This window comes from Aythya ferina, assembly GCF_964211825.1.
Source record: "Aythya ferina genome assembly, chromosome: 6".
In the NCBI taxonomy this organism is placed as follows: Eukaryota; Metazoa; Chordata; class Aves; order Anseriformes; family Anatidae; genus Aythya; species Aythya ferina.
The window spans coordinates 39957202-40018394 of NC_140303.1; the positions used below are offsets into that span (position 1 = coordinate 39957202).

The 61193-nt window shown below is 43.1% G+C and overlaps 3 protein-coding genes across 8 annotated transcripts; 1 reads left to right on the forward strand and 2 right to left on the reverse strand.

Moving 5' to 3' along the window:
- Positions 1–17663: 17663 nt before the first annotated feature.
- RBM43 (RNA binding motif protein 43) lies at positions 17664–22720 on the reverse strand. Its single transcript, XM_084524854.1, has 4 exons — positions 22582–22720; positions 20817–21015; positions 20213–20307; positions 17664–20129 (listed from the first exon to the last, which is right to left on the reverse strand). Exons 1-4 carry the CDS (start codon positions 22582–22584, stop codon positions 19389–19391), a joined length of 1038 nt encoding a protein of 345 aa, XP_084380980.1. The 5' UTR covers positions 22585–22720; the 3' UTR covers positions 17664–19388.
- A 1101-nt stretch (positions 22721–23821) lies between these two features.
- On the reverse strand, positions 23822–34261 carry NMI (N-myc and STAT interactor). 3 transcript variants are annotated; one of them, XM_084523871.1, is made up of 10 exons: positions 32974–34261; positions 31946–31990; positions 30179–30256; positions 29710–29868; positions 28882–28989; positions 27634–27796; positions 26614–26720; positions 26311–26500; positions 25520–25626; positions 23822–24559 (listed from the first exon to the last, which is right to left on the reverse strand). In XM_084523871.1, exons 1-10 carry the CDS (start codon positions 33250–33252, stop codon positions 24371–24373), a joined length of 1425 nt encoding a protein of 474 aa, XP_084379997.1. In that variant the 5' UTR covers positions 33253–34261; the 3' UTR covers positions 23822–24370. The 3 variants fall into 3 exon arrangements, with proteins under 3 accessions (XP_084379997.1, XP_084379999.1, XP_084379998.1); XM_084523873.1 differs by lacking the exon at positions 32974–34261 and adding an exon at positions 32838–32862; XM_084523872.1 differs by lacking the exon at positions 32974–34261 and adding an exon at positions 32649–32774.
- Positions 34262–34407: 146 nt separating this feature from the next.
- TNFAIP6 (TNF alpha induced protein 6) lies at positions 34408–60709 on the forward strand. Of its 4 annotated transcripts, none has more exons than XM_084523874.1 (8): positions 34408–34909; positions 39913–39988; positions 47522–47627; positions 53759–53896; positions 55003–55164; positions 57838–58066; positions 59171–59211; positions 59581–60709. In XM_084523874.1, the coding sequence occupies exons 2-8, from the start codon at positions 39935–39937 to the stop codon at positions 59742–59744; spliced, it is 894 nt and encodes a 297-aa protein (XP_084380000.1). In that variant the 5' UTR covers positions 34408–34909; positions 39913–39934; the 3' UTR covers positions 59745–60709. The 4 variants fall into 4 exon arrangements, with proteins under 4 accessions (XP_084380000.1, XP_084380001.1, XP_084380002.1 ...); XM_084523875.1 differs by lacking the exon at positions 34408–34909 and adding an exon at positions 36273–37106; XM_084523876.1 differs by lacking the exons at positions 34408–34909; positions 39913–39988 and adding an exon at positions 45388–45431.
- Positions 60710–61193: the final 484 nt, after the last annotated feature.

Consider the following 61193-nt stretch of genomic DNA (forward strand, 5'->3'; position numbering starts at 1 on the left):
ATTTGTTGCATGTATATTCTTAAAAGTGAGTAGATTTGTATTGTAAACACCATACATCCATCCTATTGTTGTGCAGACACTGTGACTACTGGATGTCCACCGTGAAAGGCCCTTCCTTCTGCTACCTGGGCAAATAGGGCAGGTTCTGGTGGGGTTTGTAGGATCCCCTCCTCAAACCCGAGTCCTGCAGTGGCGTTTTCCTCCCAGCCCTACCTGTTCCATGTCTGTGGCAGGAAACGATAAGCAACTGCTGAAAATGCGATCAGTTTATCAAAACCTTCGGGGTATTGTATCAAGAATTAATTCAACATGAGTCAACATAACTCAAAGTAGTCTCATTTCATGGAATAATGAAATACGGAGATGTAAAAATCTATTAATAAACCTATGTTCCCCTGCTGTCTGTGCAGGATTGCTCTGTACAGGGTATATTTTTCTTTCTGCATGTTTAAAACTCTTTTTTTTTTTTTTTTGGTACAAATGCAGATTATCATTCTTTTTAGCTGCTATTTTTTTATGTAAATGACTGGTTTAATTTCTCTTGTGTAAGGGAGTCTCCTGTGTGGTGATGTTGGTGGCTCCCCAGCAGACAAGACCTTGATATCAGGTGGAGGTTGCTCTCCTCCCAGCACCCGTCCAAAAAAAAAAAGAAGAAGAAAAGATGACCCAAGGAAATAGAAAGCTTCTGCATCTTATCAGAAAAATCATATCAGAAAATGTTCCAGAACTCACTGGTGCATCTTCACCTGTAGACGAGCTGCCCGTCCACCTCGGTAGTTTAATTTCATACATCAGCAGTTTCTAAGTGAACAAATACGAGGATGTTCTGGTCCCCAAACATCCCAGTCTATATTCTTCCACTCACTTCACCCCGACTTGACTATTATACACTGCTGTGCAGGGAGTTAGGGCTCAGGGAGGGCTTTTTGTTTAAAAACTGAACATCTGAGTACTCTGAAATTCACGGGCTGAATTAGATTATCTGGAAATGTGCTGCATCCCATGGATGCCTGGTGGGGTGAGCAGCAGTCCACGTCACTGTCCCCTCGGCGAGGACATGGGGTGTACCTCCCCTCCCCTCTGCTCCCCGGTGCTATCGCTCCAAAGCGAGGCCTTCAAATGCAATTACCTTCTGCTTCGCCCTCCGACAGCCTCAGTTCAAAGGTCAGTGCCCAATTAATGCGATTTATGCTCAATTGTCTAATGACCGTTAATCCTGTTAGGGTGATCCTCGGGTCCATCTGTTCCTGATGTCTCTTACCCAAGCCTTTCCCATTCCTTCCCTCTTTCCTTTTCATTTCCTAGGACTTCTCCAAGCACGCCGCTTTTTTGGCATATCCAAAGTGCTCTAACCTCTCTCTCTGAACTGCACTGAAATATTGCATCACCTCAAAATTTTCCCCAAATCAGAGATCTATGGATTTTATATATATATATATATTCTCTATTTGGAATTCTCAACACTTCTGTCCTTAAACTACATTTGAAATGCCTCCAATTTTGGAACATCTCTCATTTAAGATCTACCAAAATTGTACTGAAAATACTATTTTTTTTTAAGTTGTGACTTTCTATATGTCCTAAACCTTTTCTAAATTTCCAAAAGCTATTTTATCCTGTGCTCTTTGAATAACCCATTCTTTATCTTGATTATGACAGAGCCTAGGTACAGAAACTCCTCCTCTCTCAAGACCTTTTCCTTCAGCTGCATTGCCCAAGAGTTGTTTTTATTTTGTTTTGGCCACTGTTTCAATCTCAGATATATGGGAGCCTATCTTCAAGATCTTTTTGTACCTCTCCTGACTTGTTGCTGGCATTAGGTGTTTATGAACTTCTCCTCAACCAAAATAAGAAAAAAAAAGGCTGGAGGGAGGGCGTTTACCAGAATTATGCTGCGTGCACTCCTAGGATTTCAATAGTGTTGATTCAATCAATTGTCTAGTGGGATTTTCTCAGCTGCTGGAGGATGCTTAGAAAGGGTAAAAAAAGAAACCTTTAAAAGAGCACGTAGAAGAAAACCGGAAGTTTCAGATCCTCAGATATGTCATTTTTGTGTCAAATTGTAAAAATCACAGGAATTATCCATCTGACAGAATATGTGCATGCGTTCCTATATTTAGCAGCTAGGAGATGAGCTTAATAGCTAGGTTGCATTTACTATGGGTAGGTCACGCGGCAGGCGCATGCACGGGACAATGCTCTGCTCTGCACGGCGAGCTTCTCTTACATTACTTCATTTGTTTCTAAAAAGAAAAACACAACCATAACCGAGATCTTAACTCACTCCTTCATATGCCTTTCCTGCAAGTGTTTGAATTAAAGGTATTTGGGTTTTCCTGCTGAGAGCTTTAGGGATATTCTGCAGGAGGGGGGGTGTGAGGATCAGCCCTCGCTACCCTGAAACAATATATAAAATATTAACCGCTAGCAATATCCTTCTTGCACAAAGGCACTGGTGCCCCATTCCCTTATTATTACATGCAACTCAAAGGGATTGCTGGTGAGATGAAAACTGAAACCCTCTAATGCCTTTTCCCCTCCCTTGCTTGCCGTGCGGCCGGTCCCAGGCGAGCCCCTGCCCTGCAGGTCAGCCCCTGCCCACCGCCCGCGGGGAGGCTGCAAACGTGGTCCCCCCACCACCCCTTCCCATTCCTCCCTGGCCCTCTTCCTTCTTGCTTTCCTCAAAACCTTACAGATACGTTGTTTGTATCCTCCTAGTCATAGTGATTTTCTGGGGAAAAAGGGTATTTACTGGCTTCACTATGGTGCGACACCCACGCAGGGCACTCCTGAGATGCCTTCATCTGACTTTAAGAAGTCTCTCGGTGCCATTTCTCTTCTTGCCCCGATGTTTTGGTGGGGCACACAGGTTTAGGCAGTGGCTGGCTCAGCCTCGTGCTGGGGGGCTGAGAAGTGGCTTGCTGCTGAAAGCCCTCATCTTTGCACAGGGCTGAGCAGTAGCTGTGGGACTGCAGTGCTCATGATCCATCCGTGATGAGAGAAAGCACGCTGACAGAAACCTGAAGAGTGCTTGAAGCTAAAGCCCTTCCTTTTTTCCTTTTTTTTTCTTAGAATACCAACTACAACTGTTTTAAAGCCCTGGTGAGATACTGAGGCTGCCGCCAGCATCCATGCCTGGGTTTATGTGTGTGGCGACTCCATCCTCCCTCCTTCCCCCCTCTCCCCACCTTTGTTAAGGAGAGACAGAGAAGCAGAAAAGCTGCTAACACCCCTGCTATCGAAAAAAGCCCTGCATCCTCCAGATAGACGGCTCGGCACTACACAGCCGGGCCAGCTGGCTGGCTGCTCTCATTAGGACGAGCACATCGTTAATGCCCCGGAGCTCTGCGGAGCTGCCAAGGCCAGGATCTGACCCATAACGCTCCTCACGTTGAGCTCAGGCCGTTTGGCAGTGGCCTGAGCAAGCCTGTGATATAAATTCCTTCTCGTTAACCAGGAAGTGGAAGAAAGCCTTAATTGGGATATCAAATTTCAGGAAAACGCAGTAAAGGCCGCTCAGCTGAGAGGCCTGGGTCCCGCTACGAGCAAATGCCGGCGGCTCACAGCCGGTGTGCCAGGCCTCTGCGGGTGGCAGACACAACAGGCGGTGACTGTCACGTCATTTGTGAGCCGAAACACAACTAACAGCAGTCTTTGGGTGAGCAGTGGCTGCCTTCCCCAAAAAAAAGTATAAGACACTTGAACAAATTAAGGCAGCGAGGTCATAAAAGGGGGTGAAATGCTGCCGAGTGCTGGTTGACTGTCCTCACCTACTGGAGGACAGCGGGCTTCACTGGCATCTGCTGCTTCGTTTACTTCGGCTAAATAAAAGAAAAAAAGCATTGAAAATCCCCCAAAATGTTTCCATTACCACTTCCATGAGCATTTTAAACTTGTTTTTGGTGGTGGTGGTTTTGTTTTGTTTTGTTTGTTTTTCAGTAGGGTGCTCCCAAAGAGGAGCATGGTGTGCCTGAAGTGGGGCCACCCAAAAATGACAAAGCTGAATCACAAAATCACAGAATTGTAGGGGTTGGAAGGGACCTCAAGAGATCATGGGGTCCAAACCCCTGACAGAGCAGGATCCCTAGATCAAGTTGCCCAGAGAGGCATCCAGACAGGCCTTGAATATCACCAGAGAAGAAAGCTTTTCCTGGGAGGTCCCCTTCAGGTAGGGAGCCCAGGAAAATCTGCTTGTGAGGCCAGATGCGTGCTTTTGGGGCTTCGAGCTGGCAGCACACTGGAGCCCTCAGATGGCTGAGGTGGTGACTGGGGTGGGCAGGAGCAGGGCTAGCACAATTACATGTTCCTCAGATCAACCCACTGTGTGTTAGCTGCGATCAGGTCCACTCTCCCTTTTCCTCTGTCTCCAAACTAGCTCAGAACATACCCAGCTTTTTGCTTTCTTGCTCCCAGTGGTGTATAAACATTATGATTTGCATAGTTTTCTGCTCTAACCTTTTTGTTCGGAGGCCACGTAAAGGGAACGAGGGTGGGACCTTTCTGCAACGGGGACAAAGGTTTGTGCTTTTTCACTCTATGCTCTTGCTTTTAGCATGCTCTGAGTTAATGTTTACAAGTATTTAGAGAAAAATACTCCGTTTGCCATAAGAGCTGGTTATGGGCTTGTAATGATGAAATAAAGAGCAGAGTGATTTCATCCTGGCTGTTGGTGATGGGCCCAGCCAGCCCATAAAGCAGTCCCTGCGTGCACATGGGCACTGCAAGCATGCAACGAGTGGAGACAACAGCTAAGGACAAAATTAAGCAGTTAAGGGACAGATGTGAAAGCTTTTGGGGAACAGGGAGGTGCGAGCCTCTCCTGCAGAGACTGGTGCAAGTTGAGGGATTGCAAACTGAGGATGAAGCCCAGGCAGAGGAGCATTTACCCCCATTTCCTCTGGCACAGGACGATTCCCCCTGCTGCCAGTCCTCCCACAGGGGGAAGCAGCGCGGGGGGAAATGAAATGTGATCTGATGAAAGCCGTGATGGCATGGACTGCCGAGTTCCCTGACAGATTGGGAAAACCACACAGCCTGATCACTGCTTGGGGAAAAAAAAAAAAAAAAAAGATGAATGCAAGCACTGCTGCTTTGGAAGGAATGAGATGTGTGGATGTTTTATTAGATCTTAAGCAAATACTTTGCTGACTAGTGCAATACATCTCTGTCACAACCGAGCTGGAATACAAGATTTCGGGACACATCGCTGCTGAAACCTTTAACAACAACCAAGCCGAGTTGGGAAAGCTGCAAATCACAAATGGTGAAAAATATTCAGATATGCTGAAACATCTATTAGTGCTTTTGAAATGAATTTGGGGATCAGAAGGGCCCTGGCGCAGCCTGCATGGCTCAGCCATGGACTTTAAATGTTTCACAGGTTCTGAAAAGCCAGGTCGGTTCAAAAGAAAAGCCTTTCTGCATGCCAGCAGAAGGGCTCAGAGCAGCTCATCTTCCAGATTAAAAGGCAATCCAGATAAGGGCCCAACCCAGCAAAGCCCTTGTGAGCATACTGGGGTTAAGCACCCGTTTTGTCAGGGCTGAGCGAGCAGTACAGGTTCACCTGCAGCCTGTTAACACAGAAATGGCATTTTCCTGTTATCTGCAGCTGAACACAAATAACTTTTCCAGTTCCTGACTCTGCCAGCCATGCTCAGGAGGAGCTGAAAGCACAGGCAGCTTCCTTCCCCTTTGGTCCTGAAGATGCAGAGGGGCTCAGCCCTCCCTCCCCATGGTCTGAGGGATGGGGCACAGATGGCTCTATGGGAAAAGAAGGTGGTATGGCATTAACAGAGTCCAGCAGATGAAGGCACATGGCTCTGGACAGTGTCAGCCTCAAACCTGACCCAGTCTGAAGCAGGGACCAGCAGTGCACTGCCCGAGCAATACCTCCTCGGCACAATGTCAGGCTTCACCTCTCTCCGGTAATACCTGCACACAAAGAAATTACATCAGAAATGACTTCCCTCAATCTCAGTAAAAGCACATTAGGAAAAACTTCCATTTCTAGGAAAACGACTTGACAGCTGTGTTGAAATTACCTCTGGTAATTTTAACTGAGTGGAAGCTTTTATATTCGATTGCACCAAAAATGTAAAGCGTGTCACTTATTAAGCTTTTATATCTGACATTCAGTCTGGTACCTGACGGCATCTTTCCAGCAATCTGGAGATCATGCAGCTAATGTACTTGGAAATGGTAGAATTAGGGATGGTGGAAAGTCATTAAATTCGAAATTAAATGGGCTCTCTTCATTCGTGAAGGTAATCTTTAAGAAAAAGAAAAAAAAAAAAAAAAACGCACAACAGAAGTGCCTTTGCAGAAGTCAGAAAGCATCTCCCACATTAGCTGTCTGAGCTTTCTTTTTCCTCCCGTAATGGTGCCAATTAGCTGATTTGACTATCACACCGGCTTCGCTGTGATGGAGGGGGGGAGCTGCAGGCTCGAAGCACCAACTTTGACACGAAGCACCAACCCCTCCTCACCCTTGCCACCAGCCAGGGCCCCTGTCTTAGTCTGAGCTTTTTCAGCCCAGTTTCAAAGGTGAAGCAAGATGCCACGCAAGTGGTCTGAAGCTCTGGCAAGCCACACGATTTCCTACCCAAGGCTTTTTGGAAAGAAACGTCGAGCAGCACATCGTAACATTCCCTTTGGGGGACAACTGCGGGAGGGACAAAATCTCAGTTAGTCCATTAAAGCCTGCACTAAAATAAATATACAAAAAAAAAAAAGCTGAAAGAACAATGCCTGTAAAATGTTTAGGGCGAATTAAACAGCCTACAAACGGCCGAGCAGCGTTGCCATGGTTTCGTACACCAGCAGGATGCTGTGCCACCCTTACCCTGCGATTCCTGCCTGGGATCTGGCAATCCCAGCCCCTAAAGGGCGAGCAGCAGGGTGTAGGGTGTTAAAGGTGTAGGGGCAACAAGCCACCATCCCGCAGAGGCTGCCTCTTGCTGTGTGTTTGGGGTCAGTGCTCGCCTTAGCAAGCGGTGTAGGGACTTGTGGAGCTCTCTGGAAAAAGTTGGTTCCCACCTTGGGGCTGAGCTGAGGCCCTGCTTACCCGAGCACATGCATCCTGTGATTCATTAACGTGGTAACGATCTCGGGGCGAGCATTAATGGTCTTTATGCGAGCGTAAAACGCCGCGCTGCTGCCAAACGTCTGGCTGCGGTTAACAGCTTCAACTCCAAAGGTAAGCACCGCGGAGGAAAATATAAATGCATTATTAAGAAAAACCAACCTCTCGGAATGAAGAACAATAAAAACACAGCAGTCACAATGCAAGCACACCCTTTTGTGCCTCCCTGTTGCAGCACACGCAGTGTGTAGGATCGCCCGTGTACTGATGGGGACGGGCTGCAGCAGGACCTGCTCCCCCCTACCCTGCCTGATCCCATCCCAACACTGCTGCAGGGGCAGCGTCTCCCCAGCCTGATGCACTTTGACCTTTTTGTGACTTCTTAAGGTGAAAAGTGAAAGTCCATGCAATACGTGCCAGATCTGTGCTCCGTTTCGTGCCCTGCTGTGTGCAGCACACCAGTGCTGGGGACACACCGCGTGCAGCCGGGCAAAGCGCTGCCAACAGATCGAGGCAGTCCCAGGAAACCTGCTTTGATTTGTTTAACGAGCTGCTTGCTGCCAAAGATGAAAGGAAGGACCGTGGCAGCTAACAAACCTGAGAAATGCTATTAATGTTTTCTAGCACTTCTGCTGGGGAAAAAACACACACACACGTGTTTCTTGCCTTAATATATGACTATCGCCAAGCTCTGTAAAGCTGTGCATAGCGTTCCTGTGCCCTGGGATAGGCAGGGAAGGGGTGGAGAGCTTATCAACTACCTTATCATTATCAACTAGCTTATCATTAGCTACAATCTCAGTCATCAAGAGAGCAATTTGAGACACCACCTCGTAGAGCTGAGATGGATCACCCCTGGCTTCCCCACTACTACAGCGAGGGAGTTCATCTGCATCATACCTGCACGATAGCAGGGTGTACCCGTGCACCATAAACACCCAGACAGACAGATGCTTGAAGTGTAGCTGGCATTAAGCACCAGCAGGTAGTAAAATGCTTCTAATTATTCCCATGCCCCTCAATTTTCACAGCTCCACTTTTTATAGTGAATTCTTCTGTTTACTTTTTCTGGAGTTAATTCTTTTTTTTTTTTTTTCAGGCAAACAAGAGCACAAATATGGTTTGTTACTCAAAATAAACCGCCCCGATCTGTGATTTGTGTACAAAACATGCATGTTATGGGAATGACATATACAGCATGCTGCATAAAAACACATTTTCACCAGGAACCATGTCAGACACAGCAGATTCCTTCTCTAAACAAAGAGAAGTTTTGTTTGCTAAGTCATTTTTTTTCCCCTCTGGCTGTAACAGCTAGGGAGAAGTTTTTAAAATTCTTCATTTCTATGCAATTTACACAGTTTTCATGAGGTATTTTCCAGCTCCTTGTATTGCCCAAAGCCCAGGCTGCAAGCACAGATGCTGACTGCGAGCAGGGAATGCGGAGGAACTCCGAAAGCCAGGAAAAGTCTGAACGTGAACGTGCAAATCCAGCACTTGGTGAATTTGTCCCCACGTGTCCCTATTTTTATCAGCAAAGCTGTTGGAAATCGATGCATTGCGGTTTCTTAGCAATTTCTGGCCAGGATTTCCCATGCCCTCTTGCACAGGACTTACACCTGCAGATGTGGCTGCCACCGGTGCCTGCTGCTTGGACCCTGGCTCCATCCCTGCACCAAGAAGCATCGTCCTGCTATCATGTCACAAAACATCCTCTGCTCCTTAAGGCACCAGCTTTGACTCCTGCAAATAGGTGAGATTCTCAGCAGTCGCTATTTTCACTATTTTCAATTATTTTCACTTATAGACTTTTTAAACTGCTTCGAATATTCACCTTCAAAACTCAAAAGGCAACGAGCTGTACATGGAGGGTTTTAGGAACACAAATATGGCACGGGGACCTGCATCCCCTGCTTTCTGAATGCTTAAGGCTGACAAAGAGTTAATACTTCCGTGGCCTGAGCTTAGTGTGCTATTGTCAATTTTTATTCTGCTATTGAATGCGTAGCCTCAGGCAAGCATTTGCCCTCTTTGCCTCAATTTTTCAATCCATAAAATAACAAAGAAATTACAATACCTTGACAGCTGTGGAAAAACATGACATTTATACTCATTTCATATAATGCTTACTTTTCAAAAAATGGATGCATTACCTCAAATTTCAAGTTAATATGCCGGACTATCATGGAAAATACCTCCACAGGCAACCAGAAACAGTATAAAGTTCATGGCAGGTGGGACCAAAACTTAACAGCGTGAGGCTGTAACAAAAGCCCAGCGTCTGGGGAAAACCAAACCATATTACAACGGGAGACCCAGATGAGCTGAAGAACGTTATCACTTCATCTGTTCAAAATTTCCTAAGCCTAAGGTGCCACAAATACATTCGTATGAATGATTTTAGACTAGATAGATGTCTCAATATTTAAGATGTCAGATGGAGTAATATGTAAGTAATTATGTTTTGCCTTTCATTCAGTCTTTGTCAGGGGTACAGACTGATGGCCCTGGAGATTGAAGGCTTCTGTCTAGATAGTGAAAATGCTCGTTTTTAACACGACGAGCACAAGCTTTCCCCACCAAGCTCTCACAGCAGGGCCAAAGACAGGGCTGAGCCCCCCAGCCATGGTGGGACCGTGTCCAGCAGGTGACTGTCCTCCCTTGGGTGGGCTGTGGGTGTGCTGAGATGCCTGGAGCTGGTATGGAAGGTGAGCTTGATGAGTGCTGCTGATGCTAGAAGTATTTAATATAAAAGCTGCCACCTCTGGGGGCCTCTTGCCTTGCAAATCTACTGCGAGCGGGCAGGCTGGGGTCGTATCTCCACCAAACCTGGGACCTGTGGGTTTACAAAGCTCAGCCTCTCCCCAGTCTTTAGGCAGCAGATCTGCTTGAGTTGAGGGGGTTTTGCTCCTCCAGCATGAAGGCAGTGAGGAAGCAGCACAGGGGGAAACTACCAGCAGCTGGAGCAAGAGGCAGAGGTGATGGAGATGATTTGGAGAAAAACATCCCAGGGAGGGAGGGAGGCACTGGTGGAGGTGTCAGGTCAATGCACACCAGAGAAAAATGAATGCACAAGCTGTTTTCCTACTGGTTTGAATGCAGTGTAAGTCCAGTGCAGAATAAAATTCGTCAGATAGAGAGACAATATAATATATATACATACATGGACATTATATGTGGACATGCACACCAGGCTTACACAGCCCAATAGCAGAACTACTGACACCCGCCCACCAATGTAACCAGTAACACGCACAAACATCCTAATTTTATCTGTTCACTTGAAGCTGTTGCCAGCTTTGTGTGGTTGTGAGGAATCTGCAAAGGCCATTTCGCAGCAGTATTTGACAATTCTGCTTTATTTTGCCCAGCCTTCCTGTTAAAAAATGGCAATTACTTGCAAAGTAATTTGTGAAAATGCGAATATGACACACGAAGTAAATGCAACCATTGCTTAAACATTCGTGCCTGCTCCAGACCTGCTAAGATTAATTCATCCTGCAAACATATACATTTCAGTGAAATACGTGATACAAAAATTTTCTTCTTCCAGAGACTCAGAAACACAATGGCTTTTGCTTTTCCCCTCCTGCTGTGGTTAATGTGACCTAATTTGCCCCCTTGCGACAGAGCCAATTCCATGTGTCACTGTCATCTAATTGAATTAGTAACTACCCACAGTAAATATTTCAAAAGGAAAAATCTCATAGCATGATGAGCAGACTTTTGCAAGCTGGCGTAATACCAGTAGGAGGAACAAAAACCTCAAAGAAATACCACCAAGATTTATCAAAGGGTCTCTGGCTTTCACGTGCTAGAGCTGTACCTACAACTGCAGGCAGCCGTTGCATTTTGCTGATCTTGAGGCTCATTAGTGGAAACACAGCTGTTTTCTCCAGGAAATTGCCAGCCTCTTGATGTAATACTGACTTGGTGGAGGTGGCTGCTTTAATTACCACCTGGAAATAGACAGCAAGTGTTTACAAGTTGCAATAGGCTCTCCCCTGGGGGAAAGTGCATCGCTTCCTTAACTCTTTACTGCTGCGACCCAGGGATTTATTTACTCCTGTTTACATTTGCACAAAGCCTGGGAGTGGTGACGGATGTGCCTTTGGACCAGCTGGTGCCGAAGTGGCAGCATAAATGTCAGTTGCCATGAAGCTAAGGACTTGAGATGCGATAGCTCAGACTGAGGTGTCAAGCGAGCCAGGTGCAGCTCACTGCAAGGCCTTTGGCACATTTGTTTTAAACATTTTATCTTGGTGCCACTCTCAGTGCACAGTGTTCATCCCTGCAGGAGCACACATGCCTGATTGGAAAGGTCTGTATCAGATACGAGGGCAATTGCTGGCTCCAGGCACCTGAAATACCGAGGAGACTAAATTGCGCTTCAGCTGCTGTTGTCCATCTGGGATACTTGCCTGAGAGCTAGAAGAAACCTGCAAGGGTTGTGTTTTATCTCTCTAAGAACTGGGCAGCTTCAGGGGAGGCTAAGCAAGCAGACATATTAAACAGTCCATGACCCTAGCAAACGCACCCTGTGCAAACTGGAGGCGTAAGGAATATCTTACACACTACCATTGGTGATGATCCCCAACTGCTATAAAATGAGTTTAGGTGACTGCCTTAATCCTGGGCACCTGAGTTTTTTGTAATACAAATGTCATGCTTTGGGCTCTCAGATATTGTATTAAGCATTCAGTATGTGATTCCTGTGGCAGCGCTGAGTCTGGAGGCTCTTCAAGGTTCCCACACTAAAAAGCTGAGAATATGACAAGCTAAAAATGTAACATCGGTCCAAACCAGCATGGGCTTATTGCTTAAATACAGTGATCTGCGTTTGGCTTTGGGGGGAGGCTGGAAGCTAAACATAACAACTGTAGTTGTTATAAACACTGTCACTGCTTTTTTTTTTTTTTTTTTTTTTTTTTTTTGTTTTTGTTTTTGTTTTTGTTTTTGTTTGTTTTTAAATCTATCTTCATTTTCCACTCTCTTTCTTTCCTTTATGGCTAGTTCATCCCCGCTTGCTCTCTGCGGCCCTGCTAGAGGGATAACCCACGTACCTGAACTCGAACAGCTCCATTGCACGGGTGGCTAAAACACACTGGCTGCCTCCCAAACCAGAAATTGCTGCCATGTTTCTAAGCAGGTTTCTGGAAGCAGAGATAAAGCTGTATGGATGTAAGGCTGCTCCCAGTTCCTGTGCTGTTTGCATCTAAATGAGCCCCCCCCAAAGGAAGACCTCTTCCCTATTTAAATAACAGCGCTCTTCCCTGCAGGCCTGTCTCTACCCTATGTAAATAAAATCGCAGCCCCTCCAGGCCTGTCAATGCTAGGCATTAATGAGCCTGCAAAATCGTTTCTTCTCTCATTTGGCTTGGCAGTGCAGATGCTTAAGTCTCTCAATGTGTTATTCAGAAAGTTTGGAAAATGTAAAGTATGCCTGAGAGAAATGCCAAATCCCTTAACTCATGGGGGAAGTGCTCGTGTAACTTAGAGGGGAAAAAAGAGCTCTCAGTGGTGTTTGCTGTGTGCATTACAATTTTCCAGTTGTTAAGAACTGGCTGTATCTGCACAAGAGCGATCTGCTCATAAAGAGAAGCACCCAGAGAATGGTAAATACGATGGGTTTCTGCAGGGTCCTTATGTGCAGGCCAGGCAAGGCACATCTATGTGCAACACCAGAGAGAGATGTTGCTTTTACAGCAATACTGTGAAAGACTTGTCAGAATCTGTGACAAAATGGAAATCTTTTGTTTGTTTGTTTGTTTGTTTTTTAAAGCATGTCTTGAGTGAAAGTAAAGCCCACAGACATACACCAGCACTGCCCACTGGCTTCAGTGCCAGCCATACCAGCCGCAGATGGGACTGGGCTATTCTTATGTGCAGGAAGGGTTAAATTCCTGAATACCCCGGTGGCTGAGAGCTGCTGGGGTCTCTGCCACAAAGCCTTTGTACTTGACCAGTGCTGCTGGTGGCATCTGGACTGGGACTGTGGGGTCTGGAGAAGGTCAGGAGCCTGAGGGCTGGGCAGCCGAGCTGGGATCCCGGTAGAGCTTTCTTCAGCAGGCCCTTGCCCCCAGTAGGTAGACATTTGTGGGGAGCATCCCCCCAAGAAGCACAAACTGCTGGCTTCTGCCTGCTTGTCCTTCAGATCCCTCCCTCCTGCCTCAGAGCAGTGCTGTGGGGTGGCCATCCCCACTGGCCCCGCTCTGAGGTGAGCGGCCTGCCTTGGCGACCTGCCCTGCCGCCATGCAGCGTTGTGCTGCTGTGGCTCTGCGGGCCGAAGGCATGCTTTTTAACAAGGGATTAACTGCGGCAGGCTTGTGGTCATCCCAGCCACCTGTGATTTCAGTGTGAAGTCAGTGTGAGCTTGGTTTCCTGCCCCTGCTGGGAACCTTCCCATATTCTGGTTCCCGGGACTTGCCAGGGAACACCAAGCTGCTCTCGGAGCACACCTAGGGAGCTGGGAATGTGGCTTCGTGTGCAGCCTGCTGCCTGGAGCCCCATCGGGGCTGAGATGTGCCTTCTTGCTTAGCTTCTGCCTTGGAGAAGGTCCACGGTTCTTCCAAGCCACTGGGCCCAAGTGACAGCACTGCCACATGGCTGTGCCACACAGCATGGAGGCACCGCCACTGTGGGAAGGAGCACCACGTGTCCTCACTCTGCCTGTTCCCTGCCCTTGTACCCACACAGATCTCTGGGAGATCTGGGCAAATGGCTTGCACATTTCCAAATTTTGTTTGAAACCGGTGGCATGTGGCTCATGAAGCTGGGGACAGTCAATCTGTCCCTGCTAACCCCCATCCCCTCCAGGTCTTGGGCTCGGATTCTGCACTGCAGCCTGTGGGAATGGCTTTTCACACTTCACTTCTTTTTCGACCAGCTCCTTACATTGTATTTCCAGAACAAAAATCCTGACATTATTTCTCAATACCCAACCTGTACAAAGATAACAGAACTTTGTTTTTTTAGTATGTCATACAGCAATTCTTTTGGTAAAGCAATGTAGCTGCTCATCATTTGTACTGCAACTATTAAAAAGGCAGTAGCAGTAACAATATGGTGAAATTCACCTAAAAAATGTCTTAAAACCCATGCTCCAGCAGTGGTGGCTACTGCCATTGGAGGTAGTAGTCCTTCTTAACTCAGTTCATTTTAGGAGATATTTTTTTAAGGTCATTAATGGCTGTCAGGAGACAAAAGAAAGCAAAAGAGAAAAGGGATTTGTTTTCTAGAGGACGTTCCACAACTCTCTGCAGCTAAGGAAAAAGCAAGTACAACCAGACGGGGGTCGGTCAGCTCTGGACTGTTGTGCGGTTTTGACTTATCTGTGTGTTGTTGTGTTTTTAAAAAATCCTAATTAAAATTGATTGTTAATTGTTTTTTTCTTTTGTCTGGTTATCTTCACACAGCCTGTCACAGAAATGAGGAGAAATGAGGGAGGACTCCCACCCTCTAATGGTAAATGAAATGGTGGTAAGTGTCTACACATATTTTCACTACTTATGCTCTTACAGAGAGGAATGGAAAAGGTCCTTTCATCAGTAACTGTGGCAGATTGAGGAGTGGAAGCCTAAAGGACAAAAAATGAGTTATTTTGAATTTAATTGGGCCACCCTCGTAAATGTTTTCCTGCATGCAGCTAGGCAGGCAGCAGAGATGAATTGGAGAGAAGCCACATATCCTGTAAACACCCATCAGCCTCACTAAATGCAGTGGAAGGAGTCGCCACAGAAATGTTGTGCAACGGAGAAGGAATTTTCTCAGCGTTATCTTGGCCCTGCTCTCCAGCTGCTTTTCCCCCTTGCACAAGATGTACAACAAAACAGGGACGTGTGTGTTTGCTTGTGGGAGCTTCCTGAGGGCCGAAGCGGAGCCAAGCGCGAGCCTCAGCTCCTCCGGATGCACAGACTGCTGAGTTCATCTCCTCCTCCTCTCCTGGTGGGAGTCCGTCCCCGTCCAACCCCAGTGGGCGGCAGGCACTGACTCACCAACCACCCCAGCTCGCCCTCAGCTGATGACTATTGTGTGCTTTCATCCCGGGTTTTATGATTCTGGGCCTCCAGTGTGGCCAGATGAAGATGTTCAAGTCTGATAATTGTCTTAAAGAGCCAGTGATGTGCTAGCAACACTATTTATTTTTCCTACATATCATCTTGGATTTTATTTTTTATTTTTTATTTTTTTTTAAATAAGACACATGGATCTCAAAAGTGGCAGGCACTTCTTCCTTCAGAAAGTGTCTTTTTGGCACTGCAGCCTTTCAGGAGACATGACAGGTCTTTTGTAGTATGTGCTTTTTTTAACAAATGCATCGAGGAAGTTTCAATGCAACTCAAACATTGCAGAGGCAGTTTGGATGACAACGATTATACCTGCTAGAAAGGCTTTTTTCCTCCTGTAACAACCCCCTTCCCGTACGTTTTGCATGCAGCTTTCACACTGCACAGGTACAACGGGGAGCAAAGGAGGCTTTGTCCTCCCTCTGCCACACCAGGGCAATGCTTTGTGTCAGTGATAGCAAAAGCACTCACTAAATCATTCTTCCATCCACCTCCCCCATCCCCTCCGGTCAAAAATGAGATTGCTTTCTCCTCCAAATTGTATAATATCTTCTTGCTAAGGGATGTCAAATTCTCTCTCAAACCTTAAGGTTTTCAGACGACAGAATAAGATGTGCACTGACCATAGGGGGGTGCTGCCCTGCCAGGAACTGGGCTCTGATTCTGCTGGTGTTCCTGGCTGATTTTTTATTTTATTTATTTTATTTTTGAAGGCTTTGTCAGTGGGAGTTATGCCTTAATTCAAAATCAGGCACTGTATTTTTACTGTGTGACCTGTTACGTGTCCCCATCTGGCAAAGGGCAGCAAGCGTTGGCACAGCAATAAGAACAAATATTTTGTTGAGGTCCCATGAGCGGATTTGCTATTAAAAGTGTAAATCTGATGCTGAGAATACTGAGTCAGCACCAAGCATTTAGATCTAGGAATTACATCTAATATGCTTTGCCGGATATTTTCCAACACACACAAATATTAAATGCCTTTGTCAAGAGGAGTTTAATAGCTATAACAGTGCTTTGCTTCCCGTAAGAAGTGGCTGTGAGAATGAGACCCAGCAAGTCTTTTACCAGACCTAACACCGACCTGTTTTGTTGTATCTGTTTATGTATTCATGGTAAGGACAAAATCAGACTCTCTTTTCTTGCTAAACATCTATTGTTTTCCATGGTATCTGCATCATGAAGGAAGGAAGAAATGCATATCCCACGTATAATGTTATTCTGCTGAAACACTGTTTATATCTTACAGCAAACACTGCTATATCCTGGTGGACCACAGCTGACATTTTTTTCCTGCTAAAAAAAGCAGGTTTCTCTGGGGTTAAATCTAAAATAGCAGCTCAGGCAGTCACAGCCTGTACATGCCACAGCCTCTTTGCTATCAGCGGCAAAGATCCTGCGGTAGGACACCTGCTCCGTGCCCTGCCCTTGCTGAGCTACAAAGAACCATCAAAGATGACAAAGGTGATGCGTTCCCAGCCAGTGCTTCTGCAAAACCCCCCTGAAAAAGCAGCCCCAGAAAGCCAGGAGCATAACAATAGATAGTATTTACTAATCCACAATGAACTAACATCCCAGTTTACTATTTACCATAGTTCCAAAACAGCAAATGCAAATTTCATCTTGTCTAAAGAGATGACATCCTGGTATGGGACCAGAGACAGCAGACGGAGACGCCAGGAGCACTGAGGTGGAGCTGGCTGGCAGGGTACACGATGGCCCCAGCACTCAGGTGCCAAGGTACGAGTGAATCTGAAGAGGAGCTACTACAACTGAACCAGGATTCAGCAAGATAATTTTATTCAGCTGCAATCTTCACAAGATTTTCAGGGTTTGACCTAAAACCCAGACAACAAAAATCAAGCGGTACCTTACCAGTGCTGTTGTCAAAAGTTGACTCAAAAATTGGTGTTGCTCAGCCACTACTGACCTGCCAGTATTCAAAGTGATGTCGGCATCTCTGGTTTACCAGCCCTAAGCATTGTTGGAAGTGCCTAGGAAATATTAATGCTATGAACCAGAAAAAAAATAAATAATAACAACCTTGAGGATCTTCAGAAAATAGAATGGAAGACCAAAGCAGAAAGAGCACTAATTTCATTAAAAGATTATCCTTCTTAAAGGATTTTCTCTTTTCCAAGGCTGAAAAACTCCCCATCATTGCTTAGGCAATGTAGGTAGTACCCAAAACCGCCGAGTGTTGGTGAGCTGTCAGTGGGGAGTAGAGGAGAACCTTTTCCAGGGCCTGACCCTGGGCACCCATCTCCAGCCCCACCAGGAGCCCCCTGGGGGTGCTACTGGCTCCAGAGGAACTTGGAAGAGATGAAAGTGCTTAAACTCACCATTTTCCCACTTTGACAGTGTATTTTAAAACACGGCGCCGGCACTATTTTAACAACTTTATCTTTCATTAGCATAATTGCAGTGGATAATCAGTCATGACAAGAAAATTCCTTAAGCATGTCGGGCTTCCAACTAAACGTCTGGGGGTTGGTTTAAAGAACACGGACACAATGTTTTGAATAACTCGTTTCTTTATTGAGTTCATAATTTAATTTCATAAAACTCTGCATGTAAGACAAAACAGCCAATGCTCTATGTTTTGACAAAGGATTTCTGAACACTCTGATTTCACAAAATAAACATTTGTTCTAAATTGGTTTTACAAAAAATAAAATAAAATTAGGATGGGCATTTGAACCCTTATAATGGGTCTAATATTTTAAAAGTTTAACAAAAAAAAAAGACACTAAACAGTCACATTCCTATGGACTGGCTTGATCCCTAATTTCAGTGAATGAGACAGAATTCTGTAGTAATCATTCAGCTTTTACTCTAAGCATTTAACACTAGAAATGAAAGTTACAGACAAGACAGGAATAAACAGGTATCATTCTGATAGCTTTGAAGTCTAAACAATATACATAAGGGTGGTTTTTTTTAGCTGTATGCATATCCAGACCTATCAAAATGATTTTCTCTGTGCATTTGTACACTTCCTAACAAAAATAGAAATTTAGGCTATATTGGATTGTTCCATCCTTACTCAAGGGGGCAGAAACCCCACTGCCTGAACCTCTGACACTGCTCTGGAAAACGGAACTGGGAAGTATTAATAAGGCATAAAGGTGTTTCTGATCTCAATTACAACTAGTTTCGATGTTGACTGATCAGTTTTGCACAGAAAAAAAGACTGCTCACGATCTGGATCTGGAAGACTATTCTACTCCTGCATCAGGCATAAGAATTGTATAAACACAATTTCATTCAAAAGTCTAAATGCCCCACGACTTTCACATCGAAATTATGGATATACTTTCATGTCTAAATAAGATGCTGTCAAGGGATGCTGCAGAAGCTGTTACAGCTGGGGAAAGAACTGTTATCGCTCCTATGAATACAAACACACTTATTTTCTTCTCTTAAAAACTTGTAGTGCTAAATTCTAAGGTCCTTTGTATGGCATGACAAATTTAATGAGCATTCCATCTCCTCCAGTATCAAAGCTCTGCCTTCTTCACGCATCTCAATCATGAGAACTTTCTTACGCAGATAAAAGCAACAGCAGCAGGCCACCACTTGTGTTTTCAGTGGTCATCTCTTTGCCCAGAGAAACACACCTAAACTTCAGTGCAGCCTTTCATACCAGCTTGGCCCACCCAGCTTTGTATCTCTGCCTTCCTATGCAAACGAGAAATCCTTAAAAATTCTTTTCTCATCATATACTCCCTGACAGCAAGACAGAATGAGCATTACATGTGCCCGGAACGCAGGGAACGAAAGGAAGGATAGGATTGGTTGGATATTAGGAAGAACTTCTTTACCGAAAGGGTTGTGAGGCATTGGAATGGGCTGCTCAGGGAAGTGGTGGAGTCACCATGCCTGGAGGACTTTAAAAGACGTTTAGATGTTGAACTTAGTGATATGGTTTAGTGGAGGACTTGTTAGTGTTAGGTCAGAGGTTGGACTCGACGATCTTCAGGTCTCTTCCAACCTAGAAATTCTGTGATTCTGTGAAAGATCTGGACAGAAGAGGTCTCACTGATATGAAGATCATTTGTTACCTGTTCTGAACTTAATGTAGGATTTGGGAGGAATGGGCTTCTTCATCTTCGTATGCTGACTTCCCAGGCTGTGCATGGGAGAAATAAGGCCAATCTGAAGTGACACTGAGGTGCATATGCTGCAACAGTACAGTTTATTAGAAGCTCAATGTGTAGAATAACATGAATGCTATCTTTCTACCTGTGTTGAAACAGGCTCTGAACCTCTTTGTTCACTTCCCTTGTAAATTCAAAAACCTCAGACGAATTTCCTATCACATCAATGTGAGTAGCATAAGGAATAACCAAAACAGAAGGGTAGTGGGATTTTAGAGTTTCACACATCAATTTATATTTCTGCTTTTCATCTCTGGTGTACTCCTCAAGGTATATCCTTTCTTTACATAAAGTGTTGTGAAGTTTTAGAGACTGATGTTCAATTTCCTCTTTGAATGCTAATACCTGTGCAGCATGGGGCCTACTTCTAACTTTCTGAAGATATAGTGTAGTTATATCACCATCCGTGATGTCGGAAATTACAACATCAGTATTTGCTAGGAGTTTCTTGGGAAGAACGTTCTTCATATAGAGATATATATCTGTGTCAAGAACTACCACTTGCTTTTCCCCTTCTGCATCATGAACAAAATTATTTGTATCTGTGGTAAGTCTGCGCTGCTGCTGCTGCTTCTTCTGTCTCTGATGGGACTTCCTTTCTTCATTTTTGTCCTCTGAAAGGGATTTTGCTTTTAATAAAAGGCAATCTCTTAGCATTTTGATTGCTGGAAATGACCCTTGAACAGAAATATGTCCATTGGATTGCAGAGGGCCAAAGCTCAAAGCTGTGTTCTTCTTTTTAATTTCTTGTATCAGATCTTCTAAAACATACTGATCTTTGAAAACAGACATATTGAGGACAGAAGTGACAGAGCTGAAGACCTAGAATTTTGAATTAGAGAAAAGTTAAGTAATGGTTAACATAGCAAAGGAGGTACAACAAGATAAATAATGAATGAACTTACATTTTTGCAGTAAGGAGTTACTTTCAAAGGGTAGTATCTGGAGAGTCTCCTGTCTTCTAGTCGATGCTCATTCTTCTTTAGAACACTCTCTACAACTAAAGAGAAAGCCACTTGTTACTTGTTTGTTCTGCAGTAAGATAATGCATTATTACCAGTCTGATGGTGGAACACTTTGTGGGTGTTTTTTTTCTTGATGCTTTCCCTAACAATTTCCCATACATACACAGGTGATTCAATACTCTTGCCTAATATTTTATGCATTAGTCAAAAGTGCTGAGAGAGAGATGGAAGGCTGCCTTTTTAGAACATTAATTGTCAGGTATTTATTCCCCAAAAAAGGCCTGACTACAAATATCATGTTATGCATGGTATAAATTTATTTCTAAAAACAAACAAAATAAACACTTTGCACGAAGCCTCTTCAGAGTCATGACTTCACTGAACAGAAATAAAATCCTAAAACTCTGACTAAGAGAGAAGTGTTAGTCTCCCAGACACATAAAATCCTAGTAACAGTAAACAATTTATACTTATTTGGTTTAGGGTAAACATTCTAGGGTTAATTCCTGAGGGAACATTTCCTACAGCATATTAGAGTCAATACCTTCTTGATCTTCAAAAGTTACATACGCAACTCCTTTTTCCATTGTTGGATATATTATGTCCTCCACATCTCCACCATTGTTCTTTGACTTTTGGAAATGAATCACCAGTATGTCACTCATGACATCATCCTTCAGAACGCCATCTGGAACACCAGAGATGACAACTGTCCTTGCAGATTTAGCTGCTCGTCCCGTGTCCTGCACATAGAGAAATGGGGTACTGTAAGCACAAGGAGTAGCAGTGACCTGCCATAGTGGTTACCCACACCCACCCTGACTGCTGCAGTGACTCCCCTTCACTTTAGTCAGACAAGATGCCCGTTTCATAGGTAACTAAGGCTGCTGAATCAGATTCTGATTTCAGCTAATACCAGACTCCCTCAGGCACTTTTATGCTACTGTGCAGTAAAAAATGTGTCATTTACACACTCTCGGCATCCTCATTTGTTAGCGCAATAAAAATTAAAACTAAATTTAACAGCTTCCAAACGAAAGGCCCGGTGTCACACGGGTATGATTGTTTGCTCTAATATTCAGGACTGAAAGAAAATGAAAAATGTTAATTGCATGTACTGTTCAATAAGCATTCTCTTTTCAGAGTGGCAAGGCCAGATTCAGACAGTCCTTACTTGTTAAATCCCTGAGAGCTGGGATCCAGCATTATGCTCTGACTCATCTCCCTCCACTTACTCAATGGACAACCTTGTTAAATTGGAGGAACATAATCCCAGTCATCTGAGACTCGCAGTGCATAAAGTGGCTACTACACACATGATTTCCATCAGAGCCAGACCTCCCAGGACTGCAAACATGAAACCCACCCTAAATAGGATTTGCATCTATGTCTCGTTAAGGCAAGCGTATTTTCTTTCCACTCTTATTAGGCAGAAATAGCAAACAGCATTATTTCACTGGAAATAGGGCAGAATCACCATAAACGGTGGGACACTGAGGAAATTTTGTAACAGTTCATTTACTTTTTTTGGAAGAAAGAAAACAGTTTAGTTTGTTTGCATGGAGCGTTTATGGGAACAAGTTGCTGATAAATTCAGAGCCACTACGCCAGGTCAATCCCTCAGTCTGCATTCTTCGGGCTTCTCTTACAAAGTTTCTTCTGGAGTCGGGCTGTATAAAATATTGTGGCCCTCCTGGCACTTCGGAGGCCAGATTTTACCAGCTGACCCAATAAAGAGCTAGGCGCTTCGGTTATGTTGGTAATTATTTCTATTAATGTAACAGCAGGTTCCTGCGCTAAGGAGACAACACGGAGGGAATACAAACAGGGCGCTTCAGGGGCTGGCGAGGTTTTCTGCAGGATTTTCTCCTGCCTCACGCAGCCGGGGCCGCTCCAAGCTGCCAGACAGCCCCCACACCTTGCCAGCTGGCTCTTCGGAGCAAGAAAAAAATAAAAAATAAAAATACGACGAAAAAAGCAGGGGGGGGGGGTTGGTGGGATTTACGCCGAATCGATTCTGAGGCACGTACGCGCCCGGTGCCTGCTGCGGGGCCACACGGGCACGAAGCCGGCACCCTGAGGGGGGCACCCGGGCTGCCCCACGACCCCCCCGGCTGTCCTAACCCACCTCAGGACCCCTCACGGTGGCACCCACCCGCCCCAAGCCCCTCCGGCCGTAGCCGGGGGCCCGGCGGAGCGCTACCACCCGCCGCCAGCCCCGCGCCCTTGCCCCTGCCTCAGGGCGCCCCGCCGCCATTTCGCGACCCCCCCCGGGCGGCCCCTCCGGCCCTGCCGCCGCTGCCACTTGCCATGGCCGTCGCTGTGCCGGCCCCCGGTGGCCTTTAGAGGCGGCTGTCCCCGGTCATCGGTGGTGTTGGACCGGGGAAACGAAAGAGAAAGCGATGGGCGGGCACCGGGAGGGCCGGCCCCTTCCCCCTGAGGGCGGCCGAGGGTGGATTCCTGTCAGGGGGACGCAGAGGGGCAGTGCCCTGTGGCAGCGACATGGCCGAAATGTTCCGTTTTCTGTTCCGTTTTCAGCACTAAACCCGTGTTCCAGCCTTTACGTGGCCCGGTTGGTGCTGTAAAGTAAACTTTCTATCGATTCGTCAGTGAGAAAATTGAACAAACGCCTTAGAATGTTAATTAAAATCTCATCTTGGTTTTGTGTGCTTAAAGCCTGCTTCTTCGCACTTCTCCCACACGCAGCGAGACCGCAGGAGAATTTTAAATGTTTTCCTTTTTCAAGGACTTCTTTCTCAACATTTATCATGAGCTACGGTTATAATTACTGACAGTCTTCATCAAGTTTTTCCTCCTCTTCTCTGTTTAAGGCGTTTGATCTCATCAATATTTTAGGACTGTTAAAGGCAAAAGCACATAATTCCCATAAACAAATCATTCCTTTTTCCTTTTTTTTTTTTTTTTCCTATATCATAGTTATCAGGTAGGTAATCAAGCCCTGCCTTTGCATGCACTGAACAGTAAGAGGAGCTGCAGTCACACATATCTCTCCCAACAGCAAATGCAGTCAGCTGTGGTGCTAGGAGTCCTTTAGTATCCTGTATGTATTCGTTGTCTATTAAAAGTTTCTCTCAGAATTCCACCTGAGATATATTTGCAGTGCTTCCCTTAAAGTGATTTTTTTCTGCATACTAAGATGTCAAATACTACAGAAGGAAGTTAGAGCGGCCTTCCAGTACCTCAGGGGGGCTATAGGAAAACTGGGGAAGAGTAGTGGAGTGCAGGGATAGGACCAGGGGTAAAAGCTTTAAGGCAACAGAGAGCAGGTTTAGATCAAATATAAGAAGGAGATGTAAGTCTTTACTCAGAGGTGAGGCCCTGGCCCAGGCTGCCCCATTCCTGGTGGTGCCCAAGGCCAGGCCTATCTGAAAGGATAAACTGGAAACAAAAGAGGGATTTTACATGCTGAAAAATTATTTTTTCCTAAAATCTATATGCCTTTTTCAAATGACCCGTCTAATACACACCCTCACAGAGCTGGCAGCCTGGCCAGTCACATGCAACTAAATAAATTCCTCAGACCCAGTGTTCAGCATCAGATTTTTTAATCCAGCACTGTTACAAAGAAATCTGTTTTAAAGAATCATGTGAAGTCTTCACTGTAGTATTTTCAATTTGAAAAATAAGGAACAAAAATGTAATTGTAGAAACAAATATTAAACAATAAACCAGGCTATTAATTTATGAGACGCTCAATAGCAGTTGGATCAGATCCTACAGGAAGTATCAAGGAAGTAATAGCATTTTGACAGCTAAAAGCAGTATTTTTTTTTTCCAATCAGTAAAAGTACACAGGTTTCCAAAACGCAAATCTTAGATTAAGTTTTATGTGCTGGTAAGGGCTTTTTCCTTGACTTTAATCAGGAACATCTGGAACACAAAGCAGTGCATTTTAACAAATTTCTATGCAAAGTCTGTGCCATTAAATCAGAAAGACAGGCAGTTCCTCTTTCAGATATAAATTTCTGAACATTTACGCACAATTCTACAAGAAGTGTTGGTGTAACTTCCTGCATCTCAGATGAAACAAGAAATCTGAACTTCATGAGTTTGATGTCCCATTTTCCATTTGGCATTCTAAGCCTCCTCCTCAAAGCAAACCCATGTAGCTCCTTTTGATACATATTTGATTCTCTCTGTTTCTCCACCACCATTACTAGGCTTTTGAAAATGAATTTCAATCATGTCCTGTATGCTTTCCTCGTCATCTTCAGTCTCTGCAATTCCTTTCAGCAGGATGGAATTCTTAGAAATCCCAGCATAGAGCTATTTAAGACAGAAAGAGAAAGTTGCATTATGCATCAGCTGTCACAAGTACATCTAAAGGAACTGACGGATACTGGAAATAAACATATTCTCTATCAGCTAGGGCTAGGATCTTTGATTACCTTTTAAGATTTTGGTCAATGTGCTATGTATCTGTCACTGAAAATAACAAGAGTTCTGAACTTTACCATACAGTGCTGAGTTTAATAGAAATTGTGCCCAGCCTCCCTAACTGGTTTGTCCCACACTCCTTAATGCACACACTGGTTTGGGGGATCTCTAATGGTTATAGACTGTATCACTCCATCAAAATCAATGCTGATACATGACACACATCTGCAAAGAATGTCATATCTCTTAAGTGCACAAACTCTAGTCGATGCTTTAATTATAAAGGCCTGATTATATACACAGCACTGGCTTGATTATAATCTATTCATACAAAGTAAAAGACAATTTCAGTGAGAATATCATGAGCAAGCAGACTAGTGTTAAAGGAAAAGAAGTTACTATTTGGGTCAAACAACTGAATGAAAAAAAAATGAATGAGCAAGTGTTTCATAGAACAAGGATCTCTCCTGAGATTATCAACAAGGCCTCTCATTAGGGCTGAACATTGACAGTGCTTTGTGACATGGAAAAACGTTGTGCCTACTAATAACATACTTCACAAACAATTCAGTATCTGCCTCCTGCCTGGCACAGACATTATGGTAAGTAATGATATAATTTAATCAAAGAAAGACATGCATGCCCTTTTAAAATAAATTATAGCTCTTGCACTACAAAACATAGGATTATCAGCACAGCAGCACAGTGCAGATGCACACTTGCTATTAGGATTCAAAAACTGCGTACAGAAAAATTTCTGCAGTCCTCAGAACTGAAAATTCTGCCCATATCTCCTGTTTCCCACGTACCTGCTCTGTTTAAGGAGTAGCCTGAAACAGATTTTTTTACCTGAAGCTTTTCCAAGTGTACGTTGGTGCTTGGAGACACATGAAGCCTGTAGTGCCTTCCATTTACAGAGAAAGGACATTTAGTACTTCTCACAAAGCCATTTGCTGCTGTAATGGAAACAGAGAAAAAGAGGGATAACAGTAATATAACCTCAAATGCATTTTGTAAGCATATCAAAGAGCAGACTAATCTTCCTTATTTGGATTTAGGAACTCGTATGTGACAGCACTTGCAAATTCTTCGTATACAAATTGAAAAAAGTTCATTTGGCATTTCCAAAAAAGCAAGATCAGTAAATACCCACAAAAGCTTCTGAAATAATTCTAAAGTAGCTGCTCGAAATAGATGCGGCTCCACTGACCTTTTTAGAATTTCATACGCTTAAACCAAAATGCCTAGAGTTGGGCAAACTGAATGCTTCTCTGAGTTTATTGTCATGAAACAAGAGCTAAAAATCAAACACATTTTCCTAACTTTCTCTTCACAATATGCGTCTAGCAATGCAAAGGAAAAAAAAAAAGTTTTTGACAAAGCTAAAATAGAAACAAAGCTGAAAAGCTACATATCAGGTCATGATTGATCAAAAAAGGATGTGATGAAGTAACACAATATTTACAGATATGTGTGTGAAACCACATCTTTTCCTGATCTACTTAACTCTCTGGGAAGGAGAGCTTCCCAGGAGGGAAGGATTATCTGCATTCACTGGTTAAATTAACACAGAACATAAGGGAAAGGAAACAGATCAGACAGCCTGCACATCCAGCTAACAAAATTATTACATACTATACCTCCAGGTTTGAGGAATGTAATAACAGCTGTTCTAGACTTCTTGTCATATTTTACATTTTCTACTTCTCCTCCTCCGTGTTCAGATTTGTAGAAATTCAGCTCTAATTTGTCTCTCACCCAGTCATCAGGAATTGATAGCTCAGGTATTTCTGAAACATCAATCTTCTTTCCAGAAATAGTGATGTGGAGCTAACAAAAATAACGCATGCATTTTGTGATTGAAAACACCCACAAGACTGAACATAAAGTCTTTTACGTACTGCAAGTGTATATCTTTAAAGTTTTATATTTTAGTTAATTACCTCAAATTTGATTCCCATTCCAAGCGTAAAAGGCACTGCTTTCACATCTGTTGTTTTTCTGTCCAGGTGCAGAGAATGCTTACCCATTTTTATCAGTCTCTGGGCAACTGAGGAAAATAACAAGTTTTCAGTGGAGAAAAGCCTAGTTTAATCGTTATAAAAACATGACTATTCCTCAGTCTCTTAAGCAAAAAGCTCTTTTTACATCAGTAAGTAAGAAATGAGTAAGTTTGGCAACCATATCCCATTATCTACATCTTCAGGCATGTCGATGTCTGTTAAATCTCACCAGTTATAGTACCATATTTTAGCTGTTGACTACCTTTAGAATAAAAGACGCTGTCAAAAGATGCTCTCACTGTGTCAAACATTAATACTAGCCTTTCTGTATTTTATTTAAAGATCCATGGATAAAAAGCACATCATTGCCAGCTGTAGAGAATGCCTATTAGGAATGTTAGATTTTAGCTGCAATAAATGAATCAGACACCAGCTTCACATCTGCAATATACTTGCACAGCTGAGTTAGCCACCATGCTAACTAGCCCAGGCAGACTGCAGGCCAAGCAGCAGGCATCTCGGTGGCAAGCAGGCAACTTGCAGACTGCACCATCCCTCTATCATCTCACATCTACCCAGCATCTGATGCATGTAGACTTAACCAGAGTAACTCCTGTCAGAATGAAGTACTGCCCAGAGTAAAGAAAGTAATCAAATTCTGCTGTCAAAACAAATTGAATCGTGCTTAACAAAACTGAGGTAGAAACATATTCCCAATTTCAGACACAAAGTGTTGTTTGTATTAGGTGATAGCAGAAATGCTGTTATCAAACACGCATACAGAGCACTTGGAAGAATTTTTTGCTAATGACTGGCATCAGAACAGTGAAAAGTTCCATGTGTACTCTTCTTTGGCTGTTGCTGAGGCGTTTTTTCCTAAATGTTTATGTAAAACTTTTCCCCTTGGTAATGAAAGACACCAGAGACATTAATTTTTTATATTTAAAACATGCATCATACCTTCCGCATCTTCAAAAGCAAGCAGTGCCTGGTTTTGATTCAGTTTGAATGGGATTTTTGATGTTACAGAAAAAACACAGCGAGTATTGGTATCTGGAAAATCATCCTTCGTGTCTTCCATGTGAGTGAACTCCACTTTCATGTCTGCTATCTTTTTTTCAATCTAATATTTCAGAATGAAGATAGAGAAAAAAAAACACATATGTAATTACTGCCTAACAGAAAAATGAACAGTAGAGTCTTGAGTTGCCATATACACGTATTTTTCAAGTTCAACAGTCACACAGATTGAAGTCACAGCCGGTAACACACGTATAACTGCTAACTAACTGACTTGTTGCACATGTCTATTCCTCAAATTCTTGTCCATGCGTTCAGGTTTGTTTTTTTATTTTTTCCTTTGGTTAACTTTGGTTGAACTTGGACTTGACCCTATGCAGCAAAAATTCAGTTGAAGTCTACAGGTGTTCCTATCTGTAGGATTAGAAAACTTTTGGTACGTGAAATCTGTAAAATTCCAGTATCAGAGTCATTCATGGTACCACTTACTTTTTCCCACTTGTATCACTGCTCTACAGAAATGTTAAATCTGCAAATAAACTGGCTTGTATGTTACCATCATAATAATAAAGACATAAATATCTATGTATTTTATAACTACCACAGATGTAAATGTTCATGAAAATGTTGGTTAGGAAAAGCTGCTTTAATAGATCTGAGGGAGTTTTAGATATCTCTTTTTTCCCCATTTACATAACTGTTTCAAAATAAAATTCTGTGTAGAAGAAAAATATTGTGTCAAGATAAAATAGCCAGAGCAATAGAGGCATTCCTGCCACGTATCTTCAAAACCAGCATCTTATCTAGGAGTCTGTTTGCTTTCTGTTCCCTCTACTGCCAATGGACACATTTTTCCTTCCATCCTCTTACCCAAGAAATATAAAATGCAAGTACTTGAAAATTAGCAATGCTATGTGATTTTTTTCCTCCAGTGTCTTCCATTTAACCATTTTCTGCTTTTCTTCATTCTTCTCATGTTTTCAGCATCTCACACACTTGTACTTGTTTCCATATCCTTAACCTTCTTCCCATTATCTTGCCAGACAAAATAGGAAAATAAAGCTTCAAGCTGTATTTTACATTGATATCAGTAAAGGTTGCTGAACAACTTGGCCCCGATGGTCTAGAACTGGCAAAATAAAAATGTGCCCTTCCAAAAGAAAAACTGCAAAGTACTTCAAACCTTACCTTACTATCCCACGAAAGCTCTGAATTACATTCTGCAAGGTCTTCTTTGAGCTTTTCAATCTCTTTCTTCAGTTTGCTGTTTTCTTGGTTTAGTATAAAAAGTTCTTTCTGCAGCACAAAAATATTAAATGCAAAATTAAACACATAGAAGATATTCCAGCAAAATCTGTAGACAGCAGAAACTGTTTCAGCTTTCAATTATTACACTTAACCTACTAATTATATTTTAGTAGTTTGCGATATTGAAGCCTTAATTTCTCATCAGCAATTCTCAGGCCAAACAAAAATTCACTGAAACAACCTCAACAGCCTACAGAAAATTCTCCTGTTACTGCACCAATGACTACACAGCACTTTGAAGTAACACACCAATTATTTCTAGAAAGAAGAGCCATCTTCAGACAACTTCTGGCTGAAACCAGCTTATTGTCACTTAAGAAATGCTATTCCCTTGGGTGCTTTAACATCTACCAGGTGCTGGGATCTGAGGAAGCAGTGGAAACAACCCATTCAATTCTCTCTTTATCACACAAAACTGAAACTTACCTCTTGGTGGAGAATCTCAGCAGAGTGGTTTTGCCTGCCTTCATTTTCTACACAAGATAGGTCTCAGTTCTGCCTTCACTCTTCCAACATTACTGTAAGTTTTATTTTATTGTACCAGTTCTTAATCTGCCATTGAAAAACTGTGTGTAAAATAGCCTAGTCTTACATTCTGCAAAGTGATGAAGCTGTTTAAACTGGAAAGGAAATCCTACTCTTATCTTCTCTAACCAAAACCTCCCTCACAATTCCCCGAATACTGAGAGCTGTAAGCCTTCTCCATACCTCGTGGGTGTCCCTAGACATAATACTCTCTTTATGAAGGTTCCGTTCAAGCTCCTTTAGCGTTCTCAGCTCATCCTGTTGTTTAACATATTCTTCGTCAGCACTTAATTTACAAACTTGAAGGTCAGCTTTTAATTTTTCAGCTTTTTCAAGTCTTTCCTGGATGATAAAAAGAAAAAGACTCTTAGAATTTTTTTTTCCCTACAAGAACAAACAAAACTTTAGCTAAGCCCTTTATATTTATTTATTTATTTTAATGCTTTGGATAAATATTTCTTTTAGACATACAAGTTTAGTTACCACTGAGATTAACAAAAGCATGTATGTACCATTAAAGAACAGAGAGCAAGTCAGACAAACATCGGTTATGATAGGGGGAGAGCTGATTTGGATTTAGAAGGGTGAACTAATGGTCTTCGAAGTATCTTTGAGCTAATTTCCATGATTCTATACACTTTATAGAACTTGCCTTCCATTTCTCCAGTTCTTGTTTAAGACTTTCCATCTCATCTTTGGACGTGTCAGGAGGATCAGGAGTTGTCAGATGCTGGAGAGAAAAGAAAAGAAAAATTTTACTTCCCTATTAGGGAACAACTGAGACACCCTAAACAATTCAAATTAGTCTTCAGGATTTAAATAAATAACCCTTTGTGGGTGGACAATACATTTTGCAACGGTAGTTTGCAATGTGGGCATTAGTGAAAGTCCAATGCTTTTTGTCTGTATGCCCATTTCCTGTTTTTCTCCAGTTGTGCAGGCAAGATACGTGGCAAGTCAGACATTTTGAGAAACCCACTATACTTCCTAATTAAGTCTTTCTAGTATCCTCATGCCACATGATAGCATATGCCACTTTATTTAAAAAAAAAAAAAAAAACACATTCAGACAATTAGTCTAAATTGGTGAACTACTTTAATTGGCTGGACAGGACAAAAATCTAAGAAAATAAGAAAACAGCAACTGGTCAGTACTCATCATTTTCTAATTATCCAACTGAAAATATTCACAGGCTAATATTTTAATAAATCATAAAAGTATGTTCTTCCACAAGGAGTTAAGCCCCCCCAAACCTGCAAAGGTTTATCTGTAAGCTTTCTCAGCAGTTTCTCTAAGAAGATGTGAAAAGAATATACAAGCCTAAAGAGAAAAAAAAATGCAAAATGGGATGTTTCCAAGCTCAGGCAGGTTAGACAATGAATGGTAACATCAGGTGGGAAAGGCAATAAAAGAGGAATTTTAGATTTTAAGTCCTTCAGGGCAGAAGTTCAGAAGCACGGGGAAATTACAATGGGATAGAGCCCATATTCTCTGTTCTGTTTTGTTTCTATGACTGCAATATTCTGCAGAAAAGAAAAAAAAATCCAAAGAGACCTGCTGAAACAATCCCTCCCTTTTACTTAAGATTACATAAAACTTGAATGTGAACCATGAAATTTAGACATGGAAAAGGCCTGTTAGATAATCTAGTTAATTCTCTTGCTAATTCTGTTTTTTTTCCGAAAAGCAATAAAACATAAAATATTCTTTTTTCCACAACTTTGTCCAGTTTCAAATGCCTATTAAGCAACAGGGAAATCCCCATCTGCGTATAACTTAGAACCGGAAAAAAATTCCTTCTCTCAAGGGACTGAGTGCAGGATTGCAGAATGATGCACGTTCAACAGCTGTAAAATGATAAGAAAGGATGCCTGTTTGTTATGGAAAATGCTTTGTTATGGAAAATGCTCAACTGCAACAGTTTTCAACCTCAAAGAAAGAAAAAAATACCAAGAGAACACAAGAAATCCAAGGGAAAGTCCCATCCAAACCACTTGCCATGCTGCAAGAACTGGATGAAGGGAGGCACCAGGAAAAAGGAAATTCCCCTAAGAAACCTCCATGGAAACAGATGAGCAGACGAGGCAGGACAAGGAAATTCTAACAGTCTGTAATGCAGACACTTTGGAACGGGACTCTCCCTATGGAGACAAGAGCCAGTTAGGAAAGAAAGAGAAAGGGAAGCCCTGAGGTATGAGGTTTGCGGAAAGATTTATATTGGACACTGACATCTGGAATTTCAGATGTTATTAAAGTGGGGATGGAGAGGACGAGGAATGTCCAAAGTATTAAAGGATGGAAGAAGGTGAGACAAGAAGTTTAAGAAGCACTGTCTTAGCAGTCCAGGCACAAATCTCCGTTCAGAGATCCTATTATCAAATACAGACTTTACCAGGTAACACATCAGGAAATACTTACAAAATCGTTATCTTTTAAAGGCAGCAGTGATAAATCCATTGAAACCTGAGGGAACAGAAAAAACAATTACAAGAATTGTATGTATTGGCTCTTTTTGTAGCAAATAGTCCACAATGAAATACCGTAAGCTCTGCTGGGATAAAATGATACGACATTTAAATAAATTAAAAAAAAAAAGAAAAAATTATATATATTGGGTATCTGAAGCCTCCTTCCTCACTACACCTAAAAACCGGAGATGTACACGAAGAATTCTATATTGCACGACTTAAGTTTCAGGACTGAAACTTGTGTTACCTTTCTGCTCCATATGGTGTTACTATATTGTTATGCATGCTCTGTGATTAAGGGGTGTAACACTTAAATCTGCTTAAAGCACATGAAAATACCCTTTTTTCTTTATTTTTTTTTTCAGAGCTGATAGCGTAACACCTGGAACCTGTTGCCACAAGATTTTGTGGGGGCATATGAGAAGGAATTTAGAGACGATCACAGACCATTTATCTGCAGATAGATAGACATGAAGGCACACCAGTTCTCAAGCAAACCTAGGCCAGGGAAGCACCAGGACTTTGCACCACGGGTGCTGACGGTGCCCACAACATCCCAAAAATGCCAGTGCGGGTGGGCACCAGCGCCCTGACCCCGCTTAGCGCTCATAACCCCAAATCCTGCGCCCAGTGCTTGTGTAACACCACAGCACCTGCTGGAGGCTGGAAGCTGAGGCCACCTTCGTTTAGCCACCAAGTGTCCCAGTCTGTTCTGTGCTCCGAAACCAACATTTACCGAGGTGTAACCCTCAGGTTAGGGTCGGATGAAGTTAAGTGAGGTAACTGAGGCGCACCCCCACGCCTCCGGGGGGTTCTCCCCCCCGGCAGCCAGCCTCACCCACCTCCCCTGGAGCTCAAGGAGAAGGAGAACAAGGGGCAGCCCAGCCCTGAGGTCGGGGTTTGCCTTCCTCCCCGGCCCACCGAGGGACGGAGCTCGGCGGCAGCCGGGCCCCGGCGCTGTGGGGCGGCCGCGGGTACCTGAGGGGAGCCGGGTCCCGCGCAGCGCCGAGCCCCCCGCGCCTCCTCCGTCCCTGTCTTTTTCCCTGTCCCTGTCCCTCTGCCTTTCGCTTTCTCTTTCCTGCCGCCTGTCCGGCCCCGAGGGCTGTCCTCTTCCTCGAAATGACGTGGAGGAAGGCGGCACCTTCCTCCTCCTCCTCCTCCTCCTCCTCCTCCCCGCCCGCCGGGAGGCCGGCCCCGCGGGCACAGGCAGGGCAGGGTTGGGACGTGTGAGGACCGGGCGGCCACAAACTGTGACATAATTCTGCTGAAAGTGTGTTTTTAGCTGTTTATTCCCAACCACCTTCTCTGGAAGCATGTGTGTGATTTATAAAGATTGGGTTACCAGGCGGTGGCAAAAGGTGTAAACATCCAGGGACAGAAATAACCCTCTGCTGAGGGATGCAGCAGGCTTAAAAACAACTTATGGAAAACTTTGGGCTCTGAAAACCAAGAGGAGGGCAGCAGCCTCATCCTGGGTCCGAGGAATGAGCCAGAGCCTTCCCTCAGCAAGCTGAAGGCTTCATCTTGCTGCAGGAGCACGGTTGCTTTATAAACCCCTCAGTATATAAATTTCCATAAGCATAAAAATTATGAATGGCTGACTCACAGAACCGGGCAACAAGGGATTTATGGTCTCTAGCCAACTCCAATTCATTCAGTAAATGTTTAAAGCCTCTGTCAGTGTTTTTCAAGTCCCTTGGCTGGCTGTATCGCAAGTTTGGCGTGTCAGACTGGAGCATCACTTGGACAATTTTTTCCCTTTCTCCCCCTCAAAAAGTCCCCAGCTTTGGCCAGATCAGATCCCAGACCTGCATCCACACCTGCTAGTGCCAGCATAGGGACAGCAGAGGAGAGCTTCAGCAAATGTGGAAGTCAACTTAGAGAAGCCAGGAAATGTGGGCTGGTGTGAAATTACTTATCTGTTGTAGGCAGTTGGCACTCATTCTCTAATGAGACCTCAGGGAAGAGTTTAAGGGAAAAAAAAAAAAAAAGAAAAAGGATTAGATTTCCATGACAATCAGTTTGAGGTAAAGAAACCACTGGCTTTTCCTTGGAGAGGAGGGTACAAGGTTTTGCTTCCTGAGAGATCCTTCTTCATGTAGGTAACGAAAAGTCATGTACTGAGAGAGCTGCTGTGGCTCGCTTCATTCTGCAGACTGTGTCAATGGGACAGACTGAACTCGTGAAAGGAGTTGTCAGGTGGAAGATACAAAATGTGTATGCTTAAACATGGGGAAGTGGGAAAAAAAAAAGAAAGAAAAAAAAAATGCCACAAGTGTCTTTTATTAATAACCCTTGGATTCAGGAACACACAATGCATCCAAGATTGTAGCCAAGCAGTTGGACACAGCTGATTGAGCTCAAGACTCCATTTAGATACACATAGCAGATGTGATGCAGACATGAATAAAATTTGGGCAATGTCTATGTTCTAGGCCAAGAAAAGAAGAAAGTGTATTGCTTTCAGGAAAAAAACCGTCAGGTTTCCTTTAAGGCTAAGCTGACTAACTTTTAAATATTATCCTCAGAACTGCAACCAGACTTGTACTCGTTGGCCAAAGTATTTTGTATGGAGAGCAGTCAGTTGGCTGTTGTCAGTTGATGGTTGAAAAAAAATTAATCCTCAGAAATTCCAAATATGCCAAACAGACAAAGAATAGATGCTGGCATTGTCATTTCGAAATTGGAATGATGCTTTCAGGGCAATGCAGGAATATCTGTACAGTAATGGAGCGTGGCAGTGAAATTGGTTGGGTTCTTCATACGCACTTGAGGGAGCCTGTGCAGGAACAGGCAGCTCAGGGGCTTCAGAGCTGCTGCTTTCCTTGGCTGTGCAACGGGAACTTTGGATTGCACCCTGCTTGGACAGCGGTCACCTTATGCCACTGAATTCAGAGGGAGTTTTACCAATAAGGTAATTATTATGACAGTTTCAAATGTCCTTATCTGTTTTTAAGGTCGGTGGATGAAACTATGACCTTGTATTCAAGAGATTTTTATTATTATTTTTCTGCCTTGACAATGGATAACTATGTTTACTATTGCTTTGTAAACACAAAGCTGGTTACTAATGAGATGAGTAAAAGGGAGAGGTTTAGCTGGAGTAGCCAAGGAGGAGGAGGTGATTATGTTATGACCTAAGTACATCAGATTTTAGATTTAAATGTCAGAGTGGCAGGCTGTCCTCCAGTAACCATGGTCATGTTGGGAAGTCACCACAGATCTGAAAGAGCCTTATTTCTCTGAACACCAAGGAATGCAGCAAATCCAATCTGCTCGCATGTCCTGCTTTGGGATTTGAGCTGAACAGTGTGTTTGTGCTTGTTTTGGGAAGGAAATTTATTGGAAATACTGAATTGGACCAAGTCCCTTAACTGAAAATGGAGTTGACTTTGAGTTGATCTGTTAATTGATTTTCACAGTGTTAACTGCATATGAATCAGACTAATGGGAAAAGCATTGACTTCAAAACTCTGAAGAATCTAGCTAAAGGGGAAAATAAAGGAGTAAAATACAGGATAGAGTACAAGAAGCTTTAAAACTCAGGATTTCTCCGAGCTGTCTGCATTGATACCAAACTCATTCTTTACAAATCTGAAAATCTCTTGATGAGCCTAGAAGTGTGAACTAGAAACTTCAAAAGAAAACCATCATCCTTCTGGCCGTGTAGGATTAGGGCTCATCTATAGCATCTATATACTCTGATTAAGCTGGAAGAGGGTTTATAGCCATAATCTTACCTTTTATTTGTACCAAAACAAGTTGACCATGCCACAGCTTCTGCTCAGTAGCTGTTAAGAATCTGAAGGCATTATCTTCAGAGGGAGAGTATGTTGGTTCTTTTTAAGTTAAAATAGATCCGAAGAAGAAAGTAGAATTTAAGTGCTTAGATCATAACTGTGATCGTGAAAACCCTGCTCAGTGTGCCTACGTGACCCTTGAGGTACCCTGGCTGCAAAGGAGCCTTGTTTTCCAGGCAGGTCTAGTGGCATCTTAGTGTTGGCAGTTTGGACTTTTTCAGCTATTTGCTGCTAAGAAGTTGGATTCAACCACTGAGGAGTTCCAATGGCTCTTGGATGGTTCTTTCTGATAGAATCATGTTCCAGCACTATCCAGGGTATTTTGTGCTTACTTTCAGAACCTGGCTAGAAGAGGCATAGTGATGTCTACCCTGCTTATCCTCAAGATTTACAGGGTCTGAAAATTGGTGTATTCTGTAGACTGTTGGTATCTAGAAACAAGAAATCAAATTTCAGGTTCTTCTTGAAGGACCTGCTCACGCATTCTGTCCACACACTGGCACACAGACACATTAAATAATAGAATAACCTGGGCTGAACAAACCCATGGACCTCAGCCGCTCCTCACACATCTCCCCCTCCAGACCCTTCACCATCTTCATAGCCCTCCTTGGAGGCTCTGTCATGCAGATAGTTCTAGATCTCACTGCTCAGGTACCAAAGCCAGCAGTTCTTCAAAAGTTGGTGCCAACGAGACACAAAGGACACACAGGTGGTGGTGGCTCTGAAGAAGCTGCCCCATCTACCCCTGCCATTCATTTCTGCCCTGTCCTGAGAGCTTGTGCAGCCACATGGCAATATGGAGTAGGAAATGAACCAGCTTAAAAACTAACCCTGGAAAAAGTTGTGTTTTAGCTGGGTTGGGTTTTGCTCTGATCCAGTTTATCCTGTGGTCAAAAACTAGCATGCTATCCCAGGAGGGGGTGGCATGGAGCAGGATCAGTAGGCTCACTGGGGCTGAACGACAGCTTATTTCAGTGGTGCTGCCAGCATAGCATGGCTTAAAGCATTCAACAAAACACAGCTTCGTTCTCTGATGTGGTGCACAGAGCCTCAGGGCCACAGAGGAGATTGCAGATTTTGTTTCAAGAGCCCTACATGTTAAGCATCACCAAAAATAATAATAAATAAATTGTGCTTTTTCAGTCCTAGCTCTAGCAAAGCAAGAGGGAGAAATGCACCTGAGAATGAACATCCAGCACCTTCAGGTGTCAAATATTTGCCTCTTACAAGAGTATGAGTCAATTTACAACAGCAAATTGTGAAATAAATACTCTATACCAATCTACATTCTTTACAGGAAAGATTCTGGTATGTGTCCAAGAGGACTTGGGAATGTTTCAGCTTCTCTAAGATGTGTGTCCCAGAACACAGTAGTATGAGGCAATGCAGTGGTTTAGTAAATAGTCCCAGCATGACTGCTAGAAAGCAAACAATGAAGAAGAAATCATCAAGGATGCATGTTGTTAGGCTTGAATCCCATGCCAGTTCTTGGGCTGTAAATCACTGCATGTTAATGAAATGCTTCTTTCAGATAACGCTGGTAGTGTTTCAGTGCGGATTATCGGGTTACATAGGCAGAACAAATTCTAGCATGCAAGGCTTTTTAACTGAGAGGACATAGATGAGAGGGAAGGAGGGGTAGAAGAGGGAGTAGAAGAGATGTCCCTGTCAGCAGTGTTACTCTCTCCTTCTGTTTTCTGTGACGAATGGCTAGAAGTGGATTGTTTGTATTCCTTAGGAATAAAACCCACTGCCTCCACAATCCCAGGTGTGAGCAGGGACGGGCTGACCAGTGGCCGTGAAAAGGCTGGAGCAGAGGGCACAGTGCTTCTGGGGTGTGCCTCTGGCCTCAGTGACAGATTCTGAGATGAAAAAAGGATCTTTTCTGCTTCTTGCCAGACTTTGTATTCAGCAGGGTTTCTTGGTGCCTCTAATGAATAGTCTATCTAGGGAATCTTTTGGGGAATGTTTATGTAAGTGCCTTATTCTCCAGAAATGCTTTTTGAAAGAGATTTTGAAGTTTCTCCCTTAATTAATTTCCAGCAATTATTTAATACATACCATGCTTCATGAAGGAAACACTTACTGAGATTTAAGATGCTGTCTTAAATAGAAAGCCACGGTACAGCTGAGCTAAATTAAAAAGTAAATATGCGTAAGTTAAAGCGTGGTGACTGCTTTTGTAGCAGATATCTCTGGAAGTAAAGTAATCCCAGTATTATGTAGCTTTGGCCTTGACATATAGCTGGAAAAGCTTAGAACTCTAAACGGGGAAGGAAGGTCATTTTGCCTGAAAAATTGTTAATGACAATTGAATGCATTAGTTTTAGTTTATTCACACCAGTGTTTTGGTCAGTTTGTCTCAATTCCTAGTTCACACAAGCCCCAGGATTTACTAAATTATGAACCAATATTCTAAGTATTATCTTCTATAGGCTTTAACAAACCGAACCTGACTGGGAGAATTAGGTGAGTAAAAACGAAAAGCTCACATTTTTAGAGAACGTAGCTTCTCTTTCCATCTACTGCCTCCGTCCTTAAGTCTTTTGGCAGAGCCCAAGCTGCAGAATGCTGAATAGACTGCCTGCAGATATTTGCATGTAATTCATTTTCTTCTGCCCTTTCTTATTGAAAGGCCCAGGGTGAAGCCAAGAACTGACTAACGGCTGTCTCTTATTCTCCTGTGGAAATCCCACTTACCTTCTCCACAAAGATATTTCCATGGGCCAGTTCTCCAAGGAATATATAAAAAATTTCACGATTTTTTCTTTTTAATTATATTTCTGTTTTTATTTTTAAATTACCCTGGGTTTGTTGTTCTGGATGAGCTTGCATTACAATTTCTTCCTGTACTCATGCACACATAGCACTCTTTTGAAGATAAAGACACAGCAGCTGCTAATCCAACTTGGTTCTGAGCAGTGTTGCTACCTCTAAGAGCTCTGTCTAGTTTTTGGAGTGTTCTTTTTTTTTTTTTTTAACACTATTTTTACACCACTGATTCTGGCTGAAGACGTTTTACTGTGTCTGGCTTTTAAAAATCTGGACCATATTCCCTGATACTCTGCTTCAGGTCTGAAAGTCATCGTGGTTATATGTTAAATCAACATTAAAACCTCCATTGTGATGGTATTCACAGCTGAAGGCAGCTTTAGAATACAGCATATGAATGTGTATTTTTATACTTTGCCCATAGAAAACTCACTAGCAGCTTAGGGAGGAGAAAACTGTTAATAAATATGGGCAAAAACAGTCATGGCAACTAAGAAAATATATTGAAAGTGTTCAAATATTTGTTTTTACTCTTCCAAAATGAGACCATTTGATTTTTCATTTCAGATGTTTTAGAAGATACTTATATTTCATGACAAAAACATTTATAACCTGAAATTAGGTACTTCAAACCAAACCAAATGATAACTTGACCCAAAATCAGTGTTTCTCTAAAAAATCACTTTATTTTGAAGTGACAGAAAAGTTTATTCTTTTCCATCTTTTATTCTTTATGTTTCAGCAGCAAATTAAAAGTTTGTGTGTTTTATTGTTTTCCTTGGATTTCGGTGCAAAGGATTCCAAGTAATGAGCTTACCCAGCATGAGTGTGCAGGCAGTAAAAGTCTTGCATCAAAGTGTAGATATTCGACATACGGTAAAGTTTGGGTAAGATATGTGTCATTCTGGCTATTTGGGAAGATGATTCATTCAGCACTACAGATTCATTACAGCGCTCTAAATTTGTGATATTGATTTTTGATTTGATGCAGCTGTGAATATTCAGAGAGGACATTGCAGACAGTTTCTGGAATGACAGCCAGCCCCGCTCCTTCTGCTTACGCTGCCTACCATGCAGGAGGCAGCGCTTGGGAGGCAGCATATAAAATTTCCGGAGCTGTTCTGCAAACAACTGAAGGTCAAAACCCACACATATCCCACCTGTAGGGAAACATATATATGGGAAAAAAAAAAAAAAAAAAAAAAAAAAAAAAAAAAAAAAAGCTTGAGTAAGGAATAGACAAAAATTCGCCTATTTTTATTAGCAAAATCCATTGTGGCAATCTTGTCAATATATCAAACAAGAACATTGTCTGATACATTTTATTTTTTTTTTTCTGCAGGATGAATTTGTAAAAGATAAAGATGCTACATTACAGACTGAAAATTCATATTGCTTTTGTCCCAGAGGCAGATCAGGTTTGTCACTTGAATCAGCTACATGGGGTTTGTGATAACACAAAGCTTTTGAAAACTGTCTGCTCATGTATATCCCTCATAAAATGTAGAAATTCATGTGCCAGTAAGGCACTTTCTGTAGCAGGACCCCTTACACTGAAAAAAGAGTCCTGCAGACATACTTGTTCACTAGATCAACAAGAATTCTCTTTCTACCTTTTCATCTTCAGGTGGCAAGAAATTCTTGTTTTCCACATGTATTTCCATTTTGATATTTGCTTCAGTGTCTGGGAGTGGTATTTGGTAATATTTACTGTCAGTTCTTTCTCAGCAAGATAAAAATCAAATGAATCTCTATCAGTTACATTATAAGTAACAGAAGCTGTAATGCCACTGAAGCCTCTGTGTGAAAAAATGTTTAATAACAGGTGGGTTATGTTTATCTATTTTTTACATGTTGTGAGTGATTTTTTTTTTTTTTTTTAACAAACAATCAAACAAAAAACCACTAGAGCTCATCAATATATTTATACAGTTGAGTTAATCCCTCTTGAGAGGGATTGCTTTGCCTGTTTGGATTATTATTTGGAAGTATTCTGATGGCATGAAAGATGGCCCAAAACTGAAAGCTGGCAGAGGAAGAGAAGCACAGTCAGAGCCCGAAAAACAAGGAAAAGTAAATATTACAAAATGAAATTTGATAAGTCACAATCTGCCAAGTACGTGATCAAAGCAAAAGGGCATTTTCATAAACACATGAAGAGGAGGTTGAGACCACAATAATATAAAAATGACTTAATGGAGAAATGTTAATACGGGATAGGTCAGTCTATTCTGTTCCATAATGACAAGGAGAGCAAAGAAAATGTACCTTCAGAGGAGAAGTAAAAGAAGGTGAATATGAACTCCATAAAAACACACGTATATCAAAATTACCAAGGAAGCAGACCGTGGCTCACAGCCAAGGGAAACAAATATACCAATAGAAAAAGCACAAAATGATTGGAAGAGGAAAGTATGATGTTGTCCACAGCCAATGACTTTTTCAGTAACCATTATCTAATGAAGGTGCTGACGGTGATTGTCAGTGATGACCTCGAGGAAAGACCCCAGACATTACAACTTCAGATGCAGCAGGAATACCCCGTGCCATGGTAACGCCATCCCTAGCCCACTTGAGCAACTGGGCATTTCCAGGAACATGACACACCGCCAGGAATATTCGCTAGAACTGTCCCGAATGCTGTAATCACGGAATTGCATGTGTAAGGCAGCGATCGGAGACACCAGCTTGTTTGTCTTGAGCTCACAGGGGGTGAGTTATGCCCAGGCGTGTAAGCCAAGCCATTGCCTGGCTCTTTGCAGAAGACTAGAAAATGGGTGGTGGGGATGTAGGGTGTGATAGGAAATGGAATTAAATTAAAAAAAAAAAGCTGGTAAAAATACCGAGTGACCATGGCATTAGGAAAAGACATAAATTTGGTTTCCTCAGAAACTGAAACAGCAGGAGGGAGGAGGAGAAAATGAATATGCAGTGTGGTAGGAAATGAGTGTTGCAGACATAAAGGGACGTCTTAGGCAACGACTGCTGGGACTCTGGGACTAATCCTCTGAGTATGTTATCACCACATTCATCTCTTTGGGCTTCAGAAAGGAGTTTATCATCATTCTGCAAAGCAGACTAATGTGTACGGGTAGCTTTTGTGGGTTTGGAGGTACTGCCCTTGAGCTAACGAGCTAACTGTAAGACCACAGACAGATTCTGCTGCTCCCATGCTGCTCCCACGCCAAGGATGATGTCCTCAGCAAAGGACCTTCCCGTGGAAGATCCCTTCATTCAGCTACAAGATCTGACATGTCATGCAAAGTGAGGTAAGACGACAGGAAAGGACATGAAAAGTAATAGCAGGAGAAATCAGGAGGGGTCAGTAATGGCTGGCAGCTTCTGCAAAAAGAAAAGTGCAGAAGGCTGGGGCTGGCCAGGTGAGCAGAGGGGCTGAACTTGGAGAGTCCGTGCACGGGGTGCTAGTGTGTTCCAGGAAGCCAAGGTCACAGCATGGAACGAGGTTTGTCCTAATCTCTAAACATCTTTTTCCAGATCTAAGGCACCGGTCTGTATTTGAAAGCAGGTGACGTCTGCCCATGTGGGACTCACAGCGTGGGCAGGCACCTGGGTGGGTGCCTGCACCTTATAGGATCATTCAGTGTCCCAAGCTGGAAGGGGCCCACAAGATTCAGTAAGTCCAACCCCTGGCTCCACACAGCACCACCCCAAAATCAGACCCTATGTCTTGAGAAGTCCAAACACTTCTTGAACCCCAGCAGGTCGGTGCCATGACCACGTCCCTATGGAGCCTGTCCTGGTGCCCAAGCACCTCTGGGTGCAGAACCTTTCCCTCACACCCAGCCTGACCCTCCCTGTCCCAGCTCCGTGCCATTCCCTTGGGTCCCGTGGCTGTCCCCTCCTGTGGTGTCACCCAGCTGGCAGCCCAGCACCACGCAGCCCTTTGCTCCCTCCCCTGGGTGGGTCGGGGGCAGAATCAAAACGAGGTAAAAGTGCAAGAACTCGAGAAGGATGAGAAAAAGCAAAACAAGCAATGCACAACACAATTGTTCGCCGAATTGCTCACCACCCACCAAAGGAAGCCCAGCCAGGACAAATGAATGGGATTTAAACTAAACCAGAAAAAACTTTCATAAACCCTGAATGCCCACTGGAGGCTCACTTAAAGCAAAGGCTCTTAATTCACATGTGTAAACTAAATGTTCACAGTTAAATAGAGTGAATGCCTGTGCTATGGTGTATGCCAATTAAATAACTACAAGCACTGGAGATTAAAATAAGCCCTATAACTGCCTAGGCATTTTCATTATAAAGAAAAATAATAGTGAGGATGAGCATTTACCTTGTATGTTACACTCTGGCAATTTTGCAATAACTTACACGATACCTCGCTGCAAATGTAACATGAGTAATGTGAATTTTTACCGTGCTCTTTAATTTAGTTACTATTGTATGCTGTCAACACGGAGTATTTTAAATCTTGGCAGGACAGAGATGTCCTGCCACAAAACTGAGTAGTCAGATAAATTAGTGCACATACAAAAACTGTAAGAAAGGGAAAACATTTTTTTTCCTTTCTGCAGAAGTAATTATTCACTGCAGCTTACGCTTTGTAGGAATAAATAAGTATCTCTACCATGCCACACATGGAAGGATTTCTTAGAATCACTCATCTGAAAGCACATAAGGTTACAGGAATGTTTATTTCCCCAGCTGTGTGGACACAGAGCCTTTCTTGCAAAAATTGTCTCCATGTGGTTGAAGGGGCACCAGCAATTTGGCTCCAATCTCGCTTTCACCACTGTAAAAATAGATATTATACAACGTTTTTTAAATCTATTGTTTGTAAGTGTGAGGTGATTCGTATAAATTTGCCAGACAGTAATGTTTTTATGGACAAATTTACTAAAAAGAAGCACATCATCTTTTAAACTCCTGATCAACAAGCTTTTTATGTGCATGTTACAGGCGCGTGTGCATCTTTAAAACCTTGTTAATTTCTCAGCACAGCCTCGTGCTCGGCATAACATAAATGGTAAATCGATGGCATCCAGATCAGCATTTTGGTGGGCAGGCTCTCTCCTGGGATCCAAACGTTTTGTCTTTGAGGTCAGACGTGACAGCAGTGCTCCCAGCTGCAGGTGGGTGGCGGAGCAGCTCTGAATGGACCTGTCCCAGCAGACAGGAAAACTTCTCTGTTTTGGCACCGTTGGATAACAGCTTGAGAAATACAGGTTCCTTGTGTTATCTGCATGAGGATGTTTGAACCTACGTAGCTCAGCTGCAAAGGGCACGTGCCAGGCGGTGGTTTGGAGCTATCCAGGGGTACCTCTCAGCAATCCCCTCTAAAGCTGCCTCACTTTGGCTACAAGACTGAATGCTCCTTGTTTCCAACTATTACTCTAAACCATAAGAAGAACGAGGCCTGGGGCATGGTTTTTACTACACTGACTCTATGATATTTAGTATTTGATATACCAGGACAGACCTGGAAGTGCCTCAACAGTGGTCCCGAGGGACTTAATTCCATCCAGCCGTCTCCTTGACTCCACATACATTTATTTTGCAGTTGAGTGTTAATATTTTCACGTACACACACACACATACAGCCAACATTTTGTTGCAGTTTGCTTTGCAATGGCTAGAGTTGCAGCTTATTTTTACTTTTAGGAGCTTTTTGGCAATTTTTGGAGTCTGTTTTTCTTGGATTATCCCTACTATATGACCCACTCCTCAGTATCATATTCTATAAACTGCCTACATCAGTTTGTGATTTTTTAAATATATGTATGTAGTTTTAAAGTGTAAACATGGAAGAATGTCCATGAGAAACTTGTAAATTTTATGTCTGTCTATATTTTTAGTTTTTAAAGGTCCAACAATTTTATTTAGAATTACTGTCATAGGACTTCAACTAACAAATATTTTAACTTGGCAAACGTTCAGATTTTTTAGTAAGTGAATCCATTATACTTTCCTAACATCTGCTCTTAATAATCCCAAATGTTTTGGGGTTGTTCTACTTTCATATAAAGATTTTAGTTTGCCTTTTTTTTTTTTTTTTTAACTAAGGCACCATTACACACAATGGTTGATCCTTATCTCATAGAAGTTGCTGATAGAATGGGCATTGATTTTAATGAGAATTAAACTAGAAAAAAAAAAAAAAAAAAAGGAGAGTAAGTTTAAAAATATTTAGTTATAGGGCAAAATACTTTCTAAAGGATTAACACTGTGACAATAATTAGTAAAATCATTGGCCAAATAAGTTCTCACGTTATAAAATTCTTCTAAAATTGAATCATCTGAAGCATGTAGGGAACAGAAAAAGTTAGGAAATTTGGTTAGAATTTTTTTTTTTTGTCTTTTCTTGAAGTACAATAAGTGTGTGGAAAATTGGAAAACCTAATCTGTAAATTCATGGTGAAGTGAGTGTCTCCATAATCCAAAACAGAGATGGAGGAGTTTCATCAGCTTTTTTTTCCCACAACACACCACTTCTGTAACACTTGTCAGCTTTCGCTAAAACAGAAAACATGCAAGAAAAAAGAGGTTAGAAAAGGAAGTTAACATATTCAGGTAGATTGATCAAATCTCATTGGTTTCTTTCATTTTGAATTTGTTTTCATACTTACAGCATCTTCTTATAAAAGGTGTTTTTTGTTAACTAGGTAATTTAAAATCTGACTGGTTATTTTGAAAGGAAGTGTGATGGACAGCAAATGTCAGACCAGGATTTCGAATAAACTGAAATGCCAGCTAGAAAATGCATGCCACAATTCCACGCTATCTGCCACCACGGAGCCTTTGGTTGGAGATCTGTGTTTAGTTTTGGCATGACACTTGAAGAAGGATGTAAGCCACCTGGAAAGGGCACAGGAGAAGGAAACAAGAATGATTGTGAGTCTAGAGAATATGACCTCCCGGAGAGATGAAAAGAACAGGCTGTTTATTTTAGGGAAGCAAGATACGATAACAGTCATAACATAACTCTCCTGCTGCAAGGAGGCAGTAAGGGATCGGTTCCTTCAGTCTGCTGAAGCAAAAAGATGTAACGGGCTAAAACTGCAGCAGGAAAGATTTCAGATAATAGAAGATGTTCTGGTTAAGGAAGAGGTTTGAAATGTTAGGAGGAGCTAAGCAGCAGGAGGCTATGGAGTTGTCACTGCTGGAAGTCCACAAGAAGAGGCGACACGAGGCTCTGTCAGGAGTTAGGTGATTATTTCCACTGCGTAGCAGATGCTCAGTGGCTGGTGGCTCTTAAAGGTCTTGGACGTCCTTGAGGATTGTCCTTCAACTTGTACCTTGACAGCTCAGTTCATTAGGAAAAAAGAGGTTTATTTTTAGAAGAAAGATTTAAAAACAAACAAACAAACAAAAAAGAGAGATACAAATAAGATAGAACTGGAAGAGGACTTCTTTCAAAGGGCATCAAAATCTAAGCCCCTGTTCCAACATCACCTCAAAATAAATTAGGTCTTTTTTTGGCATAAGTAGGTGCTTCATATTTAAATTAATTCAAAAGAGATTTGTGACCCACATACACTGCTGCTTGTTGGGTTTTGTTGTTGTTGTGTTTTTTTGTTTGTTTTCTTAATTCCTTCATCCCCAGTGGTTCATCCCTTCAGCCACTGGATTGCTTTGTGTCTCTGTCACTGGAATCACTTTTATTCCACAGTAGGCTTCAGACCACAGTGTAAGAACTACCAAGTTAGGTTTTCACTTCAAATGCTAGTGAAAACCACAGAACAACTTTCAAACAGGATTTCTTAGCATATGTATGTATGGAAAGAGTTAAGAAAAGCTCCCCCAGCTCCTCTCCCTCCCCCTCCCACCCCAATGTATTTAAGATTTGTCTGGGATATATTTAAATGTGGAAAACTTGGAAGAAAGCTTAAGAAAATACTGTCAGATGAATGTCTCGAAGTGCCCACATCCAGCTGTGGAATATCTCCTTGTTGGTGAGAGGGTCTGCGAGGATTTACAGATGAAAACTTTCCCTTCCAGCTCACTTGGGAGCCAGATGTATAGGACTGGACGCATTGCTTTATTGACACTGCGAGTTGCACAGACGTACGCGTAGGCTGGATCTGGGGCATATGTTTAATGTCAACACAACAGCAAACCTTATGTTGTTTCCTCAGGTATCAAAATATTCACCATACCCAAATGCTCTTCGCTAGAAAATGTGTACTGAACCCTGCAGAGCTTCTCTTGTCTTTTAACAAAGATGAAGCTTATTAATTTGAGGGTATTATGATGGACATCTGAATCCTGATTTCAAGACTCGGCGACCTCCCGTGGTGCCTTCCAGCCTCAGTCGTTGTGATTCTATGATTCACAAGCCATTGTATTTCTTTGGACTTACTAACAGATAGCCCAGTTTCTCCAGGGAGGGATATACTCATTCAAACATCAGCCCCGGTATAAATCAAAAGAGATGCTGTCAGATCCTGTCATTACCAGAACTGTTTGTTACTTTATGCCCTGAAATTACTTGGTTGCTTTCCCTACCCGAGGCCTTTCATCATTAACAGTTAACTTGAGTAAAAATAATATCGGGGTTTTTTATTCATCAGGGCATGAGCGTCTTTCTCAAGAATTTCACCATGCTGGTCTATTACAAATCGTCCCCAAGCTGGTATGTGCTCCGTGCTCCTATGAGTTACTCACTGTTAACACATTTCTGTGATGCTGTGGGATTGGCACCCGCCACTCCTGTGGCATGGACATCTGGCTCCGAGATAAGGCCATTAATCAGCTCACATCACGGTGCCATCCAGAGGAACTGAATGGCAGAGAGAAAAGGTGGCCTGTGCACAGAAGGGCTTCCAATGTCTTTCAGAAAGAGAAATCTTAGTGTCAAAGAGGATTCTCTTCACCTGGTTCAGTAATTTGTCTTTTTATGTGACCAGTGTGTGGTATTGCTGTTGAATTTTCATTTTCCTTTGGTTTCTGTTCCTTCCCTCACGCCTCTTTGCTCTTTCTAGGTCCCCAAAAGATACCACAAATATACGGGCAATATACACAGCAAGCAAAGAGGACATACAGAGGTTGTGCACGCAGAAGGTCCAGACTTGCACGGATTAGGCATAGGTAAGCACACCAGGAAGGTATGTTTAGATGAATTTTATTAGGAGAACTTTTGCTCTCATCAATGAGTGCTGAAGAGTAACAAGTTGAGACATTGGTCATTTGGTGGAAGGTGCCTTGCTACTGTCTGAGGCAAGAGAAAGGCTCTGTCTCAGCTCCATTTCCCCACAGGTCTCCCCTGAGATGTAGGTGGGAGGAATACATGTTTGTGCATGTGTATGCAGTGTAGCTAGGTGTTCATCGCTTTATATTAAGGCTGGAGCGATGAAGAATATCCTCCTCCTTGATGCAGCAGTCATCTATGTGAAATATTTTTGAGTAGGCACAGAGTCCTCCACCCCTTCCTTTGGATTTCTGTTTTTCATTTATTTTAACTTGATTGTCTTCATGGCCATGAGCACATCTTTTGCTGCAGCTCCTGACTCAGAAGTTATGAATGTTAGCAGAACTGGAGGGCAGAATCCTCCGATGGCTGCTCATTGTGTGGGGCCACCAGACCGTTTTCCATACTCTTATCTTTCCCCCCTTTCTACTCTCCCAGTCATCCACAAGGAGCAGCTGCAGTATTCACTTCTTGCCAGAAGGGAAGACAGGCAGACAGCTGTCACGCTATGAATCAGATTTTAAACCGTGGTTTGGAGAGGAAGATTTTAGCTTTATTTCCCACTCGCAGAACAAAGAGCATCTGTTTTTGACACTTGTAGTTTTGTGCTGATCTGGGGGTTTGCCTTGCAGTTGGAGATTCCACATAGGGAAACTGAATTCAAATATCCAATCAAAAATATTCCCCTGATATTTTTTAATTGATCGGGGCCGCTGTGAAATTAAATCCAAATGATATCTGAAAAAACAAAACGTTTAAATGAGGAGCAGTCGGTGTGATTCTCTTTGGTCCTATAAATGGTGTGACTAGAGACACTGTGAGCAGATAGAGCAGTTATTAGTTTTATTGTTCTGTGGAATCTGAAGACACTGAATGCTGAAGAATGAACAGCCTTTGGCTTGAAAAGTGTTCATGTGTGCTGCAGTAGTTAGGGGTAGAATGGTTTCTTGGACACACTGGGAATCAGGAGAGCCAAAAGTGAGTCACATGGACGACTGCAGACATCACATTTAATTGTGTAATAATACTACAGCAAGCACAATTGGAGCAGGCTTGCTGACCTCACAGCTGAAAGCACTATTTAAGATCTGGCTACCAGATGTTCCAATAGGATCTAGCCAGCTGCTAGCGGAGGTTACCCTGAGTGTTTTAACAGGGAATATTTACAGCCTAATAGTTCGGAAGAGATGATTGCACTGATTTTCTTCTCTGCCCTGCTGTGGGACAAGGCTCAAGCATGGGGATTCAAGGACGGAGTGCTGCATAACTCTATCTGGCTAGGTAAGAAATAATTTAATCCTGAATGTTTCGCTGCAAAAGTCACTGTGTTTATCTAACAGCATAAAAATAAACACCTAGCAATACAAAAACAAGCCAGGCATTAATACTAGCAAAATCTTCATTGAAATTGGTCATCAGTTTATATCAGTAATGACTGCAAGTTTTGTACTTAGGAGCCTTTTGTTTTATTGTTTCTCTGAAGCGCAGGAAAAAAATAGTTATGGAATATTTCATCTGAATGTGTTTTCCTACAGCATGAGATGAAGAGAAAACTGTTGAATAGTAGCTGCTGCTAATGAAGGAAAACAAGTATGAAAAGAAACATTTGCCAAAGGAATGAATTATTTTCTGCATGAACATATTTCAAATGCCTGGGGTCCTACATCTGAAACTAAATGATCTGGAAATAATATCAGTATCTCTCCTAGGTTTCCAGGGAAGCACAGAAATGTATATGTTTTGGCCATTGGTTCGTTCTCATCATTAAACAGTTGAGAAAAGATTCCAAAAGGGCTATAAAAATGTTGTGGGAATAGTTTCTTATACCTTGAGTGGGTTTAAATGCCTCTTCGAGTTCTTTTATAAGTCTTCATAATAATCCAATACAGCAGAAAAACATATTGAAAAGGCAGCCACATAAAATACGCCAAAGCAAATATATGCACTGAGTGCTCTGTTTCATAGACAAATGCCTACAGACTCCTTTCTCCTGTCTAAGGATGCTGCATATTTCTTTAAGGATTTTAAGGCATTCCTGCAGCCCATACATGTTTTTGTAGCCATGAGATGTTTCGTGAGGAATTGGAGCCACTCTCTCATAGCCGGTGCAACAAGCACGTGGCTCCAGCCCCTCTCAGAGGACCGCGTAAACAGCAGGAACAGAAGTGAGAAGGAGCAGTGTCAGTGTTGCTTTCCATCTGACTGCACCTTTTTAATGACTTTCCTTTCCTTCTGAACCTGGAGCACACCCGCTGTGTCCCACGGCTGCTGGGGGTGCTGGGGGGAGAACAGCTTGGCAGCCTCACGCACCTCCTCGAGGGGCTGCTCTTCGAGAGGACGATGGCAGGGGACGGCTTTATATGAGGAGCAGAGCTTGTATTCAGGTTGGTGCAGCACACAGGGATGCAGTGGATGAAAAACACTGAGGCTGTGTTAAGCCCTGATAGCAGGGGCAGAGAACTTGAATTTGATGCCGCCTGCGATGGGTATCCTCCTGCAGGATGCGGAGAGAAGGGGCTGGCTGTGCATGGGCAAACAGCACCCAGCCGTGCTCAGATCGTGCCTGGGTCTAACCACGCTCGTGCTGCTTGGCACAGTTCTGCTCCTGGCTCTCTGCAGTCTTCCAGAGCACCCCAGTGCCAGTGAGAGCCAGCCAGGGGCTGTGCCAGGACATAACCAGGGTGATGCCACCCCGGCCCCAGGGTCCTGGGTTCAGCACACCCAGCACTCCTAAGATAATGTTTTGCTGCACCTCCAGCATTTACAGTGAGGGTAGATGAAAATCAAGGACAGAAGCAAGAACTGATGGCTTTCTCTGAAGGAACAAAGACATGCAGAAAGCTGGAAGTGCAGTGTGCAGCTTTGAAATAACCACTCTGCTTTCCATTCAGCTTTCCAGTGAAACTCCTTTTAACGTGCGCCATCTATTCCAACTGCTGCAATAAAATTACTCAAACAAAATCCAAACTGCAGTTAATTAAATTACCAACAGAATTCAGTGAAATTAAAAAAAATGAAGAAAAAATGGGCAAATTCACAGCCATCCAATGTACAAATCTTTGAATTAAAAAAAAAAGAAGTTATTTGGACACTAAAACGAGTAGCCCCAATCTCATTCTAACTGTGGAGAAGCATTAAAGCAAGACCCACCCCACTAAGTAAAACCTAGGAATGTGCAGTGGCATCTGAGCCTCGTTTATCTCCTCTTCTGATAAAGCATGGCTGAGACCAGAGTGAAAATGAAGGGAGTCTTCCATTTTACCTTGCTTCCTCAACAAACCATTAACACAAATATCAAATATTTTGTAGAGGTCAGGCTGGAAATGCTCATGTGTTTTACCTTTTTCTGAGGTACAAAAGATGTTTTGTTGTCCCAGTAAACACGGAGCCCTGCAGCTGATGGTATCGTGTCCTGCTAATGTCTTTCTTGTGTGAATGGAATTTTATAGCTGCTCGTTTTTGAAACAGGCACGCTATAACCAAAGACTCATTGTAAACTGATGAGAGGGTTGGAACAGCCTTACCCAAATACGTCCAGGCGCTTATTCGAGAGCCGGTTCTCAGTGCCAGCAAGCAGGATTCCCATGACAGGTTCTCCCCTCTCCGCGGTCCCAGTTTCACCATGTGTCTTTCAAGAGGGAGGTTTGGGGCCATGCCTGCCCTGTTCGCTGCAGCATGACCCTGCCAGGAACTGTACCTGGCCCTCCTCCACTTAAAAGTTATGTTATTTGTTTTCAGCCTTTGACATGTAGCACCGTGCCATGCGTACTGAGGGAACGGTACTAGGCCAAGTCTCACACTGGGTGTGTTTGTGCAGAAGAGTTTGGCCACGGTTCACTCTCACCTACTGCTGTGGGTGAGCAGGGGGTCACCGTCCTTGCCCAACCCTGCTGGCTCTGGGCCTCGGGGAGAGCTTTTAAGAAATGTGAGTTGGAAGAGAAGTGTCCTATCAGCTGTGCAACCCGTGCTCTTTGTGTAAGGAGGGAAGTGGGTGGAGGAATCCCAGAGAGAGCACTCCCCACACGCAGGTTTTCAGGCAAATAAAAAGCGTGCTCAGCTGAAAGATCTCAGTGTGGCCCAGGGAGAGGAGATTTCAGACAGGTCTCATAAAGAGAGCAGCCTTGGCTGAGTACGTGTGAGGTCCTTCCTCCAAAGGCTACTCTTCTCATGGCACAAGGAAGCCACAGGCAGATGGGCGATTGCCCTCAGCAGGACACCACCACCCTCCGAGACACTGCAGGTGGTGCTGCTGGTGGAAGAGCAGCCCTTGTAGAAGCTGTGAAGAGCAGATCTTTCCAGCAATGCTCTGAAAAATGTGATATCTGTCCGTACTGATATTTTAGCATCAATAAAAGTGCTGGTGTCACTTGCGAAAGTGGCAAGCTGTAGGATTCAGCTGCCCCTTACTCCTTGACTCGGTGTAAGGGGGGCAGCTCAGCTAATCCCAAGGACTAAAATCTGGGGTTTTCAACTCACTGCCAGCTCACTTCAACTCACCTTTCAGTTCACTTACCTAGGAGCTGCAGTGATCAATAATCACATTTCCAGGTTGTCCCCCGAGTGTGCAGTGAGGCTGAGTGGCGCACTATTTCCTGTAGTGCTCACGTTTTCCGTGCGTGCTGAATTCAACACGAGCAAGTTGTAAAGAAACAAGAGCTGGGCTTATCATGACAGACTATTAGGTGAATCAAAAATGAAACTTCCTAGAAAGAAATTTTTAATTAATAGAGATTTTTTAAAAGTAGCATTCCTTTATTGCACAGCTGATAGGTGTTAGGACTTTTCTTTGCACTCCAACTGACTTCTTAGAAGGATTTTTCCCCACCATGGAAGTAAACCCGTGCCCATGCCAGGGACATTCCCGGCGATGCTGCGGGAAGCAGCTCTGTCTTCTGAGACTGCTGTCAGCAATATCATTGACTTCACTGGGCGCCAGTCCAGGGACTGTGGGTCCAAAAACTACATTGGCAAGCGTCATTCTGTATCTAATACGGGATCTCACCATTGCTAACCACAATTCAGTGGTGACCATATTATTTAAAAAAAATAAATATCCTAACCTAGCCAAAACTGCTGATTCTAAGTATGTCACTAGAAAAGACATTCTCTTTTTCCCATGGTACCAGTAACTACTGTACAAATGCTTCCTGTTTTGCTTCTTTTTTTCAATCGTGTTGAATAGCAGTAACTGCAGACAGACATTTTTCTCAGATTATACTAAATATATATAAAAAAAAAGCAAAAATGCTGTTCAGTTCGATACACATATTGCTTCTGAGACAGATTTCTGCACATATGGTATCAGGCGAGTGAAACAAGAAGAGATTATAAAACCTGTAGTAGCGCTGACAATTTCTAGGTTTCCCTGGAAAGCTGCTTTATGCTGGGCCTCCAAGAGCAAAGAAAAATAATAATAAAAAAAAAAAAGAAGAAGAAATTGTATTAATTTTCTGTGCAGCAAAAATGTCAGCCAGCATTTGTTCTGGTCCTGCCCTTTGTGACAAAAGCCCAGATATTTTTATTTCGCTTTTCCATTCCCTTCAACTTTTACCTCTCTTCTATCCAAGTAGCCGTGATGTGACTCCTCTGGAGATCGAAAACAAAGCTCTGATTCTTCTTCCAAAAGCACTAGGGCTGCGTCCAAAAGTAGGCTGTGATGGCAGTCCAGAACGAGCTTCCCCCGCGTCAGATAGGATGTGCAGAACCAGTGATGCTGACACCAGCGATGGTTCCCATAGCTACTGCTTTCTGAGGAGTCCTCCGGGAGTCCTTCCCTGCGGTTGTTGATTTTCCCTTGCTCAAACCTTGCCAAGCTCTGACTAGTTCTGTTGTTCAAAACTTCTCCTGAGCAAACCCATACCTTGGGGGCGGGAGGGGTGCCGTCTCCTGACGCTTCCCGACCGGCACGGCTACCAGCTGAACATCTTGGTTCGATTCTCACCTGGCCTTCAGCCCTCCTGGGGGGACTGGGGGAGATGGGAGAGCATCCCACAGGGCTGTACTGAAGGCATTTACTGTTCTTGGTCCCCAGAAAGAGCAGCTGGAGTGTACCACCGGGAGTCACGCTCCGGCAAGTACCGGCTCACCTACGCGGAAGCAAAAGCAGTCTGCGAGTACGAAGGAGGACACCTGGCCACGTATCAGCAGCTGGAGGCAGCCAGGAAAATAGGTCTGAAAAAAAAAAAAAAAAAAAAGCCTAGCCATTTGCTTTTCACATTGCTCATTCATAGTGTCTTAGATTTTCATGAATGTTATGAACTCTGGGACCGAGGGACTTGTAAAATCCGTGGATTTTGGCCCGAGTTGCATGCAATTTCCCCCCTCGGCACCAGAGCGTGACCGTGCTACCTGCAGAGCTGTCGGGGTCGTGCCTGCACCCGGTGCCACGCATCCCCTGAGCTCGGGGTGCAGCACAGCCCCAAGCCGGCCAGGAGCCTCATTGCCATTCGATTCCTGATGAGGAATGATTAATTCATTCAGCCCATTAGGAAAACAATGGAAAATGACCTCTTCTCTAGAAATTCGCGGGCTATACTGTTGAGTCAGAACCTGGCTCTCAGCAGCAGCACACATGTAAAAAGGGCACTTTTGTCTCGCAGTCCGAGGACGCCACAAATATGTTCCAGATCGCCTTGGTGAAAACATGGAATCAGCCTCTACCAGACAAAATAACACTGCATTCTTTGGCTATCGTATTTAGCTTCTCAGCCACAAAGTGCATTAAGAGGATCTTGTTGTTTAGCAAGAAATTTAGCAAGGAATTTTAGGTATTTACATTTAAACTGGAAGTATTTTAAGTAAATACCTTGTTCCCTTAGCTACCTTCCACGTGCAGCATTTATTCACTCTCAGAACTTAATACTGCAAACTGGTTCTTGGGATATGGTTCAGTAAGTTTGTATGGATTCAAAAGGGGAACAAAGAGCACGATTTATTCGCTTACATAAGTCATCCAATGTATAATTTGATTACAAATGCTGGTACAGCACTTACAACGCACAGCCCTGGAGACCGTATAGTCCATCTGCATTTGATTTTTGTCTTCAGACGAAGAAGCAATGATCGTGCTGTGGAGAACATAAAGCAATTTTACATTCTGTGCTTAAAATTATCCTCTCAATGTACAATTCTTTCCTGTAGTCCGATTTCTATTAGGCCAATTACATCTGTGTCATTGATCACCTTGAGTGAGTCCTGATTTACTGGAACAAAAAGCCATTTCTAGCTTAGGATTGATTTATCACATCGATGCCCCCTTTCCCCCCCGTGTTGCAGGTTTCCACGTGTGTGCTGCTGGCTGGATGGCAAAGGGCAGGGTCGGTTATCCCATAGTGAAAGCTGGAGCCAACTGCGGCTTTGGAAGAACCGGCATCGTCGACTACGGGATTCGCCTCAACCGGAGCGAGAGATGGGATGCCTACTGCTACAACCCTAACGGTGGGTGCAGAAACCACCCCTTCCCCTCGGGTCTGAGGTTACGACTGCATGCCCTGCAGTGCAAAGGCACCCAGCTCCGAAGGAGTTAGCCTCAGTATCCTAAATATGCAGTCTGTGAAGGGGATGCATCGACACAAATGGCTCGGGAGCCTTGCACCCTCTGCTGTCACCAGCAGCAGATCCCGCTCGCTCGGAGCTCGGTGTCTCTGCACTGCCTTGTGCTGTAGGGAACTGGGCTGATCAAAGGCCCTCTAGAAACTAAAAGTGTGATGATACGCTGTTGTTGATTAAAAAGGTAAGTGACATTCCTCATGTGATCTTCTTTTGCAAAAAGGCATTTACATTTAGCCTACAATTTCATTTAAACATCCAACCTGAGGTGCTTAACAGATGTTGAGCTAAGTGGTCATAACAGTGCATTAAGCAAAATGTTTAACTCCTGTACTGTAAGCACATTTTCTTACCTTTGTAGCAAGATGGTAGCTTAGAAAATTACAATCAATCTCAGTGATAATTACCCTTTTGCTTGCCTTTACATTTTTCCCAGTTTGCACATAAAGAGTCATATAATTTCTTTCAAAGTTCTCAGTCACCTTGTTGCAAGCACTGCTGCTAAAAATCTGGAAGCAGCCATGAGAATTCAGAAAATAAAATCTAGGGAAGTTCTGGTTATCTTGGGTTTCTTAAAGCTTTTATTCTAAAAAAAACTAGAATTCACTCAAATCTGACTTGTTTCTTTTATTTTGTTCCAAATCTGACTTGTGTTCCATTTATTAGCTGGACATTTGGGCATGAAGTTTAGCTATAATTAAATGCTGCAAAGGTAGGCATGTGTGTTTTAACCTGCATCAAAGAGCTAAAAGAGTTGTCAGACATCTCAGAGGTACTGTGGCACACTGCAGGGACAATGCCACCTTGCTAGGGAGCTGTCTCTGGGAGAAATCTGCTGAAGACACCTCCTAAGGGTCTGGCTCCTAAGGCTGGACGTGGCTGTCCAGATGAGAAGTGGGAAATTGTTCCCAAAGAGGTAGCATGTAGGCTGTGGTTTAAAATCCTCCCTGGAAAGTTGTGTTCTTCAGTGATTTTATTTCTTTATTGTAAACACAGTTCTGGAGGGAAACAGGGGTGTGCCTGCTACTCTGTTGTTCCTGTTTACCAGCCTTCTGATGCGTTTGTAGAGTCATACACAGATAAAACATTATGACATGGGAACCATTCTCTGGATATTTCGCCTGTAAACAGTCAAAATGTTAACCCTTATTCCTTCTTCCTCGTGCCTGAGATAGAGCAAGTCTCGAAACGAATGCCATGCCTGGGACTGAACCACCGGACAGGTCCAGCTCTGGACCTGTGTTTTGCACGTGTGTGTGCATGCACGTGTAGCTGCAGTGTAGCTAGAGAAAAGTGGCTCTCCAAAGCAGACCTGGGGAGATGGTTCCAACACGACAGACAAGACTTCACCAGATATGGGCCCTGTCTCCATTCCCCTCCATTCCTTACGCTGCAGATAAAATATTTACACGGCTGCTGTGTCAGTTTATCTCGGTACCACTTCACGTGGCTGGGAAGATGGAAGAAGTCGGCACCACCACGAGAAGAGAAGTTCAACTTTGTGCTCCATTCGAGTCCCCTGCTCCCAGGGAGCGCGCTGCCCTGGCTGGCAGAGCCAGAAGCTGGAGCTGGTGGTGACGTCTATACAGCTGTGCACATTTGTTTGTGCTCGCAGGGCTTGAGCTTGTTTATGTGAGCTGGGCAGTTGTTAACCGAATAGCTCTGTGGGGTGGGGGACACTCACAGATGTTCAGCACACAAAGAAAACTGCGAGAGAGACTACTGCACTCGTTATTACTGCATTTATGTCAGCCCAACACGCTCCTTTGTCAGCCTTCTCCTCTGGGAGGAGAGGTGGTTGCTTTCCAGATGCTCTGTTTGGTTGGAGGACAAAGGGAAACTTGAACTGCCAACGCTCCCAAGACAGCCTGAGCCTCTCCCATGGCAAGGAAATGTAGTTGTGCTCCATGGGCAGCCTGCTATGTGGGCTGGCAGAGCTCTCTGGCTGCAGGTGGGACATGGCCTGGGGCACAAAGCCCTTAGTTCGGGGCAGTGGACGAACCAAGAGCATTGAACTCACACCCAAAAAGTGCCTCCCCAGGTCTGAACGTGGGCACTGCAGGAGCTCTGTGCCCTTGGGGGAGTGCAAGAATGCAGCGTATGTGAGCACTGACCTTTACAAGGTGGGTGGGGTTTTTTGTTTGTTTGTTAGTTTGCGCAAGACACGCTTCAAAGAGGTTTTTGAAGAAGAAAGGCTGAAACAGAATGCCAGGGCAACGTGCGAGTACAGCCTTAAAGCTTACAGTTCAGCAGTCAGAAACCCTAAATGCCTTTTACATGAAGCACTTAGCTCTGGCCCAAAGTCCACTGAAGTCAATGAAAGCTTTTCCTCTAAATTCAGTGAGTTTTGGATCGTGTCTTCCAAAATATCTGCTTCCAAAAGCTAGGAATGACGGACGTTTCTTGTGAATGCTGACTGCTTAAATGTATGAAAAATGCTATCATGCTGGAGGTCCCTATGTGATTTTCTATGGATCTGCTGGGTGAAAGAGCTGAAAGCATTAAATCATAGCCATATCCAAAACGAATACTTGAACTCTGATGTTTTTATTTTTCTCTTAGGAAAAGAATGTGGCGGAGTCTTCACAGATTCAAAACATGTTTTTAAGTCACCAGGCTACCCAAACGAGTATGAAAATGAGCAAATTTGTTATTGGCATATCAGAGTGAAGTATGGACAGCGGATTCATCTACAGTTTCTGGAGTTTGATGTTGAAGACGACACTGCTTGTATGGCTGATTTCTTGGAAATCTATGATAGCTATGACGACATCAACGGCTTTGTGGGCAGGTACAGTAACTCCAACTCTAATATAAAAATAATCAAATGATATATATTTTTCTGAAACATTACTTCAGAAAAAACACCGTGTTACTTTGTCCAATTAGCACCTCTGATATGCTCATAATACTTGTAGTAATAGTACCTGACAACTTACCTTATTTCCCTTTTATTAACACAGCCCTGTAAAGAGTCTCGGGAAATTGTGCTTTGCCCTTTTCTGCTTTGTTGAATTACATGAAAGGGAGCTCGAGACTTTTTAGTCAGCTGCTTATTTTAATTCTCTATGACTTTGCAGGAAGACCTAGCGATTTCAAACAATATTTTGTATTTGCTTTAATTAAAACGAGGGAGGAGAGGTGTAAAGTGTTAGCAAAAAAATTATCCTTTTCTACAGAAGTCAAATATTTTGTAACAAAATCAGAACAGAACAGGTGTTCCATGTCTCTCTCCTAAAATTCCATTTGTCTCTTTGCTTAATTCTCACTTTCTTTTGTTCACTGTCATCTCTTTGCTTGTTCTTTAGCAGTCATATTTTTACTATAAAATTCCTCATTTTTCCAGGAAAAAAACAAAACAAAACAAAGCAACAACAACAACTACAACAACAAAAGTTATAAAAACACTTCCCAATTCCTGCCATTTTTCATATCCTTTCTACAACTCATGTGTAGCAAAGCAAGGAGATAGCCCATTTGTTTCTCCTTTACAGATCATTTCAGATGTTTTTCTTGACAAAGTTCTTCCTTTCTTAGCCTTGAGCCATTGTTCTTTTCCTTAATGCCTTGTTAAATTGTTGTGTTTTTGTTTTTGGTTTTTTTTTTTCTCGTTTTGCATCATTTACTTCCTTCATATTTTGAAAAATGGTTCCTGCATTTTTCCCTCCCTTAATCCTCACTACAAAATCATGACAAAAATCCTTTAGTCAATGGCTTTAACATGCAGAGCAGAATTATGTGCGCTGCACAGCTACAACCAGCTTGGCCCCACGAGGCACAGCTCCAGAGGAGAGTACAGCCTGGGAGCCCCATGGTCACTGTGTGTCCCCACACAGCAGGGTAGGGCATATCTGCTGTGTTTAGTCATGAAAATTTCTCTTTTTTTTTTTTCCAGGTTTTGTGGAGATGAGTTGCCAGATGATATCATTAGCACAGGTAATATATTTGTACTCTTTATGGTTAAAAAAAATCAGCCCAGATAGACTTTTCTCCCTGCTTTCTAATAATAAGATGTCCAAAGACTCAATCTCTGCTTCATGGCCAAGCTGCTATTCAAAACTGCCAGCATGCTTTTTCATCAACACAGTTACTTTTAAATAAATGATGTACCATTCCATGCATGATTTGAGGTTCAACTAGTGAATGCAAGTAACAGCAGAATCCAAAAAATATTTGCTGCACACTCATGGTACAACCTCACCCCAGTGTCACCTAGGAAACCATGAGGCTTTCTGCCTATTTTGCATATCCAGGTGATTTTTCTTCTTAAATGAGGGTGACCTTCTTTTCCTTTTTCTTGTCCAGGCAATGTGATGACTTTGAAGTTTCTGTCAGACTCCTCAGTGACTGCTGGTGGTTTTCAAATTAGGTATGTTGCTGTAGACATGCCTTCAAAGTCAGGTGATGGAAAGAATACAACTTCCCAAGGAAAAGCAAACTTCTTACCTGGAAAGTTTGGTATCATGTAAGCAAAGTAACATGATATGCTCACTGGGAAACGTGTTTTAGAACCCAATTCAGACATTTGTTTCTTCAGATAAGACAGACGTACGGTCATTTCCTTCGTATCTTTCTGACTTTTTATTTTCTGTTTTATATAAGTTTTGTTAATAAAGTATACTAGGAAATAAATTATAAAATGTAATTACATGAATACTGGAAGACTATTTTTAGATTTCTAGACCTGTAAAAAACTGAAGAAATCACTGTTACCAAAGACTTTAAAGCTATTTTTGTATATAAACTGTACCTTTTCCTTATTTCTTGCACCATTTGAACAAGCTTGTTGTGACCAATGTTTCAATTATTTTTAAACCTAATTTGCTGTTCTCTCCTTATTTCCTTGGTTTCCACATATTTATTTTTTTTGATTGTTGCTTTATTTCTCCCCGTTCTCTACACTACTTTTTTTAATTAACGGATTTCCCTGAGCTCAAACTGATTTTCCCTGGACTCCTTTGGAGTCCACTTATTCTGAAGATGCATAAATTCATCCTGTGGATGGCCTAGTGGCCACCCATGTTACTGTCTGAAGTCAGAAGGCTGTGAAGCAGCATGGAAAGCACAGGATCCATGACATTATCAGTGTAATTTTGCTGTGAGATGAATCAGAATGTACTCCAGAAATTTTGTCAGTGTCTCCTCACATGGAGAAGAGATGTTCACGTCTTTCCACTTGTCTGATTTCACTTCGCAAAGAACCAAATGAGAGACTTAGTAATGATGATAAAACTGGCGAGATGAAGCATCAAAAGAAATTGCCGACAACCAGCAAATCCATTCTGAAGACACTGTTGAGATGCTGTATGTTGTTTACACGGGTTTTGAGACTGTACTGTTGCGAACTGATAAACGCGAACCATTTTCTGTGTTCTCAACTTGGGTTTAAATTCCTCAGCCTGAAGCAGCATTAAAGCTACCTCTGTTTTAACCTTGTCATCGAGTTTCCAATGATGTATTTTGTATTCCCCAAGGGCTTTTCAGACCTTTTTTTTAAGTCAAAGCAGTCAGTAAACTGCAGCGTGTCTTGGTTTGGTGCGGGGGGCCGTGCCCCTGCCCTGCCTGAGGGACTTCAGAGGGGAGCCTCGTGTCATTATTTATTTAGTTAATTAATTATTGAGTGTGTATTGGTCCAATTTCCCTGGGAATACGGCTCTAACTCCTAATCTGTAAGGCGAGCAGCAGGCACATGGCCGTGTGGTGGGGGGGGGGGGGGGGGGGCCGGCGGAGCGGCATTTTACGACCCCGCCGCCTGCCGGCCGCCCTCAGTGGGCTGCGGGCTGTGAGGCGATTTTAGGTTTATACAAGGCGGTTTATGCGAACAGGGCCGTGCGAAACTCGTGTTTTTATTTCCAGTCAGAAGCGAGCGTGACGGCGGCGTTACCAGGACGCGGCCGAGCACGCCGCGCTCTGAGGCG

Bases quoted from the DNA above. Each gene is read 5' to 3' on its own strand.
- RBM43 (XM_084524854.1), bottom strand. The intron at 20,308-20,816 runs GTATTGACTCTA...CTTTCTCTTTAG, and splicing joins AACTTTTGAAGATCAAGAAG to TTGTAGAGAGTGTTCTAAAG. The intron at 20,130-20,212 runs GTAAGTTCATTC...TCAAAATTCTAG, and splicing joins TAACTCCTTACTGCAAAAAT to GTCTTCAGCTCTGTCACTTC.
- NMI (XM_084523871.1), bottom strand. From the start codon at position 33,252: ATGTCACAGTTTGTGGCCGCCCGGTCCTCACACGTCCCAACCCTGCCC. The intron at 31,991-32,973 runs GTACCCGCGGCC...CTGTTCCCTCAG, and splicing joins CGGGACCCGGCTCCCCTCAG to GTTTCAATGGATTTATCACT. The intron at 30,257-31,945 runs GTAAGTATTTCC...TTTTCTCTCCAG, and splicing joins CTTTAAAAGATAACGATTTT to CATCTGACAACTCCTGATCC.
- TNFAIP6 (XM_084523874.1), top strand. From the start codon at position 39,935: ATGCTACATTACAGACTGAAAATTCATATTGCTTTTGTCCCAGAGGCA. The intron at 55,165-57,837 runs GTGGGTGCAGAA...TTTTTCTCTTAG, and splicing joins CTACTGCTACAACCCTAACG to GAAAAGAATGTGGCGGAGTC. The intron at 59,212-59,580 runs GTAATATATTTG...TTTCTTGTCCAG, and splicing joins AGATGATATCATTAGCACAG to GCAATGTGATGACTTTGAAG.